The following is a 64,255-nucleotide window of genomic DNA, read 5'->3' as shown; positions in this document are numbered from 1 at the left end:
TATGGGAGGGGTTCGCGGGGGTGTGGACATGGCGCAGAGCCCTCGGTTGGACAGCGGTGGTGAGTGCGTCTCCAGACCAGGACGGGCTTGGGCAGGAGGAGTAGGCGGGCCGCCGGCGCTGCAGAGGCAGCAGACGGAGGGGCGGCAGGTTGGGTTGTGGGCGAGAGGAGGCGGCAGCCCCATGCGACGTACAGCTGATTGATCAAAGCTAGTACAGCTGCTGTTCCCATCACTTCGCCGATTCAAAATATCGCTACTTTATCTAACGGATTTGCTTGAAATCAGCCGTCTGATTTTTATTACGTCTCGGTCAACTCCGTAGCCATTGGATTTGACTCATGATTCGTGCTGATATGACAGCAACAGCCTATAGGTGAGTTGCAAACTAAAGAAATCACCCTCAAAAAATCTCGAAGATATGGTAGACATCTAAATTTCCAGGCATGAGACATTGGGCGATGAGAGAGTTGGAGGAAGTACTCCGAGAAGAGCAACAAGATCTCAAAGCTGACAACATGCTGGCGCTATGGCGCATGCCCTTGCAAGAAGAGGCTCCCGATCGCTATGACTCCCGCTGCTCTTTCCATTGTGAATCAAACTTTTCGTTTCCCACAACGTGAAGGCGCAAAGCCGCTCTTCACAACATCAGCCTTCTTTTTGAAAGGCTGCAGGCTGCACTATGACATGGTTGCTAAATAATCCATAACACGTGTCGCTAAATTGTATGTATTTAGACATATTTTAGTATGTCTATTCACTCGTTTAAACAGTAACTAATCGGAGGGAGTAGTTTATTTGACCAGCCTGCTCTCTGAAAGTCCGCAGACATGTCGTGGGAGTTGCAGTACAAAAATAGCAGTCTGTCAGATTTTGAATACTCCTACAGGGCGACTCGCCGCGAGTCAGGTCATTCTATAATCACACACCACGAGTCTCTACTGTGGAGTCAGGTCATTCTATAATCACACACCACGAGTCTCTACAGAGCTCTACTGTGGAGTTAGTGCTTTTTTGGGGGTATGTGTAGAAGATACTCTGAAATGTGACATTAAGTTTCCTTTTGAAGCTCTGGTAGTCTGGTGTACGATTCTGAGATATTTTCTTGCTTTGCATATCTTTTTTTTCCTTTAGCATATCTTTCTCTGCATATCTGAGCTATACGATTAAACTTTTTTTCATGTGAAACAAGGATGCTGCACTGACAATTTTATGATGCTCCCATAGTTCCATCCTTTTAGGACAGTGCTGCTTCTGCTAGTTGTCACTGCTCCTAGCCGGCAGCGCCATTCTTCATCAGAAATGAAACAAAAAATTAGCCCAGTATTACTAGTATGTATACACTGGAGCGGGCGGCGGCCATGGCGGGCGTCCGGAGCGCGGCGGGCGCGGCCAGGTCCGGCGGCGGTCGGGGCGGGAGCGGGCGCGGCCGGCCGTGGCGGGCTGGGGGCGGCCGGGTATGGGAGGCGGCACCGAATCAAAATACCCCTCTCCTCCACCCGTCCTCTCCAAATCTCCCCAAAAGTGGTGATGGCGATGGATACTTCGATGGCGACCTCAAAAAATAAAATAAATCGGGGGCAGCCAGAAGATATACTGGAGAGATAGCGATTGATAGGGAGGAAATTATTCGAAAGAGTAGCGATTGATAGGTCTTTTTGTTTATTTTAGTGTTTTCGTCTTGGCAAGGACAGGTTTGCCTTGGTCTGGCACTCACTAGCTCACTCGTGACACGTGGTTCGACACAGTCGGTTGCCAGAGCAGCTTGGTCGAGCTCGATCTATACGAGCGAGGAGGAGATCGAAGCGCCGTCTCCACGTGCGAGACAGTCTCGCATCGGAGGGAGTACTAGATGGAGTATGGGGTATGTAATTTGACAGTAGATGCTCACTCGATGGAGAGTTCAGTGATCTCTCTAACTCATGCGCTTCCCGTGTCCTAACTAAAGTGAAGAAAGTGCAAACACATGATCGAAATGTAACTTTGGCACATTAACACCAGTCCTCCCGTTTGGGTGCGAACAGGAGAACGGCGTGATAGCTGCTGCTGCAGAACGCGGTCGCTCATCCTTCTCCGCCCGCGCGCGCGCGTACAAGCAGACGCGGATGGTCCCGTCCGGCAATGGGGCTCTTTCTCGTGAGGACGAGCGGTTGGACGCGCAGGCAGGCAGTCGATCCACTCGCTGCTGGAGCCAGGCTGTTGGCGTACGTGCCGTCGATTGCGATCCGCCGCTGCTCCGCGCCGCGATGTGATGCGAGTAGGGAGCACAACATCTCCAAACGCATTAGTGCTTCCAAACGCTCCCGTACATGGACACACCATGGATTCATCCTTTTCTTTCCGGCCGCGCGCGTACAAGCAGCAGTACTAGTACATGGAGTTTAGGTAGGAGTACCTTTTTCTTTCTTGTTTCCTCGATCACGCGCGCGCACACGACCAGCATCTTAATTTTGTCGACCACATCTGAAACCGCACTAGCCTCCTCCCGCGCTGCTCCACACCACCGTCTTGGCATGGCCGGACTGCAACTCTTTTCCCTTTCTCTCCTTTCCCCCTTTCATTGAATCCATGCCTTCCGCATAACTAGGCAAATCAACGTAATTAGATCAAAACTCCAGAAACCTGCTCTTCCCGGCTCTAAACGAAGAAGCGGATGATCGAGCAAGCCAGCAAGGTCGTGGGAAGGAATTAAGGACAAAATCACCTACCTGCTGATTCGGACGGAGGTCATCTTCCTCGCGTCCGCCGACCGCACGATCCGGCCAGAGTGCCATGCCCTCTCCTCTCCGAGCAAGAGTCAAAGTCTAAGTCATAGTCACACGCGCTAACCGCACGCGGACTATGGCCAAGGCTTCCTACTTATAGAGGCTAGGTTGGCTCTTAATCTCCTATGTGCTACCGACTGTTGCTTGTTTGGAGATTAGATATACGGCTGAGATACACAATGCCATGGATCGGTGACATGGACCCCGTAGTAATAGTTCGCATGAGCTCCACATAATAAATCCCCACGTCTCATGCCCTTTCCTTGGAGAACTGGAACAGTTCAGTGGAGCATGCAAATGACACACCTCGGGCTCAACAATCCAGCTTCTTGGGCTTTGTCTTCTCTCTTAATCACTACATGCACGGTTCCAGAAGGTCACTAAAATAATGTGTGCATAACAAGGAGGCAACTCCTCCTCTCTTTGCTTTAGGAATATTGACACGCCTTCTTTCTACTACTAAATTTAACTTGACGCCAGCGAATATCAGATCGAATATAATAGACCTAACAAGTTGTAATTTTTTTTATATATACAGGTGCTAGCAGCTGCTAGGAAGTTGAATGACATGATTTGCATATATACTCCACCAAACAGTTCGCCTCTTTGTTCCTACTAAAATCAGTGTTTTTGCCAAGTAATATAAATAATTTACACATATGATGTGCCATGAGTTGTCGTGTGTAATATTTTGTCGATTTCCCTAAATTAACCACACGATGTACCATTTTTGGGTCCAATTTTCTAGATCGATTTCTCAAAAAAAAAGTATACATAATTTATATGGTGGCACCACACCACTTTACAAAAATTATTATTATCTTCGCTTCTCTACATTTACAAACAAGGAAAAATCATCCATCAGTTGGCTAGACACAGGCCGAGTATGCATACATACTGCTTTGATTTTTATCTCAAAGATCAAATGAGCTGATTCAAATACAAATTTTCAAATACTGCTTTTATTTACACAAGTTACACAAATAGTATATTCTGATGGTCCTACTCAAACATGTAAATCAAATACATCAGGAAGCAAGAAAAGAATGTCACGAAGACGGATCAGCTCCTAACAACAGTATCAGCGAGCTCCCATCTCATCACTACTTTTACAGAGATAATCAAGTTTGGTTTACATGACACAAGGCTGCACCCAAGCTTCACAGCTTAACTACTTTTCCAGTGACAACAAGAGGATCTGCATGCACAATGGCCAGCAAGAGGCTGAAGTATTCGCTGTTGCGGCATCGAGTGCCACTGTGTCCTCAACCTGCTGCTGCTCCTCCCTTTGTTGGAACCAAGGGTCACTGGGTACTAAAGCTGCTGCTGCTCCTCCCGTGCCAACTTGCCATCTATCATCTCCGCCATCGCAGCATATACACAAGCCCTGCTGAGAGGTCACATAAATCATTAGTAATGATGTTGTAACAAGCAAAAGAAAAGAAGCTAGTCATCAACGAAACAACTTCTTTGGCATATATAGAAAGCTACATTTAGACCTAACACAATCTGTTCAATCATTCCCACAAGTAAATACAAACATATCAACTTTGGATTCTATCGATTCTTTTCCTTTCGGATTCATCAAAAGAAAGGATTGCCAATTTATGGAAAAGCTTCACCGATTTCATTAACCAATAAGGGAAAACATCAATTGCACGGACGATTAAACCCACAATGTTTTCTCGAATCACAACACACCCATTGACATGCAAACTACATATGAGACTTGATAAGACTCTGGACAACTTTCCTCGAAGAAGATGGATTAGGCTGACCATGTCAAAATATGTGAAGAAGTAAGCATGATAACATAATGAAGCTAGTTCATAGATAGAGAGGTCCTGCGTGTAGGCAAAGTTAAACAGAGCAGCGCACCAAATGCTCCACTTGTCAAACCAAATGCGCAAATAGCTGTCTAGGACCTCAATATAAACTGCACAGCAAAACATTGAGAACAAAGACCAGTTCCAAGGACGTCAATGCATGTCTAGCTACGTCAAGACACTAAGTACCTGTGCTGCAACTAGCACAAACCTGCAGCGTAGATTCTCCAGGCCAGGCAAGCTCAAGCAGGCTTGCTATCCTCCCTCCATCAGCTGTAGAAGCATCTACACACACAACAAGGATGGATACTGAAAATACAAGCAACGGAAATCCTAATTCATTAACATGCCAATGAGTGCATGGAGATTATACAAGCAGCAAGAAAATTTCTAATTTACAAGGCAATACTAGGATGATCCTTTTTTTAACCATTATTATGTGGTGATTTGTCTGTACCACACTATCTGCATATATAATCCTTGGTAATAAATTTCAAACAAAAAAGAAAGGACATCACATGCACGTATGTATGTGTTACCCTCCCTCAGATTGTATCATCTCTGGATTGGCACGTATACACAACATGACAAGAACTAACTCACTATCTGGTTAACAACCAAAACATTCATGCATGCCAGCAACACCCAAGGATCGATAGCTCGGCAATGAAAAGAAAACAGAGGAGCAGCAGGTAAGGTACCTTGTTTCGCTGGATTAACCAATCTGCTTCTTGTCAACCTTCATCTTGTCCAACAAGATCTCGTCCACCACCCACGCACAAGGTCACTTGCTACCCCTGGTGCCAGAGCAGGAGCTGCCGTCGCAAAGGCGGAGGCCCCTGGCGTGGTGGCCAGCAGTAGCAGGTCGGGGACGTGGCCAGCGGCAAGTTGGAGTTGCAGGTAGGGAAAGACAACAACTTTTGCTCCGCATGGACGCCCGCAGCAGCCTGGTAGACGACCACCAACTCTTTCTCTGCGGCTCTCCACCGCCATTCCAGCGGCGCCGAGGTCAACCACCACTGCTGACCACACCATCACGCTGGCCACCAGGACAACGCCTGGAACTCCACGAGGAGCACAACATTGTTCCCATCATGGACTAACCTGTTCATTCATTCATTCCCACAAGTAAATACAAACAGATCAGATTCCCACAAGTAAATACAAACAGATCTAACATATGTTCATTCATTCCCACAAGTAAATACAAACAGACCAACTTTGGATTCTATCAATTTTTTTCTTTCGGATTCATAATAGAGATGAATAGTGAAACATCAGATTCACCATGCATCATCTTCATGCCTCGATAAAATTCTACTCATGCAACAACATACAGTTGGTCCAATGATAAAGAGAGCTAGGAACCGAGGGTCATCGGCTTGAGCATAAGTACAGCCAATCACAGAGAACACTGGAGCCAGAAAACAGAAGGGGTAAACTAGTAGCTCACCGGAGAGCATGTAGCAGAGGTTGAGCATCACCGTCGCCACGCCGAGAAGGTAGTCAAAGCAGGGCGTGGGAGGCCTCGGTTAGCCCAAGAGCATCAGCACTGCATAGCTGGTCGGAGGGCCTGAAAGCATACAAGTTTCAGCACTGACTATGTATAGCAAACGAATTTTAAAAGGTCGTGCTCATTCACTCTGACAGCATTACAAAGAAAGGAGTATGTAGAACCCAACAACAACACATGATTCTATAGATTGGTACCGACGATAATATAATACATATTTTGTCAAATTCAAATAAATTCATCTAAGACAAACAAAAAATCCAACAGCTCTATATTTCAATCCACTTCACCAACTATCTTGCTGCTATGTCAAACCAAAAAATCCATCAGCTCTATATTAAACATGGGAAAAGAAATAAATTCATATATTCACATTATTAATACTACATGAGAACCGAAAGAAAGAGTTGGCATACATTACACCACAAATATTGGATTAGACTCCATTTTATCATTGATAAACACAATTATCAATTTCCAAGCATGTTGCACAACCATTTCAGAGATGGTCGTTCACAATAGCTAACAACGAATGAAGTTGACATGCAGGAAGGAAATTTCACATGTACTTATATAGAAATCTAGCTGAGGACAATTTCACATTCGCTCTGATGAAACTAGTAACTTCACATATGAACTGTCACCGTTATGTATCTAGAAAGCACCCCTACAGATGAATTCGAGGATTATTCAGTACATACCAATAAGTTGAGAGACTCTCCACAAAAAAATTAGGAACAATAGAGAGGAGTATCACTAGAAGTTCCAAAGTGACAATGTCGATTGGCTTTATCAGGTTGGCAAGATCCCAAACTGCTAAACTGCCATAAAAGAACAAATCGATCAGCATAGGACTCAAGAGCAAGAAACTTTGTAGTACGCATATTAATTCCTGGTTTTAAGCATGTCCATCTAGAGCTAGTCACAAGGTACGGTGAGATAATAATTTTACCAAAATACTTGTTAACCATTTGTATCTATTACAAGAACGAACATGGGGGATCTATTAAACTGAAGGCTGGTCCTAACAAGGTACTACCGTACTATAGAACCTCTCAGAAGAAGTGAAAAAGAAAACGTAGTACAAACTCTCAGAGTAGTATTTAGCATACATTTGCCTTTTTTTGAAACAAAGCAGCAAAATTTCTGTGATGCTTTGGAATGTTTCATTATTGCCAGTGTTTCAAAACTTGCCAAGTGTTCTTTCGCAATTTCAGAACATTTCTTTTCCATTATTTGTTTGTTTGGCAAGATACGTTCGATAATCTGCATCAACATCGTATAATTGCTACGTACATATATGCCTAGCTCAACATAAGCAATTCACATTAACACTGAATTTTTCTTGCAGTACAATGAAATATAGCATGGAATAACCAATTGATCTAGTAGTGGTAAAAATACAATGAAAACATGCATGCCAATATGTATGTACTACTTGAACCGAAACAGAGATGGACGAGTCCTAAACAGCACACAAGATGGGCTACAACGACAACTGTCAGTGTCATTACCAAATCCTAGCAACAACTCCCCCCCTTATCAGATTGATAGCAAAGTTACAACAAGCAAATGCACACATTTCATGAAACACCATTTAATAATTGGCAGAAAGCACACATAAGGGTTTGGGACGAAGCTCACAACCCAAGGAACCATGCAGAACACTGCTTGATAGCATGACAGCAACCGATTACAGCATGACCAAAGAGAAAAGTTCAACCTTTGGTTGTCGATGTCAACAAGCTACTGGACACGGGCATTGAGGTCGCCGCGCTAGGGCTTGAGGCAGAGCAGTGGCGGTTCATCGATAATGGGCTCCGGGACCTTGAACAGGTCTCCTTCCTGACCAGGGTCGTACTCTGATATCAGGGATGGCTGCCCCATGTCTCCCTGTTATTATTTTACATAGAAAATAATGTCATGTTGAATAGCACCAGATTCAGACTATAAATAGCACTAGATTGAGATGATAAATAGCAACATAAAATTATTAGACTCAACACCTAACTAAAAAAGAAGGCATGCTCACTAAATTGTGCGTGGATTTGCCCCTATTGGGCTAGTAACTCATGTTCCCTAATGCATATGTGCATTATAGAATGAAAAGCATCAGAGTGAATTACAAACAACTATATAAAGGGTTCTTTTCATGATAGTTAAAACTTTCAGGTCCCCAAAAAATAGCAAGAGCTTTGGTAAACAAACTAGCCACATTAAAATATGGAGAGCCTATCTGCATGATAATCCTAGATAATTCAAAACATAAAGTGAAGTAGTATGTACTTCATATACCTACCAACTACCATCAGCGGAAGTTTGCTGAATTATGTGGGCTGCTGAAAGTATTCGTAACCACAATGTGTAGAAACCAAGTGCATAGTGAGCACACATTTAGTACTGGATAGACAGTGCAACGCTGATTTATGTCATACAACAACATGCAAGAAAAAGACCGATCGGTATCCACCAAAAGAACATGTGTGTTTTGCAGCCAAATTCTAATCCTACAATGGCCATAGGATAGAACGGAAAAATCCTGCGATAATTTCCGACAGTTTTGGAAATGCAGCGCAAATATAAATTAGGAGCACAATGGAGAAGTTACTCACGTTGTACCCATCTCAGACCTGAGGCACCAGATTGCTGCGCCTGTGTCCATGGGCATGTCGGCACTCTCATACACCGACTCGGCAGCATAATCGTATCATGGAGCAGCTGCTTACGACAGGCGACAGAAGGCAGCTGCCAGTACAGCAGCAGCACTGCTGGATCCAAAACAGTCGGGTCACGCTGAAATGAGCAGCCGACGAGCATGAGCAGACGGATGCAAGCCGCAACGCATAGACAATCGGCGAGGAAGCAGGTGAGCCTAATAATATACAAGTGAGTAGTGAGATGACTTGGTCCGGTCCATACATGAGGTCTAAAAAATGAAAATAGAGCTTTAAGATCAAAGAACACTTGCATTTTCTGTTAGAAGATTTAAGGCTTATCATAATAATATTATACACACCAATCCATGGAGTTTTTGCGAACTAGAATAGCAAGGAACAAAAGGCAGAATTACGAGGACTTGAAACTACAGTTACTCGCATAAGAGTATTTTGCAAGGAAACAGGAGTTCATCAAGGTAATAAAACATACATGGTACATAAAAATGCTACAGTGCAGCAAAACATTCCACCAAATTATAGATGGAACCAGATCCGTTATATGTAACAGAGTTATCATTTGTCAGCAGCAAATACATACACAAGAGTTATAGAATGTATTAGTATGAATAATATTATCATTGTTAGCTTTGGGAAGTGGGACTATGGATCTAGTTGGAATGATCAAGCATATATTAGTTTCCTCAAAATATGCTTGTGTTGAGTAAAATGTGCATCTTTAATGCAAGTATTATACCATCAACTATATAGCATCTTTGACACAAGTAATATACCATCAACAATATAGCATACGCCATGTACGCCAAATGATGCATACATGCACAAAACAAACACCTCACATTATTGATAACTATTAATAAACATAAGGGCATATCAGCAAATACCACAGAAAAATCACCTGAAGTTGTCCACTGCAGATTTCTCACTTAACAAACAAAGCTAATGCTAATGCTATAATGAACTAGCAAACTGGTTAACAGGCTAGGGCAATTAGGTCATTCATTGAGTAAAGATATAAGAGTAAATAGCACCACTAGATTGCGCATGGATTTGTATTCTCACTAGATTGCGCATGGATTTGCGCAAATTGGGCTAGTAACTCGTGTTCCCTTATGCATATGTGCATTATAGAATGAAAAGCATAAGTTGACAAGTAAATAAACAAAGTGAATTATAAACATCTATATAAAGGATTCTTTTCATGATAGTTAAAACTTTCAAGTACTTAGAAACAACAATAGCTTTCTGTTGATTGCGCCAAGCTGGCTCTCTTCCTGAACTCAAACCTGAGAAGGGGTATTCGGTTTTTTAGCATCCAACCAAAACACTTCTTAACCATTTGTATCTATTACAAGAACGAACATGGGAGATCTATCAAACTCAAGGCTGGTCCTAACAAGGTACTACTGTACTATAGTACTTCTCACAAGAAGTGAAAAAAGAAAACGTAGTAGAAATTCTCAGAGTAGTATTTAGCATAGATTTGCCCTTTTTTGAAACAAGGCAACAAAATTTATGTGATGATTTGGAATGTTTCTGGCAATAATTTGCCTTATTTAGCATACATTTGACTTTTTTTAATAAAGCAGCAAAATTTCTATGATGCTTTAGAATGTTTCTAAAAATACAAGCAATGATAATCCTAATTTATTAACATGGCAATGAGTGCACGGAGATTATACAAGCAACAAGAAAGTTTCTAATTTTACAAGGCAATACTAAGATGATCCTTTTTTAAGAATTATGTGGCAATTTGTCTGTACCACACCATCTGCATATATAATCATTGTTAATAAATTTCAAAAAAAAGAAAGGACATCACATGCACGCATGTATGTGTTACCTCCCTCACAGCTTGAAAATTACATCTTCTTGTTACAAACAGAAATTAAAATTACAGCAAAATTTTGGTGCTTAGTTAAAAAAAAAACTCGAAAGGTTCAATTTGGCCCTCCCTTTGTCACGCTCCGCCCACTGGGAACCAAACATGAAAATTAAGACAAACTAACAAGGTAAGCTACATCGAATACACGGTAAACTAAGAGGAAATTTTTTAACCGTTAACTAACATTGTCCGAAATACACTAGTACCCACCAAGCCTAGCTAATGAGTGGGAATCAGGCACTTAGCTGAAAAGTACTGAAGCAAAGCCAAAAAAAGAACATTGTTTGGTTGTTCCGGAACATGACATGTATGTGCAACCACTACAATCTACATCTGGAATGGAGAATAGGAACGACCTTCGGAATGTGTGAGTAGTTACCTGCGCATCGTCATCACCATCTTGGTCAGAGAGGACGAGGCAGACCTTGCTACCCCTGGTGTCGGGGCAGGAGCTGTCATCGTAAAGGCGGAGGCCCTTGGCATGGTGGCAGCAGTAGCAGGTTGGGGACGTGGCCAGCGGTAGATTGGAGTTGCAGGTCAGGAAAGACAAAAGCTTTTGCTCCGCATGGACGCCCGCAGCAGCAGCCTGGCAGGCGACCACCAGCTCTTTCTCTGCGGCTCTCCACCGCCATAACAGCGGCGTTGGGGTGAACCGCCGTGGCTGAGCCCAACCGTCACGCCAGCCACCAGGACCACGCTTGGAACTCCACGAGGAGCACAACTTGGTTCCCATCATGGACCGATCTCTCCTCCCTGGTGAAAGACGTGACAATAAAATTCAGTCAGTACACAACCGTCTAGATAAAAAGAACAGGGCATGATGATCAACTCTCAACAGCAGCAACAAGAAATAGCATCATCTATTAACAACCCAGTGCCAAAGGAATGTACACAAAGATAGATCAAGATTTTTAGAAAAATCCAAGCTCCTAAAGTTATTTAAATATTAACACAGGCTGGTACAAACTGATGGTGTAATCAAGTAGTCCAAAATCAATTACTAATAATCAGTGTGTAATATACTAGCATGTAGCTACAAATTTGAGAAAGAAACCAGAGAGTTAGTAAGAGAGGCAGGAGAATTAAATGAGCCAGCTACAGAGGGATGCTTTGGAAAAAGAAAGCCAGCCACACCTGGACATCGCTAGATCGACATGCTCCAGGCTAAAACAGCAACGGCAGCAGTCGACCATGGTTCATAGCAACTTAATCAGGAACGTGAAAAATATGTAGCTCCGAGGTCATTTTAACTATCCTAAGCAAAATGTGCCGCTCAAGGATGTCCAACATTTTAGTCATGTGAGCAAATAGGAGCACACTGATTTTTAGCTTTCCGGAATCCTGTTGTCAAGCATTTCATGCCAATAACAAGAAGTCACTCAAGCATGTGTAACAAAAAAGGAAAAAAACATAAACAAAGATTGCATAACAATCAGGTATAAGTTTCAGAAAAATGATGCATGTAGTTAAGTAGCTCATAAAGCTAACAATATCCACATTGCACAACATTCTCCTGGCCTAGTGAAGTTATCATATACCGAGCCAGCTCTGTGACCAAATACTCTTTGAAACATCATACGATCCATGAGCGCCACATGCATGTCAAAAAATGAGAAACAACTATTTTGTTTCCGTTGGGTCACATGACATATATAGTTCTACTTCTGAATGTTGCATTTGACTTTGCACTTGAGTTTGTATATAATTTATTTTTGTTATTACAGAAATAACCAATATTTTAGCATCGCTAGGCTCTAGCAACTCCATAGTCCATGGATAGTACAACCGTTTCTTCCCAGCCAACATATTCGAGTGAATACTTCAAATATTCACGGTCTATTTTTGCAATAGCAACAGAAAAAAGAAAAAAAAGACTTCATTAATACAAGGAGGTAGTGAATAAGTTATGTTCTTAGAGAATGTATTTCCATCTACTGCATACATGCATTTTTGTGCTGATTTAGAGGTCCTTGGGGTTGCTCTTTAGCTCCTGGTTTCCGGTCTCTAGATTAAAGAATCCTGACAAGATATCAAGCATCACAAGCATGTAAAACTTTGATTTCTTTTCAATGAAATGAAGCGCAAAGGTCCTTTGCGTTTTCTCGAAAAACAAATGCAAAAACATAGCAGTTCTAGAAAGAGAAGAGAAACACAGAAAGCACAAGAAGCCGGAGGCAAGAGGATTCAGGGGTTTTCTCTTCATGATGGATGACATGACCACCTATATCAAATAAATCAACAAAGAAACTCAAGCTGGTGACACATACTTCTTGCAAGTACTTCCATTCACAATTACAAGCTATGCTAGGCTGATTATGTACTAGTTCATTATTACTCGACTTACAAAAGATTTGTGCAAGGCTATACAACTACGCAGTACATCAACATGTAACACAGGGCAATACAGCTGCCAAGCCAGCTATCGGAAATCACATTGGCAAATCCATGATAAAAGTAGCACTCCCTCCGTCCCAAACTAAGTGACTAGGATTTGTCTAGATTCACATGTATCTATACACACTAAAACACGTCTAGATATTTGCGAATCTAGACAAATCCGAGTCACTTAATTAGGGACGGGGGAGTACCTGTGAAACTGAAGCAAATCTATAGAGTCCTACAAACATCCTTCCTAACATTCATGATTCCACATCAACACTACATCATCCTCTTAGAACTTATAACCGAAACACGTTGAGTAATCATTTAATACTGGAATTCAGACAGTGCACTACCGATTTATGTGATACAGCAACATGCAAGTAGTCTAGAAAGATCGATCCAAAATCCACCAAAACAACATGTATGTTTTGAAGCCAAATTCTAATCCTACAATGACCACAGGACAACGGAAAAATCCATTGACGATTTAGTAGAGCTTGTACTTTCAGAGCTTCAGAAGGATATATGCTACAACAATTCTGTTGCGACATGAGTACATACACATTGTGATTTGGAAATGCAATGCAAATTGGGCATGGAGCAGATGCTTACGATGGTGACAGGAGGCCATGGCCAGCTTAGCTGCAGCAGCACTCCCAGCCGGAACGGCCGGGTCACGTCGAAATGAACTGCCGACGAGCGGTAGTAGATGGATGCGAATCTTAGCACATAGATGGTCGGCGAGGAAGTCGGTGGGCCTGACAATATACAAGTGAGTAGTGAGATGACTTGGTACAATCCAAAGAATAGAGTAAAAGATACATGAGGTATAAAAAAGGATCATACAGCTTTAAGATCAAAGAACACTAGTATTTTCTGTTAGAAGATATAAGGCTTATCATGTTATGATAATCAGTCCATGGAGTTTTTGCGAACTAGAATAGAAAGGAATATAAGATAGAATTATGAGGATCCGAAACTCGAGTCACTCGCATAAGAGTGTTCTGATACAGACATACCTCGGCAAGTAGTTAAGAAAACAATGAATAGTTCATTAAGTTAATAAAACATACATGGTACATAAGAAATGCTACAGTACAACAAAACACTTCGCCAAATTAAATATGGAACCAGATCCGTTATATGCCACAGAATTGTCATTTGTCAACAACAAATACATACACAAGAGTTAAATCATGTATTAGTATGACTAATATTATTGTTAGCTTTGGGCAATAGGATTAGAGATCTGGTCGAAACGATCAACCATATTAGTTACTTCAAGATATGCTTGTGTTGAGAAAAATGAGCATCTTCAATGCAAGTATTATACAATCAACAATATAGCATCTTTGGTGCAAGTAATATACCAACAACAATAGATCATATGCCTTGTACGTCAAATGATGCATGCATGCACAATAAACACACCTCACGCTATCGATAATATTTTATAAAGAGAAGAGCATATCAGGAAATACCACAGACAAAATCACCTGAAGTTGTTAAACATCGTCTATTCTCGGGTAGCAAGCCTAAAATGTCCTCTACTTACAAATTGGGGGAGTAATTACCTGCATTGGTATTTCTTCCAATTTGTATGCAATCTGTTTATCGTCAAGAAGTAATGAAACTATATCCTCTTGTCTCATAGATGATCATCCTGGACTTGTTTCCCTTTCATGACCAACTCTTGTACTAAAATTTTCTGCTTTGCCCTCTGCAATTTTTTTCTCCACAATTGTGTCTTTGCATATAAATTTATACACGGTTACCTACAATTCCAAGTTTGAAACAATATATAAGAAACTGAGTTTCTGCAAATTTACTTCAAGTCTGGGTGCAATTTGGAAAATCAGATAAAAGACTAGTGTCCTAAGAGATGGTGAAAATCAGATAGTTAACAGATATGAGATGAACGACTTTGCTTTAAAACAAAAAAAAAGTAAACTAGTTATTATACGAGCTCTAGCAGTGAAAGTAAACACAAGAAAAATATAATGGACAATGCAAGATAATAGTTGGCAAGAAACCATGAAAAAAATGGCTAGTCTCCAGTTTTACCCAGTAATCCAGCATGACCATGGAATTATATTAGTATAAAAATAGGATTGTGAACCGGTTTTGAGTTTTTAACTTCTACTGAGTTGTCAGTCAACCAAAAAAATCCTAGACATCAATGACCGTAAGAATAGCAGCATGACCAATATTATATAATTAGAAACAGAGTCGCCCCTACACAAATTGTCAATTACCCCGTAACACTTCTTACTATAGGAACCCAATGAGAACGCTTTTTCTGAAAGAATCCCTGTAAGAAATGGAAACGCTTCTTATTACAAGAGTCCATGCAAGGAATGAAAACGCTCCTGCCTGGCTGTAGAACCTAGTGATGTTCCCTACTGATGAATCAACAGCAACACAGTGATAGCAAATCATATTATCTCGCAAACGTTCAAATTCTCTTACAAACAAGTATTCACTTGTCATAGTGCTGAACAGTCAGGGACTAAATAAAGATAATTTATGTGAACCTAATTCCTATTTGCATGACACAAGTAGAAACAAGAAAGTAAACAATTGAACATCACTGACCATGATAAGAAAATGCTGCGTGGGTGTGCTACTAGGCTTCGATTCACAAGCATGAAACTGAAATCAAAATGAAGTTGTCTGGAAAGACAAATCAAACTCCCTATTTCTCCACTTGAAATTATAATTAAAGCACACAACTCTCAACTTGAAAGTAACAGCTCTATGTTTCAGAAAAAAGGATAATTGGCAGTAGCACTAACAATTTCCCATGTAGCAAGCTATTAGAGACACGAGTACTAGACTTTATCCATGAAAGTCCTCCGCGTGAGCCACTGCTAGTCCTAGAAGAGTACTGGAGGCCTGCTGCTAACAAGCATAGCAAAACCAATCAAAGTCCTCCGCGTTGTACACTAGTGTGACAACAAGGGGCAGAACAACACAAATTACAGCTTTGTTTTTGGTTATGTACAAGTAAACACAGTAAAAAAATGGAGCACATCCATATCTGGAAAATACGCAGGTAGGTAGCAGCCTACGCACAATACGAGTTTTTGATTCGGCAAATAGACATTCATATACTCCACGCATGCATGCCCAATGTACTGCCGATGTTAACGTTTAATCCAGCAGCAAAAAGGAGACAGTTTGTTGAGGGAAATAGATGCAGGAGGGAAGATGGAGCTCACCAGGCAGCGAGACGAGGTGACCGGCAGCAGCATGCCGGAGAGGTCGCCACCGCAGGAGCTTGGGGACGTCGCCACCAGCAGCAACTTGGGGTGGTGGTCGCAGAAACTCCAGGCAGGTGACCAGAAACTCATCAATAACCAACGAATCGCAAAATGATCGAAGCAACATTTATCGCATCACAATGGAGAAGTTACTCACGGTGTGGCCATCTCAGACCTGAGGCACCAGATTGCTGCTCCTCCATGTACATGGGAATGTCGGCATTCTCGGACACCAACTCGGCAGCGTGATCATATCATGGAGCAGCTGCTTACAACTGGCGACAGAAGACCGTGGCCAGCTTAGCAGCATCACTGCCAGGGACGGAATGGCCAAGTCACGCCAAAATGAACCGCCTACGAGCGGGAGCAGATGATGCGAGCCGCGGCACATAGACAGTCGTGTGAGGAATGTTGGTGGGCCTGATAATATACAAGTGAGTAGTGAGATGACTTGGTCAGATCCAAAGCATGAAGTAAAAGATACATGAGGTCTAAAAAATCATACAACTTTCAGATCAAAGAGCACTTGTATTTTCTGTTAGAAGATATAAGACTTATCATAATACTTTTATACGTATCAGCCCATGGAGTTTTTGCAAACTAGAATAGCAAGTAACATAAGGTAAAATTATGAGGACTTGAAACTCCAGCCACTCATATTGGAGTGTTCTGATGCAACATACATTAGCAAGTAGTTAAGAAAACAATGAATAGTTTATGAAGGTAATAAAACATACATGGTACATAAGAAATGCTACATTACTGCAAACATTCCACAAATTTATAGATGGCACCTGATCCGTTATATGTAACATAGTTAACATTTGTCAGCAGCAAATACATACACAAGAGTTAAAGTACATGTCAAATCCACCAAAACAACAAGTGTGTTCTGCAGGCAAATTCTAATCCTACAACAACCACAGGACAAGAGAAAAATCCGGCGACAATTTAGTAGAACTTGTACTTCCAGAGCTTCAGAAAGGTATATGCTACAACAATTACGTTGCGACATGAGTACATACACGTTGTGATTTGGAAACACAATACAAATTGGAATTTTGGGCCCCACGCCTAGGCATCCATCAGTGTATGCATGGCACACGTAAATGCATAGTGATCAATCACCAACAAATAGCAAAATGTTTGAAGCAAAATTTAATGCAGCACAATGGAGAAGTTACTCACGTTGTGCCCATCTCAGACACTGAGGCACTAGATTGATGCTCCTCCGTGTCCATGGGCATGTTTGTATTGTCGGACACCGACTCAGCGACGTAATCCTATCATGGATCAGATGCTTACGACGGGCGACAAGAGGCCATGGCCAGCTTAGCAGCAGCAGCACTCCCAGAGCCGGAATGGCCGGGTCACATCGAAATGAACTCACATTGAAATGAACTGTCGAGATGGAAGCGAACCTTAGCACAGAAAGTAAAAGATACATGAGGTATAAAAAAGGATCATACAGCTTTAGGATCAAAGAACACTAGTATTTTCTGTTAGAAGATACAAGGCTTATCATAACAGTGTGATGAGAATCAGTCCACGGAGTTTTTGCGAACTATAATAGCAAGGGAACATAAGGTAGATTTATGAGGACCTGAAACTTGAGTCACTCGCATAAGAGTGGTCTTATACAACATACCTCGGCAAGTATTTAAGAAAACAATGAATAGTTCATTAAGGTAATAAAACATACATGGTACATAAGAAATGCTACAGTACAGCAAAACACTCCGCCAAATTAAATATGAACCAGATCCGTTATATGCCATAGGATTATCATTTGCCAACAACAAATACATACACAAGAGTTAAAGCATGTATTAGTATGACTAATATTATTGTTAGCTTTGGACACTAGGATTAGGGATCTGGTCGAAACGACCAACTATATTAGTTACTTCAAGATATGCTTGTGTTGAGTAAAATGGGCATCTTCAATGCAAGTATTATACAATCAATAATATAGCATCTTTGATGCAAGTAATATACCATCAATGATATATCATATGCCCTTGTACGTCAAATGATGCATGCACAACAAGCACACCTCACACTATCGATAAATTTTGATAAAGAGAAGAGCATATCAGGAAATACCACGGACAAAATCACCTGAAGTTGTTAAACATCATCTATTCTCGAATAAGAACTAAGGTAGCAAGCCTAAATGTCCTCTACTTACAAATTGGGGGAGTAATTACCTGCATTAGTATTTCTTCCAATTTGTGTGAATCTGTTTATCATCAAGAAGCAATGAAACTATATCCTCTTGTCTCATCAGATGATCATCCTGGACTTGTTTCCCGTTCATTACCAACTCTTGTACTATTTTTTTCTACTTTTCCCTTTGCAATATTTTCTCCTTGATAGTGTCTTCGCATAAAAATTTATACACAGCTACCTACAGTTCCATGTTTGAAATAATATATAAGAAACTAAGTTGCTGCAAAAAAATATCAAGTGTGGGTGCAATTTGGAAATCAGATAAAAGACTAGTGTGCTAAGAGATGGTGAAAATCAGACAGTTAACAGATATGAGATGAACGACTTTGCTATAAAACAAAAAATTAAACTAGTTATTATACGAGCTCTAGAAGTGAAAGTAAACACAAGAAAATATTACAGACAATACAAGTTAATATTTGGCAAGAAACCATGAAAAAATGGCTAGTCTCCAGTTTTACCCAGTAAGCCAACATGCCGTGGAATTATATCTAGTATAAAAACAGGATTGTGACCCGATTTCGAGTTTTTAACTTCTACTGAGTTGCCAGTCAACCAAAAGAATCCTAGACATCAATGACAGTAAGAAAAGAAGCATGACCAATATAATTAGAAACAGAGTCGCCCCTACACCAATTGTCAATTATCCCGTAACGCTTCTTACTATACGAGCCCAATGAGAACGCTTCTTACTGAAAGAACCCCTGCAAGAAATTGAAACGCTTCTTACTACAAGAGTCCATGCAAAAAATGAAGACACTCCTGCCTGGCTGTAGAACCTACTGATGTGTCCTAATGATGAACCAGCATCAACATAGTGATAGCAAATCATCTTCTCTCGCAAAGGTTCAAATTCGTTTAGAAACAAGTATTCACTTGTCATAGTGCTGATCAGCCAGGGACTAAATAAAGACAATTTATCTGAACCTGGTTCCTATTTGCATGACACAAGCATACACAAAAAAGTAAACAATTGAACACCTATGACCATGATAAGAAAATGCCGCGTGGGTGTGATTCTAGGCTTACATGCACAAGCATGAAACTGAAATCAAAATGAAGTTCTCTGGAAACACAATTCATACTCCCTATTTTTTCCAACTTGAAATTATAATTAAAGCACACAACTCTCAACTTGAAATTAACAACTGTATGTTTCAGAAAAAAGTATAATTGGCAGTAGCACTAACATTTTCCCATGTAGCTAGCTATTAGACACACATGAGTACTAGACTTTAGCCATGAACAACAAGGCTAAACATAGATGCGCATCCAAATAGACAGAAGAATATATTGCAGGCCTGCTTCTGACAAGCATAGCAAAACCAATCAAAGTCCTCCGCCTTTTACACTAGTGAGACAACAAGAAATACAATGATTTTTTAGTTGACTGACAACTCCGTAGAAGTTTAAAACTCAAAACTGGTTCATAAACCAGTTTTTATACTATATATACAATTCCAAGATCCCAACGCACGCATCAATGACAGTGGCAATAGTAGCATGACCTATATAACTAGTAACAGAGTCACCCCTATGCCAATTGTCAGTTATTCTGTAATGCTTCTTAGTATAAGATCCCATGCAAGAAATGAGTACGGTTCTTACTGAAAGAATCCATGCAAGAAACGGAAACGCTTCTAGAGTCCATGCAAGAAATAAAGACGATCCTGCCTGGCTGTAGAACCTAGTAATGTGCCCTAATGATGAATCCGGAGCAACTGATTGATACAAAATCATCTTCTCTGGCAAATGTTCAGATTCATTTTCAGACAAATATTCACTTGTCATAGTGCTGAATAATCACAGACAAAATAAAGGAAATTTATCTAAGGCTGAATCGTATTTGCATGATAAGAAAATAAACAATTGAACACCTATGACCATGATAAGAAAATGCAGCGTGTGTGTGCTACTAGGCTTACATGCACAAGCCTGAAACTGAAATCAAAATGAAGATCTCTGAAAAACTCAAATCAAACTCCCTATTTTTCCCAACTTGAAATTATAATTAAAGCACACACAACTCGCAACTTGAAATTAACAACTGTATGTTTCAGAAAAAAGGATAATTGGCAGTAGCACTAACAAATTCCCATGTAGCTAGCTATTAGGGACGCATACGTACTAGACTGTATCCATGAACAACAAAGCGAAAACAGAGGAGTGCATCCAAATAGAATGCGAGGAATGTACTGGAGGCCTGCTGCTGACAAGCATAGGAAAACCAATCAAAATCCTCCGCCTTGTACAGTAGTGAGACAACAAGGGGCAGAACAACACAAATTACAGCTATTGTTTTTGGTTATGTCCAAGTAAACAGAGTAAAAAAAAAAATGGAGCACGCCCATGTCTGGAACAAATGCAAGTCCGGAACAGCCTACCACAACACGAGTTTTTGATTCAGCAAATGGATTTTCATCTACTCCATGCGTGCATGCCCAATGTCCTGCCGATGCAAACGCAGCAAAAAGGAGACATGTTGTTGGGGGGAAATAGATGCAGGAGGGGCTATGGGAGGGGTTCGCGGGGTGTGGACATGGCGCAGAGCCCTCGGTTGGACAGCGGTGGTGAGTGCGTCTCCAGACCAGGACGGGCTTGGGCAGGAGGAGTAGGCGGGCCGCCGGCGCTGCAGAGGCAGCAGACGGAGGGGCGGCAGGTTGGGTTGTGGGCGAGAGGAGGCGGCAACCCCATGCGACGTACAGCTGATTGATCAAAGCTAGTACAGCTGCTGTTCCCATCACTTCGCCGATTCAAAATATCGCTACTTTATCTAACGGATTTGCTTGAAATCAGCCGTCTGATTTTTATTACGTCTCGGTCAACTCCGTAGCCATTGGATTTGACTCATGATTCGTGCTGATATGACAGCAACAGCCTATAGGTGAGTTGCAAACTAAAGAAATCACCCTCAAAAAATCTCGAAGATATGGTAGACATCTAAATTTCCAGGCATGAGACATTGGGCGATGAGAGAGTTGGAGGAAGTACTCCGAGAAGAGCAACAAGATCTCAAAGCTGACAACATGCTGGCGCTGTGGCGCATGCCCTTGCAAGAAGAGGCTCCCGATCGCTATGACTCCCGCTGCTCTTTCCATTGTGAATCAAACTTTTCGTTTCCCACAACGTGAAGGCGCAAAGCCGCTCTTCACAACATCAGCCTTCTTTTTGAAAGGCTGCAGGCTGCACTATGACATGGTTGCTAAATAATCCATAACACGTGTCGCTAAATTGTATGTATTTAGACATATTTTAGTATGTCTATTCACTCGTTTAAACAGTAACTAATCGGAGGGAGTAGTTTATTTGACCAGCCTGCTCTCCGAAAGTCCGCAGACATGTCGTGGGAGTTGCAGTACAAAAATAGCAGATCTGTCAGATTTTGAATACTCCTACAGGCGACTCGCCGCGAGTCAGGTCATTCTATAATCACACACCACGAGTCTCTACTGTGGAGTCAGGTCATTCTATAATCACACACCACGAGTCTCTACAGAGCTCTACTGTGGAGTTAGTGCTTTTTTTGGGGGTATGTGTAGAAGATACTCTGAAATGTGACATTAAGTTTCCTTTTGAAGCTCTGGTAGTCTGGTGTACGATTCTGAGATATTTTCTTGCTTTGCATATCTTTTTTTTCCTTTAGCATATCTTTCTCTGCATATCTGAGCTATACGATTAAACTTTTTTTCATGTGAAACAAGGATGCTGCACTGACAATTTTATGATGCTCCCATAGTTCCATCCTTTTAGGACAGTGCTGCTTCTGCTAGTTGTCACTGCTCCTAGCCGGCAGCGCCATTCTTCATCAGAAATGAAACAAAAAATTAGCCCAGTATTACTAGTATGTATACACTGGAGCGGGCGGCGGCCATGGCGGGCGTCCGGAGCGCGAGCGGGCGCGGCCAGGTCCGGCGGCGGTCGGGGCGGGAGCGGGCGCGGCCGGCCGTGGCGGGCTGGGGGCGGCCGGGTATGGGAGGCGGCACCGAATCAAAATACCCCTCTCCTCCACCCGTCCTCTCCAAATCTCCCCCAAAAGTGGTGATGGCGATGGATACTTCGATGGCGACCTCAAAAAATAAAATAAATCGGGGGCAGCCAGAAGATATACTGGAGAGATAGCGATTGATAGGGAGGAAATTATTCGAAAGAGTAGCGATTGATAGGTCTTTTTGTTTATTTTAGTGTTTTCGTCTTGGCAAGGACAGGTTTGCCTTGGTCTGGCACTCACTAGCTCACTCGTGACACGTGGTTCGACACAGTCGGTTGCCAGAGCAGCTTGGTCGAGCTCGATCTATACGAGCGAGGAGGAGATCGAAGCGCCGTCTCCACGTGCGAGACAGTCTCGCATCGGAGGGAGTACTAGATGGAGTATGGGGTATGTAATTTGACAGTAGATGCTCACTCGATGGAGAGTTCAGTGATCTCTCTAACTCATGCGCTTCCCGTGTCCTAACTAAAGTGAAGAAAGTGCAAACACATGATCGAAATGTAACTTTGGCACATTAACACCAGTCCTCCCGTTTGGGTGCGAACAGGAGAACGGCGTGATAGCTGCTGCTGCAGAACGCGGTCGCTCATCCTTCTCCGCCCGCGCGCACTAGTCCCAGACGCGGATGGTCCCGTCCGGCGGGGCTCTTTCTCGTGAGGACGAGCGGTTGGACGCGCAGGCAGGCAGTCGATCCACTCGCTGCTGGAGCCAGGCTGTTGGCGTACGTGCCGTCGATTGCGATCCGCCGCTGCTCCGCGCCGCGATGTGATCGAGTAGGGAGCACAACATCTCCAAACGCATTAGTGCTTCCAAACGCTCCCGTACATGGACACACCATGGATTCATCCTTTTCTTTCCGGCCGCGCGCGTACAAGCAGCAGTACTAGTACATGGAGTTTAGGTAGGAGTACCTTTTTCTTTCTTGTTTCCTCGATCACGCGCGCGCACACGACCAGCATCTTAATTTTGTCGACCACATCTGAAACCGCACTAGCCTCCTCCCGCGCTGCTCCACACCACCGTCTTGGCATGGCCGGACTGCAACTCTTTTCCCTTTCTCTCCTTTCCCCCTTTCATTGAATCCATGCCTTACGCATACCCAGGCAAAGCAACACAATTAGATCAAAACTCCAGAAACGTGCTCTCCCCTGCCCTAAACGAAGAAGCGGATGATCGAGCAAGCCAGCAAGGTCGTGGGAAGGAATTAAGGACAAAATCACCTACCTGCTGATTCCGACGGAGGTCATCTTCCTCGCATCCGCCGACCGCAGCACGATCCGGCCGGAGTGGCCTCTCCTCTCCTCTCCTCTCCGAGCAAGAGTCAAAGTCTAAGTCATAGTCACACGCGCTAACCGCACGCGGACTATGACCAAGGCTTTCTACTTATAGAGGCTAGGTTGCCTCTCAATCTCCTATGTGCTACCGGCTGTTGCTTGTTTGGAGATTAGATATACGGCTGAGATACACAAGGCCATGGATCAGTGACATGTAACCCCGTAGCAATAATTCGCACGAGCTCCACATAATAAATCCCCACGTATCATGCCCTTTCCTTGGAGAACTGGAACAGTTCAGTGGAGCATGCAAATGACACACCTCGGGCTCAACAATCCAGCTTCTTGGGCTTTGTCTTCTCTCTTAATCACTACATGCACGGTTCCAGAAGGTCACTAAAATAATGTGTGCATAACAAGGAGGCAACTCCTCCTCTCTTTGCTTTAGGAATATTGACACGCCTTCTTTCTACTACTAAATTTAACTTGACGCCAGCGAATATCAGATCGAATATAATAGACCTAACAAGTTGTAATTTTTTTTATATATACAGGTGCTAGCAGCTGCTAGGAAGTTGAATGACATGATTTGCATATATACTCCACCAAACAGTTCGCATCTTTGTTCCTACTAAAATCAGTGTTTCTGCCAAGTAATATAAATAATTTACACATATGATGTGCCATGAGTTGTCGTGTGTAATATTTTGTCGATTTCCCTAAATTAACCACAGGATGTACCCTTTTTGGGTCCAATTTTCTAGATCGATTTCTCAAAAAAAAAGTATACATAATTTATATGGTGACACCACACCACTTTACAAAAAATTATTATCATCTTCGCTTCTCTAGACACAGGCCGAGTATGCATACATACTGCTTGATTTTTATCTCAAAGATCAAATGAGCTGATTCAAATACGAATTTTCAAATACTGCTTTTATTTACACAAGTTACACAAATAGTATATTCCGATTGTCCTACTCAAACATGTAAATCAAATACATCAGCAAGAAAGAAAAGAATGTCACGAAGACCGATCAGCTCGCTCCCATCTCATCACTACTTTTACAGAGATAATCAAGTTTGGTTACATGACACAAGGCTGCACCCAAGCTTCACAGCTTAACTACTTTTCCAGTGACAACAAGAGGATCTGCATGCACAATGGCCAGCAAGAGGCTGAAGTATTCGCTGTTGCAGCGTCGAGTGCCACTGTGTCCTCGACCTGCTGCTGCTCCTCCCTTTGTTGGAACCAAAGGTCACTGGGTACTAAAGCTGCTGCTGCTCCTCCCGTGCCAACTTGCAATCTATCATCTCCGCCGTCGCAGCATATACACAAGCCCTGCTGAGAGGTCACATAAATCATTAGTAATCATGTTGTAACGAGCAAAAGAAAAGAAGCTAGTCGTCAATGAAACAACTTCTTTGGCAGATATAGAAAGCTACATTTAGACCTAACACAATCTGTTCAATCATTCCCACAAGTAAATACAAACATATCAACTTTGGATTCTATCGATTCTTTTTCTTTCGGATTCATCAAAAGAAAGGATTGCCAATTTATGGAAAAGCTTCACCGATTTCATTAACCAATAAGGGAAAACATCAATTGCACGGACGATTAAACCCACTATGTTTTCTCGAATCACAACACACTCATTCACATGCAAACTAGATATGAGACTTGATAAAGACTCTGGACAACTTTCCTCGAAGAAGATGGATTAGGCTGACCATATCAAAATATGTGAAGAAGTAAGCATGATAACATAATGAAGCTAGTTCATAGATAGAGAGGTCCTGCGTGTAGTCAAAGTTAAACAGAGCAGCGCACCAAATGCTCCACTTGTCAAACCAAATGCGCAAATAGCTGTCTAGGACCTCAATATAAATTGCACAGCAAAACAATGAGAACAAACACCAGTTCCAAGGACGTCAATGCATGTCTAGCTACGTCAAGAAACTAAGTACCTGTGCTGCAACTAGCACAAACCTGGAGCAAGATTTGCGTAGATGCTCCAGGCCAGGCAAGCTCAAGCAAGCTTGCTGTCCTGCCTCCATCAGCTGTAGAAGCATCTACACACACAACAAGGATGGATACTGAAAATACAAGCAACGCAAATCCTAATTCATTAACATGGCAATGAGTGCATGGAGATTATACAAGCAGCAAGAAAATTTCTAATTTACAAGGCAATACTAGGATGATCCTTTTTTTTAACCATTATTATGTGGTGATTTCTCTGTACCACACTATCTGCATATATAATCATTGGTAATAAATTTCAAACAAAAAAGAAAGGACATCACATGCAGTATGTATGTGTTACCCTCCCTCAGATTGTATCATCTCTGGATTGGCACGTATACACAACATGGCAAGAACTAACTCACTATCTGGTTAACAACCAAAACATTCATGCATGCCAGCAACACCCAAGGATCGATAGCTCGGCAATGAAAAGAAAACAGAGGAGCAGCAGGTAAGGTACCTTGTTTCGCTGGATTAACCAATCTGCTTCTTGTCAACCTTCATCTTGTCCAACAAGATCTCGTCCACCACCCACGCACAAGGTCACTTGCTACCCCTGGTGCCAGAGCAGGAGCTGCCGTCGCAAAGGCGGAGGCCCCTGGCGTGGTGGCCAGCAGTAGCAGGTCGGGGACGTGGCCAGCGGCAAGTTGGAGTTGCAGGTAGGGAAAGACAACAACTTTTGCTCCGCATGGACGCCCGCAGCAGCCTGGTAGACGACCACCAACTCTTTCTCTGCGGCTCTCCACCGCCATTCCAGCGGCGCCAAGGTCAACCAACACTGCTGACCCCACCATCACGCTGGCCACCAGGACAACGCCTGGAACTCCACGAGGAGCACAACATGGTTCCCATCATGGACTAACCTGTTCATTCATTCATTCCCACAAGTAAATACAAACAGATCAGATTCCCACAAGTGATCTAACATGATCAGTTCATTCATTCCCACAAGTAAATACAAACAGATCAACTTTGGATTCTATCAATTCTTTTTTCTTTCGGATTCATAATAGAGATGAATAGTGAAACATCAGATTCACCATGCATCATCTTCATGCCTCGATAAAATTCTACTCATGCAACAACATACAGTTGGTCCAATGATAAAGAGAGCTAGGAACCGAGGATCATCGGCTTGAGCATAAGTACATCCAATCACAGAGAACACTGGAGCCAGAAAACAGAAGGGGTAAACTAGTAGCTCACCAGAGAGCATGTAGCAGAGGTTGAGCATCACCGTCGCCACGCCGAGAAGGTAGTCGAAGCAGGGCGTGGGAGGCCTCGGTTAGCCCAAGAGCATCAGCACTGCATAGCTGGTCAGAGGGCCTGAAAGCATACAAGTTTCAGCACTGACTATGTATAGCAAACGAATTTTAAAAGGTCGTGCACATTCACTCTGACAGCATTACAAAGAAAGGAGTATGTAGAACCCAACAACAACACATGATTCTATAGATTGGTACCGACGATAATATAGTACATATTTTGTCAAATTCAAATAAATTCATCTAAGACAAACAAAAAAATCCAACAGCTCTATATTTCAATCCACTTCACCAACTATCTTGCTGCTATGTCAAACCAAAAAATCCATCAGCTCTATATTAAACATGGCAAAAGAAATAAATTCATATATTCACATTATTACTACATGAGAACCGAAAGAAAGAGTTGGCATACAGTACACCACAAATATTGCATTAGACTCCATTTTATCATTGATAAACACAATTATCAATTTCCAAGCATGTTGCACAACCATTTCAGAGATGGTCGTTCACAATAGCTAACAACGAATGAAGTTGACATGCAGGAAGGAAAATTTCACATGTACTTATATAGAAATCTAGCTGAGGACAATTTCACATTCACTCTGATGAAACTAGTAATTTCACATATGAACTGTCACCGTTATGTATCTAGAAAGCACCCCTACAGATGAATTCGAGGATTATTCAGTACATACCAATCAGTTGAGAGACTCTCCACAAAAAAATTAGGAACAATAGAGAGGAGTATCACTAGAAGTTCCAAAGTGACAATGTCGATTGGCTTTATCAGGTTGGCAAGATCCCAAACTGCTAAACTGCCATAAAAGAACAAATCGATCAGCGTAGGACTCAAGAGCAAGAAACTTTGTAGTAAGCATATTAATACCTGGTTTCAAGCATGTCCATCTAGAGCTAGTCACAAGGTACGGTGAGATAATAATTTTACCATCCAGTCTGCTTTCTGTTGATTGCGCCATGCTGACTCTCCTACTAAACTCAAACATGAGAAGGGTATTCAGTTTTGTAAATTCAGCATCCAACCAAAATACTTGTTAACCATTTGTATCTATTTCAAGAACGAACATGGGGGATCTATTAAACTGAAGGCTGGTCCTAACAAGGTACTACCGTACTATAGAACTTCTCAGAAGAAGTGAAAAAGAAAACGTAGTACAAACTCTCAGAGTAGTATTTAGCATACATTTGCCGTTTTTTTGAAACAAAGCAGCAAAATTTATGTGATGCTTTGGAATGTTTCTGGCAATAATTTGCCAGTGTTCTTTCGCAATTTCAGAACATTCCTTTTCCGCTATTTGTTTATTTGGCAAGATACGTTCGATAATCTGCATCAACATCGTATAATTGCTACGTACATATATGCCTAGCTCAACATAAGCAATTCACATTAACACTGAATTTTTCTTGCAGTACAATCAAATATAGCATGGAATAACCAATTGATCTAGTAGTGGTAAAAATACAATGAAAACATGCATGACAATATGTATGTACTACTTGAACCGAAACAGAGATCGACGAGTCCTAAACAGCACAGAAAATGGGCTACAACGACAACTGTCAGTGTCATTACCAAATCCTAGCAACAACTCCCCCCCTTATCAGATTGATAGCAAAGTTACAACAAGCAAATGCACACATTTCATGAAACACCATTTAATAATTGGCAGAAAGCACACATAAGGGTGTGGGACGATGCTCACAACCCAAGGAACCATGCAGAACACTGCTTGATAGCATGACAGCAACCGATTACAGCATGACCAACGAGAAAAGTTCAACCTTTGGTTGTCGATGTCAACAAGCTACTGGACACGGGCATCGAGGTTGTCGCGCTAGGGCTTGAGGCAGAGCAGTGGCGGTTCATCGATGATGGGCTCCGGGACCTTGAACGGGTCTCCTTCCTGACAGTGGCGGACGCAGGAAAGAATTGGAAGGGGGGCACACCTCCAAAAAAAATTTTTTTGCGTCCCCCAAAATGTAAAAAACTTTGCCTAATAAAGTAATGAACAGTATATAAGACAAATTTATTGTCAACATTGAAGTTCAATACATATATTAAATGTGCACGATTACAATCATATGTTTGTTTCTCAAAAAGTAGCGCAATTTCGCTATTCCTCTTCGTTTCTAGTTTTCTACACAATTGATACATTGAAACATTAGAAATTTAGCAATTTTATGTGTTCTTCATCACTCAAACACTCTGACATGCTTGTATTTAACGGACAGAGTCACATAGAACAGAACAGACAAACAGAGAAAATCAGAAAATAGTTGAATAGGGGCTCACTTCTGGTTCTGGTCGCGGCCAGGTCGCTTGCTCGTCGGCCAGTGGCTCGGCGGTAAGATCAGGTCCGACGGTCAGTGCGTCGCTGCGCCGCTGCAACGGCCGAGCGGCGGGGCTGGGACGCGGTGAGGCCGTGAGGGCAGAGCTGCAGAGAGGGCGGGCCGCGGGTGGCGCCGGGCGGACAGCCGGACTGGGCAGAGACGCAGAGTCGAGGGCGGGCGGCGGCGGTCAGGGCGCGGCCGCGCGGGGAATCGCGTGACTGGAGAGGAGACCGCAGCCTTGTGACCTCGACTGGACGACCTCTGCTCCAATCTGGGCTAATCGCTTAATCAGGCCTTTTTCCATGGGGTATCATTTTGGGCCGGCAGAATTTCTGGGTGGGCCACGGCCCCCCCGGCCCCCCCGATGCGTCCGCCCATGCTTCCTGACCAGGGTCGTACTCTGATATCAGGGATGGCTGCCCCATGTCTCCCTGTTATTATTTTGCATAGAAAATAATGTCATGTTGAATAGCACCAGATTCAGACTATAAATAGCACTAGATTGAGACGATAAATAGCAACATAAAATTATTAGACTCAACACCTAACTAAAAAAGAAGGCATGCTCACTAAATTGTGCGTGGATTTGCTCCCTGTTATTATTTTGCATAGAAAATAATGTCATGTTGAATAGCACCAGATTCAGACTATAAATAGCACTAGATTGAGACGATAAATAGCAACATAAAATTATTAGACTCAACACCTAACTAAAAAAGAAGGCATGCTCACTAAATTGTGCGTGGATTTGCCCCTATTGGGCTAGTAACTCATGTTCCCTAATGCATATGTGCATTATAGAATGAAAAGCATCAGAGTGAATTATAAACAACTACATAAAGGATTCTTTTCATGATAGTTAAAACTTTCAGGTCCCTAAAAAATAGCAAGAGCTTTGGTAAACAGACTAGCCACATTAAAATATGGAGAGCCTATCTGCATGATAATCCTAGATAATTCAAAACATAAAGTGAAGTAGTATGTACTTCATATACCTACCAACTACCATCAGCGGAAGTTTGTTGAATTATGTGGGCTGCTGAAAGTATTCGTAACCACAATGTGTAGAAACCAAGTGCATAGTGAGCACACATTTAGTACTGGATAGACAGTGCAGCGCTGATTTATGTCATACAACATGCAAGAAAAAGACCGATCGGTATCCACCAAAAGAACATGTGTGTTTTGCAGCCAAATTCTAATCCTACAATGGCCATAGGATAGAACGGAAAAATCCTGCGATAATTTCCGACAGTTTTGGAAATGCAGCGCAAATATAAATTAGGAGCACAATGGAGAAGTTACTCACGTTGTACCCATCTCAGACCTGAGGCACCAGATTTCTGCGCCTGTGTCCATGGGCATGTTGGCACTCTCTCATACACCGACTCAGCACCATAATCGTATCATGGAGCAGCTGCTTACGACAGGCGACAGAAGGCAGCTGCCAGTACAGCAGCAGCACTGCTGGATCCAAAACAGTCAGGTCACGCTGAAATGAGCAGCCGACGAGCATGAGCAGACGGATGCAAGCCGCAACGCATAGACAATCGGCGAGGAAGCAGGTGAGCCTAATAATATACAAGTGAGTAGTGAGATGACTTGGTCCGGTCCATACATGAGGTCTAAAAAATGAAAATAGAGCTTTAAGATCAAAGAACACTTGCATTTTCTGTTAGAAGATTTAAGGCTTATCATAATAATATTATACACACCAATCCATGGAGTTTTTGCGAACTAGAATAGCAAGGAACAAAAGGCAGAATTACGAGGACTTCTCGCATAAGGGTATTTTGCAAGGAAACAGGAGTTCATCAAGGTAATAAAACATACGTGGTACATAAAAATGCTACAGTACAGCAAAACATTCCACCAAATTATAGATGGAACCAGATCCGTTATATGTAACAGAGTTATCATTTGTCAGCAGCAAATACATACACAAGAGTTATAGAATGTATTAGTATGAATAATATTATCATTGTTAGCTTTGGGCAGTAGGACTATGGATCTAGTTGGAATGATCAAGCATATATTAGTTTCCTCAAAATATGCTTGTGTTGAGTAAAATGTGCATCTTTAATGCAAGTATTATACCATCAACTATATAGCATCTTTGACACAAGTAATATACCATCAACAATATAGCATACGCCATGTACGCCAAGTGATGCATACATGCACAAAACAAACACCTCACATTATTGATAACTATTAATAAACATAAGGGCATATCAGCAAATACCACAGAAAAATCACCTGAAGTTGTCCACTGCAGATTTCTCACTTAACAAACAAAGCTAATGCTAATGCTATAATGAACTAGCAAACTGGTTAACAGGCTAGGGCAATTAGGTCATTCATTGAGTAAAGATATAAGAGTAAATAGCACCACTAGATTGTGCATGGATTTGTATTCTCACTAGATTGCGCATGGATTTGCGCAAATTGGGCTAGTAACTCGTGTTCCCTTATGCATATGTGCATTATAGAATGAAAAGCATCAGTTGACAAGTAAATAAACAAAGTGAATTATAAACAGCTATATAAAGGATTCTTTTCATGATAGTTAAAACTTTCAAGTACTTAGAAACAACAATAGCTTTCTGTTGATTGCGCCAAGCTGGCTCTCTTCCTGAACTCAAACCTGAGAAGGGGTATTCGGTTTTTTAGCATCCAACCAAAACACTTCTTAACCATTTGTATCTACTACAAGAACGAACATGGGAGATCTATCAAACTCAAGGCTGGTCCTAACAAGGTACTACTGTACTATAGTACTTCTCACAAGAAGTGAAAAAAGAAAACGTAGTAGAAATTCTCAGAGTATTATTTAGCATAGATTTGCCCTTTTCTGAAACAAGGCAACAAAATTTATGTGATGCTTTGGAATGTTTCTGGCAATAATTTGCCTTATTTAGCATACATTTGACTTTTTTTAATAAAGCAGCAAAATTTCTATGATGCTTTAGAATGTTTCTGAAAATACAAGCAACGATAATCCTAATTTATTAACATGGCAATGAGTGCACGGAGATTATACAAGCAACAAGAAAGTTTCTAATTTTACAAGGCAATACTAAGATGATCCTTTTTTAAGAATTATGTGGCAATTTGTCTGTACCACACCATCTGCATATATAATCATTGTTAATAAATTTCAAAAAAAAGAAAGGACATCACATGCACGCATGTATGTGTTACCTCCCTCACAGCTTGAAAATTACCTCTTCTTGTTACAAACAGAAATTAAAATTACAGCAAAATTTTGGTGCTTAGTTAAAAAAAAACATGAAAGGTTCAATTTGGCCCTCCCTTTGATTTTGGTCACACTCCGCCCACTGGGAACCAAACAGGAAAATTAAGACAAACTAACAAGGTAAGCTACATCGAATACACGGTAAACTAAGAGGAAAAATTTCAACCGTTAACTAACATTGTCCGAAATACACTAGTACCCACCAAGCCTAGCTAATGAGTGGGAATCAGGCACTTAGCTGAAAAAATTCTGAAGCAAAGCCAAAAAAAGAACATTGTTTGGTTGTTCCGGAACATGACATGTATGTGCAACCACTACAATCTACATCTGGAATGGAGAATAGGAACGGCCTTCGGAATGTGTGAGTAGTTACCTGCGCATCGTCATCACCATCTTGGTCAGAGAGGACGAGGCAGTCCTTGCTACCCCTGGTGTCGGGGCAGGAGCTGTCATCGTAAAGGCGGAGGCCCTTGGCATGGTGGCAGCAGTAGCAGGTTGGGGACGTGGCCAGCGGTAGATTGGAGTTGCAGGTCAGGAAAGACAAAAGCTTTTGCTCCGCATGGACGCCCGCAGCAGCAGCCTGGCAGGCGACCACCAGTTCTTTCTCTGCGGCTCTCCACCGCCATAACATCGGCGTTGGGGTGAACCGCCGTGGCTGAGCCCAACCGTCACGCCAGCCACCAGGACCACGCTTGGACCTCCACGAGGAGCACAACTTGGTTCCCATCATGGACTGATCTCTCCTCCCTGGTGAAAGACGTGACAATAAAATTCAGTCAGTACACAACCGTCTAGATAAAAAGAACAGGGCATGATGATTAACTCTCAACAGCAGCAACAAGAAATAGCATCATCTATTAACAACCCAGTGCCAAAGGAATGTACACAAAGATAGATCAAGATTTTTAGAAAAATCCAAGCTCCTAAAGTTATTTAAATATTAACACAGGCTGGTACAAACTGATGGTGCAATCAAGTAGTCCAAAATCAATTACTAATAATCAGTGTGTAATATACTAGCATGTAGCTACAAATTTGAGAAAGAAACCAGAGAGTTAGTAAGAGAGGCAGGAGAATTAAATGAGCCAGCTACAGAGGGATGCTTTGGAAAAATAAAGCCAGCCACACCTGGACATCGCTAGATCGACATGCTCCAGGCTAAAACAGCAACGGCAGCAGTCGACCATACAGTTCATGGTTCATAGCAACTTAATTAATCAGGAACGTGAAAAATATGTAACTCCGAGGTCATTTTAACTATCCTAAGCAAAATGTGCCGCTCAAGGATGTCCAACATTTTAGTCATGTGAGCAAATAGGAGCACACTGATTTTTAGCTTTCCGGAATCCTGTTGTCAAGCATTTCATGCCAATAACAAGAAGTCACTCAAGCATGTGTAACAAAAAAGGAAAAAAAACATAAAAAAAGATTGCATAACAATCAGGTATAAGTTTCAGAAAAATGATGCATGTAGTTAAGTAGCTCATAAAGCTAACAATATCCACATTGCACAACATTCTCTGGCCTAGTGAAGTTATCATATACCGAGCCAGCTCTGTGACCAAATACTCTCTGAAACATCATACGATCCATGAGCGCCACATGCATGTCAAAAAATGAGAAACAACTATTTTGTTTCCGTTGGGTCACATGACATATAGTTCTACTTCTGAATGTTGCATTTGACTTTGCACTTGAGTTTGTATATAATTTATTTTTGTTATTACAGAAATAACCAATATTTTAGCATCGCTAGGCTCTAGCAACTCCATAGTCCATGGATAGTACAACCGTTTCTTCCCAGCCAACATATTCGAGTGAATACTTCAAATATTCACGGTCTATTTTTGCAATAGCAACAGAAAAAGAAAAAAAAAAGACTTCATTAATACAAGGAGGTAGTGAATAAGTTATGTTCTTAGAGAATGTATTTCCATCTACTGCATACATGCATTTTTGTGCTGATTTAGAGGTCCTTGGGGTTGCTCTTTAGCTCCTGGTTTCCGGTCTCTAGATTAAAGAATCCTGACAAGATATCAAGCATCACAAGCATGTAAAACTTTGATTTCTTTTCAATGAAATGAAGCGCAAAGGTCCTTTGCGTTTTCTCGAAAAACAAATGCAAAAACATAGCAGTTATAGAAAGAGAAGAGAAACACAGAAAGCACAGTAAGCCGGAGGCAAGAGGATTCAGGGGTTTTCTCTTTATGATGGATGACATGACCACCTATATCAAATAAAATCAACAAAGAAACTCAAGCTGGTGACACATACTTCTTGCAAGTACTTCCATTCACAATTACAAGCTATGCTAGGCTGATTATGTATTAGTTCATTGTTACTCAACTTACAAAAGATTTGTGCAAGGCTATACAACTACGCAGTACATCAACATGTAACACAGGGCAATACAGCTGCCAAGCCAGCTATCGGAAATCACATTGGCAAATCCATGATAAAAGTAGCACTCCCTCCGTCCCAAACTAAGTGACTAGGATTTGTCTAGATTCACATGTATCTATACACACAAAAACACGTCTAGATATTTGCGAATCTAGACAAATCCAAGTCACTTAATTTGGGACGGGGGGAGTACCTGTGAAACTGAAGCAAATCTATAGAGTCCTACAAACATCCTTCCTAACATTCATGATTCCACATCGACACTACATCATCCTCTTAGAACTCATAACCGAAACAGGTTGAGTAATCATTTAATACTGGAATTCAGACAGTGCACTACCGATTTATGTGATACAGCAACATGCAAGTAGTCTAGAAAGATCGATCCAAAATCCACCAAAACAACATGTGTGTTTTGAAGCCAAATTCTAATCCTACAATGACCACAGGACAACGGAAAAATCCATCGACGATTTAGTAGAGCTTGTACTTTAAGAGCTTCAGAAGGATATATGCTACAACAATTCTGTTGCGACATGAGTACATACACATTGTGATTTGGAAATGCAATGCAAATTGGGCATGGAGCAGATGCTTACGACGGTGACAGGAGGCCATGGCCAGCTTAGCTGCAGCAGCACTCCCAGCCGGAACGGCCGGATCACGTCGAAATGAACTGCCGACGAGCGGGAGTAGATGGATGCAAACCTTAGCACATAGATGGTCGGCGAGGAAGTCGGTGGGCCTGTCAATATACAAGTGAGTAGTGAGATGACTTGGTACAATCCAAAGAATAGAGTAAAAGATACATGAGGTATAAAAAAGGATCATACAGCTTTAAGATCAAAGAACACTAGTATTTTCTGTTAGAAGATATAAGGCTTATCATGTTATGATAATCAGTCCATGGAGTTTTTGCGAACTAGAATAGCAAGGAATATAAGATAGAATTATGAGGATCAGAAACTCGAGTCACTCGCATAAGAGTGTTCTGATACAGCATACCTCGGCAAGTAGTTAAGAAAACAATGAATAGTTCATTAAGTTAATAAAACATACATGGTACATAAGAAATGCTACAGTACAGCAAAACACTTCGGCAAATTAAATATGGAACCAGATCCGTTATATGCCACAGAATTGTCATTTGTCAACAACAAATACATACACAAGAGTTAAATCATGTATTAGTATGACTAATATTATTGTTAGCTTTGGGCACTAGGATTAGAGATCTGGTCGAAACGATCAACCATATTAGTTACTTCAAGATATGCTTGTGTTGAGAAAAATTAGCATCTTCAATGCAAGTATTATACAATCAACAATATAGCATCTTTGGTGCAAGTAATATACCAACAACAATAGATCATATGCCTTGTACGTCAAATGATGCATGCATGCACAATAAACACACCTCACGCTATCGATAATATTTTATAAAGAGAAGAGCATATCAGGAAATACCACAGACAAAATCACTTGAAGTTGTTAAACATCGTCTATTCTCGGGTAGCAAGCCTAAAATGTCCTCTACTTACAAATTGGGGGAGTAATTACCTGCATTGGTATTTCTTCCAATTTGTATGCAATCTGTTTATCGTCAAGAAGTAATGAAACTATATCCTCTTGTCTCATCAGATGATCATCCTGGACTTGTTTCCCTTTCATGACCAACTCTTGTACTAAAATTTTCTGCTTTGCCCTTTGCAATTTTTTTCTCCACAATTGTGTCTTTGCATATAAATTTATACACGGTTACCTACAATTCCAAGTTTGAAATAATATATAAGAAACTGAGTTTCTGCAAATTTATTTCAAGTCTGGGTGCAATTTGGAAAATCAGATAAAAGACTAGTGTGCTAAGAGATGGTGAAAATCAGATAGTTAACAGATATGAGATGAACGACTTTGCTTTAAAACAAAAAAAAAAGTAAACTAGTTATTATACGAGCTCTAGAAGTGAAAGTAAACACAAGAAAAGTATAATGGACAATGCAAGATAATAGTTGGCAAGAAACCATGAAAAAAATGGCTAGTCTCCAGTTTTACCCAGTAATCCAGCATGACCATGGAATTATATTAGTATAAAAACAGGATTGTGAACCGGTTTTTAGTTTTTAACTTCTACTGAGTTGTCAGTCAACCAAAAAAATCCTAGACATCAATGACCGTAAGAATAGCAGCATGACCAATATTATATAATTAGAAACAGAGCCGCCCCTACACAAATTGTCAATTACCCCGTAACACTTCTTACTATAGGAACCCAATGAGAACGCTTTTTCTGAAATAATCCCTGTAAGAAATGGAAACGCTTCTTATTACAAGAGTCCATGCAAGAAATGAAAACGCTCCTGCCTGGCTGTAGAACCTAGTGATGTTCCCTACTGATGAATCAACAGCAACACAGTGATAGCAAATCATATTATCTCGCAAACGTTCAAATTCTCTTACAAACAAGTATTCACTTGTCATAGTGCTGAACAGTCAGGGACTAAATAAAGATAATTTATCTGAACCTAATTCCTATTTGCATGACACAAGTAGAAACAAGAAAGTAAACAATTGAACATCACTGACCATGATAAGAAAATGCAGCGTGGGTGTGCTACTAGGCTTCGATTCACAAGCATGAAACTGAAATCAAAATGAAGTTGTCTGGAAAGACAAATCAAACTCCCTATTTCTCCACTTGAAATTATAATTAAAGCACACAACTCTCAACTTGAAAGTAACAGCTCTATGTTTCAGAAAAAGGATAATTGGCAGTAGCACTAACAATTTCCCATGTAGCAAGCTATTAAGACACGAGTACTAGACTTTATCCATGAAAGTCCTCCGCGTGAGCCATTGCTAGTCCTAGAAGAGTACTGGAGGCCTGCTGCTAACAAGCATAGCAAAACCAATCAAAGTCCTCCGCCTTGTACACTAGTGTGACAACAAGGGGCAGAACAACACAAATTACAGCTTTTTTTTGGTTATGTACAAGTAAACACAGTAAAAAAATGGAGCACATCCATATCTGGAAAATACGCAAGTAGGTAGCAGCCTACGCACAATACAAGTTTTTGATTCGGCAAATGGACATTCATATACTCCACGCATGCATGCCCAATGTACTGCCGATGTTAACGTTTAATCCAGCAGCAAAAAGGAGACAGTTTGTTGAGGGAAATAGATGCAGGAGGGAAGATGGAGCTCACCAGGCAGCAGATGAGGTGATCGGCAGCAGCATGCCGGAGAGGTCGCCACCGCAGGAGCTTGGGGACGTCGCCGCCAGCAGCAACTTGGGGTGGTGGTCGCACAAACTCCAGGCAGGCAACCAGAATCTCTTCATCCGAGCCTCCCCGCCGCCAATCCACCGCCACAGCGACCTCCTCCCACCGGCCGTGGAGTCAGATAGAAGCAATAACTCATCAATAACCAACGAATCGCAAAATGATCGAAGCAACATTTATCGCATCACAATGGAGAAGTTACTCACGGTGTGGCCATCTCAGACCTGAGGCACCAGATTGCTGCTCCTCTGTGTATGTGGGAATGTCGGCATTCTAGGACACCAACTCGGCAACATGATCGTATCATGGAGCAGCTGGTTACAACTGGCGATAGGAGACCGTGGCCAGCTTAGCAGCATCACTGCCAGGGCCGGAATGGCCAGGTCACGACAAAATGAACCACCAACGAGCGGGAGTAGATGATGCGAGCCGCGACGCTTAGACGGTCGGCGAGGAATGTTGGTGGGCCTGATAATATACAAGTGAGTAGTAAGATGACTTGGTCAAATCCAAAGCATAAAGTAAAAGATACATGAGGTATAAAAAAAAATCGTACAACTTTAAGGTCAAAGAACACTTGTATTTTCTGTTAGAAGATATAAGGCTTATCATAATACTATTATACGTATCAGTCCATGGAGTTTTTGCGAACTAGAATAGCAAGTAACATCAGATAAAATTATGAGGACTTGAAACTCCAGTCACTCATATTGGAGTGTTCTGATATAACATACATAAGCAAGTGGTTCAAAAAACAATGAAAAGTTTATTAAGGTAATAAAACATACGTGGCACATAAGAAATGCTACAGTACTGCAAACATTCCACAAATTTATAGATGGCACCAGATCAGTTATATGTAACATAGTTATTATTTGTCAGCAGCAAATACATACACAAGAGTTAAAGTACATGTCTAGATCCGTTGTTGGTTGGTCATATTCATCATGGCTCTCCGATCACATTCGTAGATCTGTCGGTGGCGGATTGGTCTTCAACTAAGGTGTTCAAATTCATCGACCTGGCGCATTCCAATATCCAAGCTGTGGTCGTAACGTCATGAGTCTCAGCAGCCTGGCCTGCTTTCTCAAAACCCCTTAGTGTTCTTCATTTTTAATTGAATCCGAATTCCAATCCTCGTGTTGCTCCTCATTTTGTTAAGCATGTACAGATCTGATTGACCATCTGATGTGCTCCCATCTAATTACGGCAGTGGTCAAATCAAAATTGTTGTGGTTCTGATTTTATTCCAATTGTTGAGTACCCAAATGTGATGTTTTTACTGGGCATGCTGTTTTTTTACCCCTGAATACTGATAATCTTATCTAAGAAGAGTGTAAAGCTGAGTGGAAGGATTATTTTCTTCCAAGTCCAAAATCGATGTAAGGTCTATTTTAAAATTTTGCAAAATTCATAATGTCAGAGAGAATCGAAACTCACTTATTTCTGGTTGAGCACAGTTGGTTCAAACGGCTCTACTTTCCTATTCAGAAATTGGTACGAAATTAAGGGTGTAAAACTGAAACCAAAAACTTTAAAATCTGCATATTCAGAATTCGAAACCCATTTGTAAGTAGTTGACTTTGGAATTCTAATAACTTGAAGGAAAATAAATTAGTGATTTTAGTAATTAAGTTTGGGTAATAAGAAATGATGTGATATACATTTTCCTAATTTGACTTATATTTCAACATTTTCAAACTAAGCGCACTTTTGAATACTCAAATCTGTGAAGAGAAGCGTTGCTTGATTTGAAATGAGCAGTGTATTTCACAACTGATGACAGAAGTCATAAAAGAAGGCTGCCGAGAATTAATGACACCGTGGGTTCCACAAACTTTTACTCATAGAAATATATTTAATATCATCTAACTCTCTCAGGTACCGCATCCTCTTCTCTCACAGTGATAGCAAACCATCTTCTCTCACAAATGTTCAGATCCGATTACAAACAAGTATTCGCTTGTCATAGTGCGGAACAGTCACAAGACTAAATAAAGACAATGAATCTGAACCTTATTTCTACTTTCGTGACACAAGTATATGTACATAAAAAAGTAAACGGGTGAACACCTCTTATAACAATAAAAATATGCAGCATTTGTGTGAAACTAGGCTTACATGCACAAGCATGAAACCGAAATCAAAATGAAGTTACTGCTCTGGAAACACAAATCTAAACTCCCTAATTCCCCCCACTTGAAATTACAAATAAAGCACGCAGCACTCAACTCGAAATTAACAACTCTATGTTACAGAAAAAGATAATTGGCAGCAGCATTAACAGTTGTCAATGCAGCTCTTTCTTAGGGATACATACGTGCTAGACAAGACAGTATCCACCAACGACAGAGTTAAATAGATATATGTGCATCCAAGTTGACAGAGGAATGTACTGGTGCTGACAAACATAGCAAAACCAACCAAAGTTGTCTACCTTGTACACTAATGAGACAAAGACGGGCAGAAAAGCCACAAGTGTACAGCTAAATTTTTAGTTATGTCCAAGTAAACATAATCAGAATAAAGTAATGGAGCTAGCGTGTCCATATATATCTGTACGTGCCCACAACGTTTTCAGATTCAGCAGCGTACATCTCTGTATGCATAATAACCAGAAACTACGCGAGTATGGATGGACACAAGACGATTTTTTGACTCAGCAAATAATGGATTTCCGTCTACTCCATGCGTGCATTACCAATGTGCTGCCTACGCACACGTTCAGTTCAGCAGCAAAAAGGAGACATTTTGTTGGGCGAATAGATGCAGGAGGGACGATGGAGGCTCACCGGGCAGCAGATGGCTGACGAGGTGACCGGCAGCAGCATGCCGAAGAGGTGGGCAGCGGAAGGAGCTTGGGGACTTCGCCGCCGGCAGCAACTTGGGGTGGTGGTCGCAGAAACCCCAGGCAGGCGACCAAAATATCTTCATCCGAGCCTCCCCGCCGCCAATCCAGCGCCACGACGAGCTCCGCCCGCCGGCCGTGGAATCGGTTAGAAGAAGGGGCTGGTGTAGGGGCGGAGGTCGCCGAACGCGCCGCCTAGGTCTTCACCGCCCGCACCAGGACCATGCGTGGAGGAGCTCCCCTGACCTTGGTCGCTCGCCCGTTGTCCTGGGATCGCTCGCCGTGGGTCGGCCGGCCACATGCACGAGCTGGACATGGCGGCCAGCCGGCGGCGGATCTTCTCGCGCACTCATCTCCCATGTGCGGGGTGCTCCCCGGTTACCAGGAGGAAGGGGGTGCAGACAAGGGCTCCAGGGCGGCGTCCCTGCCGGCGGCAGGATACATGGAGGCGGCGGCTTGGTCCGGGGGCGCTGGATCGCGAGGAATCGCTTAGAGGGGAACACCATGGGGTGTGTGTGTGGTGTGTTTGGGGAAACGAGGAGTGGCGGCGTCGGCGTTGGGGATGGAGGAGAGAGGTGGGTGCGTTGGGAAGTGTAAAATGCGTGCGTTGGGAAACTGCAAGGCGTGAATGCGTGTTGTGTGTTTCGGTGCTATTTTTGGTCTTCCAAATTTCTTCTCCTCAGTTGTGAGTTGTGACCCGCATGGCTCAAACTTTATAAAACCAGCGCAGGCAATGATAGAGCAAGTCGTTGACAATGCATGCATACGTAGTTTAGTTGCAACGTGAATATATAGTCAATTGCTATTCTTGCATGTAGCCGGAAAAACTCGCTCGACCCCCACGTCCCACCGCTCTGCGGCGACTCGGGCGGCGGCGAAAACCCTAGCCTAGGCCATCCCCTCCTCTCCCCATCCTCCTCTCCCTTTCGCCGCCGCGCGTGGGAGCCCGCCCGTGCGTCGCTATCAAGGACCATGGCGAAGAGAATCTCGATGCTCCCGCTTGTCAGGTAGAGCTCTAGTACCGTAGGATCAAGCCTCTGAAGGTGAGGGCGGCGTCGCCGGCGGCATGGGTGCTCGCCAGTTATGTGGGTCGTCCTCCTCGAGCGCGCGGGTGGTTTGGGGCGGAGGCTACTGGTCACGGCATGGACGATCTCATCGACCTTCTACCTAGATCTAAAGACAGTGGTTCTCCACTGTCTTGTTCCTGCCCCAATGCAACTCCATCTTGACGTTCTCACCGGTGCTAAAGCCTTGGGGTGGCGGGGATGGGGGTTTGATAAGGGGAAACCCTTGGCTGGTGGTGGCGGTCATGGAAACAATGACACGGTGCCCCGCTCCCCTTATTGGAGGCGACATTGAGGTTTATCTCCCTTTCCTTTCCCTCCTCCACGGTGAAAACCCAAAATCCTTCCGATTGGGCGGCGGCGTGCTGGCGTCGTTTCCTCCTTGGAGGCGTCGCTTTGGGACGAGGTGGTGGTGGTGGAGCAGTGCGGTGGTCAAGAGGCTACTGGTGGCAGTAATTCTGTTGAGGCGACGTGGCACCATGTTTGGTCGGTGTCCTTGGCCTATCGTGCCCTAGTGTGGTTTGTGTCCGCCGGTGGTGAAACACCTGCGATCCTCGACGGGATGGAATGGGGATCTCTTCTTCAACGGCATGGTCATGCTAACTAGCATGAGGCAGAGGCATGGCCTTGCCTTTCATGGTGTTTGGTTTGCCATTCTTCTCGGTGTGTCTTCTTTCGGCGATCTCAGTCTAATGCTTGCGTCTTGACGAGTGGTCGGTCTGGCGATCGACGATGATGTCTGCGGGTTTCGCTTGATGGGGTGTCCGTGTTGGTTCTTTCCCTAGGCAATATGTCTTGCGAGTCTTTCGCAGGCACGGACCTTGGGCCAAAATCCCGGGGGGGGGGGGGGGCTAAAAAATGAGATTTAGGCTGACTTCTAATGGATAAATGGCCCAAATACCTGTAAATAATAGGAAGTTTCTTCATGGGCTGGGGCGGCGGCCCACTTTGGCCTCCACTAAGGTCCGCCTCTGGTCTTTCGTGCTCTTTGAGGAGCTACTCTCGCAAAGGCGTGGTGCCCTACGGTCACGACAAGAAAGTAGGGGCCTTCATCGGAGGTGGAGGCGGATGATTCTACATCCATGGTGAACCATGTGCTAACGAAGGCTAGATCACTCCTCGATGGTGTACCTTCTCGACATGTCTTCTCCAATTCTCTGATCGTTCGGATGGACGAGAGCCTCGGCCTTCAAGCTATGTTTCTTGGAACCTTCTTTCTTGATGTGTGTGTTGCATGTAAGTTGATCTTTCAGCACTCTGTTTCTCTAGTTGCAATCTCTTGCCCATCGATTTGGCTCCCTTGTGCCTGTTATATACACACTCGCATAGCCAACCACAATGGCTCACGTTTGGTGATAAGTCAAACTTACCCAACACACGACATGTAAGTTAACAAAACGTACGACTCCAACTAGCTAGGAAACTAACTGAACTAGCTAGTCCAGTCCAGTGGGACACCATCTCAATGTTTCATGTCTACTTTTGTACTCTATATCTATTATAGTTTCCTCTTCTTTGGGTCGTTTCTAAATAACTATTTTGGAAGAAATAATTAAAACCACAAAACCATGTGTTAAACATTTTCTTTTGGTCCAGCTGTGCATTTTGCTTATAATTAAATGAAACCCGCACAAATGAACTGATCGATGCAAAGGGGCAGTATGGTACTATTAGTAATATATATCTACGTTACTTGCTAGTCAAAGTGTAGAATACGATCCATGCATATATGACTATATGAGCAGCTGGTATGGACGTGGGTGATGCATGCCCACATCGAATACTAGCTATAGGCGTGTGCGTCTTCACCTCTTCCTGCTTAGCTAGTGAGTAGTACTAGCCAGGGTACACGGTTTGAACCACATTTTGACCGATGATCTAGGAAAATATAACTATCTCAAAAATTTAGAACTACCTTTGATGTAAAATCTGAACATAGTTAACATTCATTTAAGTTTGATAAAAGTTTGGACTGAATAGTCTTAAAATAGTTTTCGAGAAATAATGTTGATTTGGAAGGGACACAATACTTTTGTAGCGAGCTGTGGCGCCGCTGCCGGCCCTTGTCGTGCTATATATAAGACTTGTTCTCATCGTATTCTTCACTGACGGAGACAACATCGAACATTAGCGGCTTGCTGCGATCCGACAGAATACATCTAACCAACTCCAGAGTGCCACTATCTCGACGATGCCTATGACCAAGCTCGATTAAAAAATTCTTTGCTTAAGCCCATCGCACTCGGTAAGAACGAGTGCAATTCTTGGCACCAACCTCCTCCTATGTATCTCATCTAACTTATATAAATTTTTTATTCCACCGATTCATCGTGTTTACCATGCGCTAAGTGGCCTACGCCTTATGGCACTGTCATGGTACTACCTCAGCTGAGCCCCTTCTACCCGATCCACTGTTTGACCATTATTCACGACGGCGAGACAGAAGGGCACCCTCGACCATCCCGATTCATTGACTTTTTCAGGAGAAATAAACTGAGGTATGTGTAGTTCCCGATGCTACAAGGGAGAGAGAAATATTTGCTATGTGTCTTTCTGTTTTGAGGGACATATACTACATCATTAATTTCTCTCTACCAAATGAAATTATTACTCATCCGTTCCAATAAATAAGGATTATAAATTTAGTCAAATTCAACACTCTATAATTTTAACGAAATTTATAGATAAAAATATGAAAATTGACGATACCAAATCAATATTGGTAGATTCAGTGTAAAAATATCATTGCCTATTTATTTCATGTTATATATGTTTATTCTTTTTCTTCTTCACATTTGGTCAACTTTTGACTACATTTATAAAACTTGTTCATCTAAAGTTCTTAACGGAGGTAGCATGTATACTGAACTAGAATGGTAGACAGCTAGTCCAAGCCAACCAAGTGGATTTCCCGCGCTGTGCAGCGTGAAATATTTCCCCGCGCTGGATTTTGTCTAACGATTTTAGAATTGGGCCGAGCAGAGCGAGAGTCCCAGCAGGCCGTTTTTGCCTCCCCGCCACGGACCGAAACTCCTCCCAGATCGAACGCCGTCGGCCCCTCTTCCCTCCGCCCCCCTATCGCATCAGATCGACCGCCGGCGCGGCGCCCCATCGTTGACCATGAGAGCGTCGGCGCCTCACAGATCATGGCGGCGCGGCCGGCTTGCTCGCCGGCGCCCGCGTGCATCCATGCGCGCGGCTCCGTCGAGCTGGCCGGACCGGTTCGCGCAGCTTGGCCGAGGGAGGTGCTGTGCGGTGCTGCACTCCGACGATGGCACGCCGATTCCGGCAGCCGTCGCTCACCGGCCTCCTCTGCCGCGCGCTGATGTCCCCGAAGGCGGCCATCTTCGCAGGAGCCAGTTGTGGCTCCGCATCGGAAGCCCGACGTGCAGCAGGAGGTTGCCCCCAAGGATAATTTTTTCTAGCAAAGGTCGAAACTTTTACTTCGTTCCTCTGTTAATTTGGACGCGCGCCCAACACTTGCTGAGCAGCGGCGGCTTGCGCATGGCCTATTTCAGCAAATGCGGTGCTGTTCCGATTTGTAGAAACGATTATTTGCAATCAGCTGCACACCCGTGTGCTGCAATACTAGTACATGCACTAGTTGTAGTAGTATCATTCAAGAATCCATCGCTTTAATTGGACAAGTCACCTACAGTAGATGATGGTTTTTCATATTCTTAGTTGATTCCAGCGGATTCAGCTCATGTAGCAGCACTATACATGCTTTAATTCCTCCTACGTGAGTTCTTCTTACTTGTAGTTGGCCACAGATTGAGATGTATATTCATTTTTCTTCAGTTCAATTAAACAAGCTTATTTATTCTAAACTGATGAACTTAACTGTAATTCTACATGCAGACTGTGATCCAATTTGTCACGAAGGTGTCAAGCTAAGGTTGACGTTTGACGGATTCAAGGCTGCTCGGCCACCTCAACTTGCTGGTGATGGTCAATCGCTACGCCCTCCAGCTGTTCTGGATTGACAGCTCTGTGTAGATTTGCTCTGCCCTCTTCTTCATGCTCTGCTGTATTATTGCAGCCGTGGTATTCAGTTCTAGCAATAATACTCACATGAAGATGGTCAGGTCTTGTTCTGTTCTGGGAATTAGTTTTCTGCTTAAGAAAGGAATGGTCGAGTTCGCAGTGGCCTTTTTAGCAAGTGATTCCCACTTGTTTGTGTTGCTGTGTATTTATCTGACTAATAATTTGACTAATGTGGACATGATTGAATTTGAAATTACCCTTCAGTTTTCTCATAGTTGAGATGGATAGATGTACTAGTTTATATGTTTCAGCATTCTCTGTTAAACACTAGCTTGTTGTTGTTATGCAAGGAATGTTTTCTGCTTTACTACGATGGGTTAAGTCCTGGCCTGAGTTTCAATTTTCTGTCACGGGGATAGATATATTGCAAATCCCTTGATAGGTCTGTTTACTTTGAAAAAAAATGTTTCCTGTATATCTGATTGTCTCTATTTTGACTATATATTGTTAATAGGGATTTTGCGCACTGTGTGTTTGTCTAATTTTGCATGTTCTGTAGCTGTGTATATATATTGACTCCCATGGTTTACTCTGCCATGTGATATCTTGTTTGACAAACTGGTATCATTTTTGTTCAGTTTGATGATTCTAACCATGTAATTTCCGTGCGAGGGCTTTGTCCGGCGGCTGGAGCTGGGTGAAGAGAGCACCGCTGCTGGTTAAAGGCCTGAGTTGGTTGAGTGTAAGAGGGAGGAAACATGGTGCTGTGTTAAACCCGTTCTTAATTGCTTAGAAGAGCAATCAATATATGGTCGTGTTGGGTGAGTAGTAATGCATGCTGTTTGGTTTGCTAAAAAAAATGACTATTATTCCGGCTGGAGATTTTCTCCAAGTCATGTCCTTAGTTTGCTACATCGATTTGGTAAGAAGAGTTACTGCTAGGATTGAAGATGTCATGGCAGTTGGCAGTGATAGGTGCTAATCTTGCGTGATGTTGAGAAGTAGGCATTGTGCTGACCCATCTCTGTTTGGTTCGAGTGCATGTATTGCCATGCATACATGTGTTGGTTCAAAGAGTTTTTGCTTGGTAGAACGGTAGATCGGGTCCTCCTCTAGTGATTCCCCGGAGGGATTTGAGTTTGGGTGGAGGAGGAGGGAGATCTGAGGCTTTTGGTGTTTCTAGCAATGGAGTAGGAGAGAGAGAGCTCAAGAACAGTTTATAGTATGTTGCCTAACCCTTCCAAGGTAGAAGAAGGGGTATATATAGTGTTCTTCAAAATCTGGCCGTTGTCACTTGCCACATCAGCAGTTTCTTCGAGAAACCCGGTCAACCGGATTTGGCGCCGGACAGGCCGGTCCACAGCCCGGTCAGACCGGGCCACAGACCGGGCCGGCCGGTTTGCAACCGGAGCTGGGACCGGGACTTGACCGGGCAAGCTTCGGGCTTACTCGGATGTCGCCAGGATGTCACAGGCGCAGAACCCGGTCGCTGACCGGGCTGCTCGGTCTGGCGCCCGGTCAGACCGGGCCGTGGACCGGAGCGGCCGGTTCGAAACCGGGCTGGTGACCGGAACTTGACCGCGCAGGCTTCTGGGCTTACTGGAACCTGCCCGGATGGCACCGGTTCTGGGTCCGGTTGGTGACCGGGCTGCCCGGTGCCAGGGCCGGTCAGACCGGATCTGTGACCGGCCTGGCTCAGAAAAACTAGCTGATTTTTCGTCGAATTGGGGGGTCTCCCGTTGCCTTTTGTTCCATTGCTACACCATCATACCTCTTTGGCTAATACCTGAAAGTCATCTTGTAGGCATGTATTAGTCCAAATACTCTAGCACGGTGTCATAGATACCAAAATAATGGATAAGGGTAAAATACCCTTACAATCTCCCCCTTTTGGTATACGATGACAAACCGAGCTAGAGTAACACATAGATATTATGATAAGCTCTAAACCTTGATTCCATATAAGATATTACGACAGCTCCCCCATAATGTGTGCACTTGGAGAATTTGCGTTTGAATGCAAAGTGCACCATTTGTGGAATATGAGAAGCTCCCCCAATATCTTTAGGAAACAAGCATGGTATGGACAAGTATATCAACATATATAAGCATAAAGCATGATTATCCATAAAGCATGATTATCCTAACATAGAAAAGCACACATAATAGTCGTCCATACATATCCATACATGAATGATTCAAAGTAGCAAATGGTTCTTGAGAAATCAAAGCAAATACGCACAAGCCATATAAGATCCAAATAAAGCAACTCCCATGGCTTGTGACAATCAAGGAACCCCGTAATTTCTAGGCTCTACTCTCTTCTCCCCTTTGGCATCGGAACACCAAAAAGGCGAAGAAAAGGATAAGAGATGCTAGCGTCCCATCAATAGAACTCGTGCCCCGCGGATGGAGAGCTGCCACCACCATCCTCATCGTCATCCTCTTCATCATCATCCTCGCCATTGTCATCCTCATCATCCCCCTTTGGTATTCTAGAAGTAATTGAGCTCTAACATAATTCTCATTAGAGTGAGAATTATAGCAAACCCAATGATAAAAATCCCACAGAAGTATTTAATACTCGGAGTTTTTTTATCAGCTATGTAATGACATGGCAAAATATAACTTAATTTGATATTCAGGTACGAGATACATCAACACTTTCATGATTATGAACTACCGAATGAACATTTTTGTTTTTAAATTGCAACCCATGCATGTGCAAATGGAAAACAAATCTTGTTTGCAATTCATGTGCAGCTCTCTTGCTGCACTCCGTGTTGCACAAATTCACAATGTAAATCCAACTATTTTAGAAGTAATTGAGCTCTAACTTAATTCTCATTCGAGTGAGAATCATAGCAAAACCAAAAATAAGTATTCCGACAAAAGTATTTAATACTCGGAGTATTTTATCAGCTATGCAATGACATATCAAAATATACTTAATTTGATATCTCAGGTAAATACAAGGTACATCAACACTTTCATGATTATGAACTACATGATCGCAGATAACAATATTTTGAGTGTAGAGTACATGGTTTGCAGAGGAGAAAAGACTTGCTTGTCCCCGAAGACCGAGTTGACTCGACGCGTTCACATCACATGTGAGAATTGCAGTACCAAACAGAGTACATAAGCAGTCTATCAGACTTTAAGAACACGCACGGCAGCTTCCTCCCGACGACTCGCTGCGAGTCAAGGTGTTTCTATAATCACACAACTCACCTATACTATCGTTGTCATTGGCCATTCTGGAATCTGGATCACAACAATCTAGAAGAGGGAGCAAGCACCTCTGCAGCCGGCAATGGAGCCCGACCACGGCCAGCCAGCACCTCTGCAGCCGGCAAAGGAGCCCTGCCACGACCAGCCATCACCTCTGCGGCCGGCAATGGTGTCCGGGCATGACGCGCCAGCACCTCACCAGCCGGTAATGGAGAAGCCGGCAGTGCCGTCCAGGCAGCAGCCGTGGGAGTACAGCCTGCGGAAGTACCTGCTGCTGCTGGCCACCCTGGTGGCCACCGTGACATACGACGCGGGCTTCAACCCGCCGGGGGCGTCTGGCAGGAGGGCGCCCGCGACGACGCCAGCCAAGGTCAACGACTCGCCGGCGACCCCGTCATCCGCGACACCCACTACGGCCGCTACCTCGCCTTCTTCTACTGCAATGCCACCGCGTTCGCCGCGTCGCTTGTGGTCATCGTCCTCATCCTCATCCTCGCCGTCCGACACGACAAGGTGAAGGAGAAGAAGGGCGTCACCTGGGTCGTCTCCGACGTCGTGCTGCTGAGGCTTTTCATGTTGCTCGACCTGCTCAGCCTCATGGGCGCCTACGCCGCCGGCACCTGCCGGGACAAGGTCTCCACTGTTTACTCCGTGCTCATGGGCGGGCACAGACATTTTTCAATGGGTATTCAAACTCAGAAAAAAAAATCTAATGCAAAATCCGAAGGAGAAAAAACTATGCAATACAGCAGTACAAACATAAAAATTTGACAAACATAAAGGTTCACGGATTTTTCATAACAACATCATCTCAAAATAGGAGAGAAATGACATGATTTGCAATACAGCAGTACAAACGTAAAAATTTGACAAACATAAAGGTTCACTGATTTGCTAGTTCAATAAATAGATACTCCAATTAGAACTTGGATGAGAAATTATCACTGATTTGCTAGTTCAAAAATTAAAAAGGAAATTAAAAATAGAAGCTGCCTTCAATTTGATCGAACTCGCCTGTGGACTAATTACTAATATCAGGTGACGCCATCCTCAAGGAGCACCACAGCCTGCGCCTGACGGTGTTCCTGCTCTGCAACACCACGGCGTTTGTGGCGTCCCTGTTCATCATCATGCTGCTCATCATCAACGTCAAAAAGCTGCACAAGAAGACAGCCCGGTCTCTTCAGCTTGCCCTCTACCTGTGCATTGTCGTCGCGTTGGTCGGCCTCGTCGTCGCATACGCCGCCGGCAGCTGCAGGCACACCGACACCACTGTCTACGTACTCAGCCTGGTTGGCGCCGTTGTGGCATTCATCATACTCCTCTTTCTCCATGCTTACTTCACTTCAACGTCAAAACCCTTGCCTTCCCCTTCCAGGCCAGCGCAACAAACTGATGAAAATCAAAATCAGGAGACTGATGATAATGTCAGGTATTGAGCACATACATATCCTCTTCTTTGTTTATTTCTCTATATGTAACTGAACAGAACTCTGTTTACTTTCTCTCTGCAACTGAACTCTGCCGTCGCCGAGGCACAGCAGATCGGGAGCAACAGCAGCTACGGGCGTGCGAGAGGGGGCGGCTATGGGAGGGGTTCGCGGGGTGTGGACATGGCGCAGAGCCCTCGGTTGGACAGCGGTGGTGAGTGCGTCTCCAGACCAGGACGGGCTTGGGCAGGAGGAGTAGGCGGGCCGCCGGCGCTGCAGAGGCAGCGGACGGAGGGGCGGCAGGTTGGGTTGTGGGCGAGAGGAGGCGGCAACCCCATGCGACGTACAGCTGATTGATCAAAGCTAGTACAGCTGCTGTTCCCATCACTTCGCCGATTCAAAATATCGCTACTTTATCTAACGGATTTGCTTGAAATCAGCCGTCTGATTTTTATTACGTCTCGGTCAACTCCGTAGCCATTGGATTTGACTCATGATTCGTGCTGATATGACAGCAACAGCCTATAGGTGAGTTGCAAACTAAAGAAATCACCCTCAAAAAATCTCGAAGATATGGTAGACATCTAAATTTCCAGGCATGAGACATTGGGCGATGAGAGAGTTGGAGGAAGTACTCCGAGAAGAGCAACAAGATCTCAAAGCTGACAACATGCTGGCGCTATGGCGCATGCCCTTGCAAGAAGAGGCTCCCGATCGCTATGACTCCCGCTGCTCTTTCCATTGTGAATCAAACTTTTCGTTTCCCACAACGTGAAGGCGCAAAGCCGCTCTTCACAACATCAGCCTTCTTTTTGAAAGGCTGCAGGCTGCACTATGACATGGTTGCTAAATAATCCATAACACGTGTCGCTAAATTGTATGTATTTAGACATATTTTAGTATGTCTATTCACTCGTTTAAACAGTAACTAATCGGAGGGAGTAGTTTATTTGACCAGCCTGCTCTCTGAAAGTCCGCAGACATGTCGTGGGAGTTGCAGTACAAAAATAGCAGTCTGTCAGATTTTGAATACTCCTACAGGCGACTCGCCGCGAGTCAGGTCATTCTATAATCACACACCACGAGTCTCTACTGTGGAGTCAGGTCATTCTATAATCACACACCACGAGTCTCTACAGAGCTCTACTGTGGAGTTAGTGCTTTTTTTGGGGTATGTGTAGAAGATACTCTGAAATGTGACATTAAGTTTCCTTTTGAAGCTCTGGTAGTCTGGTGTACGATTCTGAGATATTTTCTTGCTTTGCATATCTTTTTTTTCCTTTAGCATATCTTTCTCTGCATATCTGAGCTATACGATTAAACTTTTTTTTCATGTGAAACAAGGATGCTGCACTGACAATTTTATGATGCTCCCATAGTTCCATCCTTTTAGGACAGTGCTGCTTCTGCTAGTTGTCACTGCTCCTAGCCGGCAGCGCCATTCTTCATCAGAAATGAAACAAAAAATTAGCCCAGTATTACTAGTATGTATACACTGGAGCGGGCGGCGGCCATGGCGGGCGTCCGGAGCGCGAGCGGGCGCGGCCAGGTCCGGCGGCGGTCGGGGCGGGAGCGGGCGCGGCCGGCCGTGGCGGGCTGGGGGCGGCCGGGTATGGGAGGCGGCACCGAATCAAAATACCCCTCTCCTCCACCCGTCCTCTCCAAATCTCCCCCAAAAGTGGTGATGGCGATGGATACTTCGATGGCGACCTCAAAAAATAAAATAAATCGGGGGCAGCCAGAAGATATACTGGAGAGATAGCGATTGATAGGGAGGAAATTATTCGAAAGAGTAGCGATTGATAGGTCTTTTTGTTTATTTTAGTGTTTTCGTCTTGGCAAGGACAGGTTTGCCTTGGTCTGGCACTCACTAGCTCACTCGTGACACGTGGTTCGACACAGTCGGTTGCCAGAGCAGCTTGGTCGAGCTCGATCTATACGAGCGAGGAGGAGATCGAAGCGCCGTCTCCACGTGCGAGACAGTCTCGCATCGGAGGGAGTACTAGATGGAGTATGGGGTATGTAATTTGACAGTAGATGCTCACTCGATGGAGAGTTCAGTGATCTCTCTAACTCATGCGCTTCCCGTGTCCTAACTAAAGTGAAGAAAGTGCAAACACATGATCGAAATGTAACTTTGGCACATTAACACCAGTCCTCCCGTTTGGGTGCGAACAGGAGAACGGCGTGATAGCTGCTGCTGCAGAACGCGGTCGCTCATCCTTCTCCGCCCGCGCGCGCGCGTACAAGCAGACGCGGATGGTCCCGTCCGGCAATGGGGCTCTTTCTCGTGAGGACGAGCGGTTGGACGCGCAGGCAGGCAGTCGATCCACTCGCTGCTGGAGCCAGGCTGTTGGCGTACGTGCCGTCGATTGCGATCCGCCGCTGCTCCGCGCCGCGATGTGATCGAGTAGGGAGCACAACATCTCCAAACGCATTAGTGCTTCCAAACGCTCCCGTACATGGACACACCATGGATTCATCCTTTTCTTTCCGGCCGCGCGCGTACAAGCAGCAGTACTAGTACATGGAGTTTAGGTAGGAGTACCTTTTTCTTTCTTGTTTCCTCGATCACGCGCGCGCACACGACCAGCATCTTAATTTTGTCGACCACATCTGAAACCGCACTAGCCTCCTCCCGCGCTGCTCCACACCACCGTCTTGGCATGGCCGGACTGCAACTCTTTTCCCTTTCTCTCCTTTCCCCCTTTCATTGAATCCATGCCTTACGCATACCCAGGCAAAGCAACACAATTAGATCAAAACTCCAGAAACGTGCTCTCCCCTGCCCTAAACGAAGAAGCGGATGATCGAGCAAGCCAGCAAGGTCGTGGGAAGGAATTAAGGACAAAATCACCTACCTGCTGATTCGGACGGAGGTCATCTTCCTCGCGTCCGCCGACCGCACGATCCGGCCAGAGTGCCATGCCCTCTCCTCTCCGAGCAAGAGTCAAAGTCTAAGTCATAGTCACACGCGCTAACCGCACGCGGACTATGACCAAGGCTTTCTACTTATAGAGGCTAGGTTGCCTCTCAATCTCCTATGTGCTACCGGCTGTTGCTTGTTTGGAGATTAGATGTACGGCTGAGATACACAATGCCATGGATCAGTGACATGTAACCCCGTAGCAATAATTCGCACGAGCTCCACATAATAAATCCCCACGTCTCATGCCCTTTCCTTGGAGAACTGGGACAGTTAAGTGGAGCATGCAAATGACACACCTCGGGCTCAACAATCCTGCTTCTTGGGCTTTGTCTTCTCTCTTAATCACTACATGCACGGTTCCAGAAGGTCACTAAAATAATGTGTGCATAACAAGGAGGCAACTCCTCCTCTCTTTGCTTTAGGAATATTGACACGCCTTCTTTCTACTACTAAATTTAACTTGACGCCAGCGAAAAACAGATCGAATATAATAGACCTACCAAGTTGTAATTTTTTTATATATACAGGTGCTAGCAGCTGCTAGGAAGTTGAATGACATGATTTGCATATATACTCCACCAAACAGTTCGCCTCTTTGTTCCTACTAAAATCAGTGTTTTTGCCAAGTAATATAAATAATTTACACATATGATGTGCCGTCGTGTGTAATATTTTGCCGATTCCCTAAATTAACCACACGATGTACCATTTTTGGGTCCAATTTTCTAGATCGATTTCTCAAAAAAAAAGTATACATAATTTATATGGTGGCACCACACCACTTTACAAAAATTATTATTATCTTCGCTTCTCTACATTTACAAACAAGGAAAAATCATCCATCAGTTGGCTAGACACAGGCCGAGTATGCATACATACTGCTTTATTTTTATCTCAAAGATCAAATGAGCTGATTCAAATGCAAATTTTCAAATACTGCTTTTATTTACACAAGTTACACAAATAGTATATTCTGATGGTCCTACTCAAACATATAAATCAAATACATCAGGAAGCAAGAAAAGAATGTCACGAAGACGGATCAGCTCCTAACAACAGTATCAGCAGAGCTCCCATCTCATCACTACTTTTACAGAGATAATCAAGTTTGGTTTACATGACACAAGGCTGCACCCAAGCTTCACGGCTTAACTACTTTTCCAGTGACAACAAGAGGATCTGCATGCACAATGGCCAGCAAGAGGCTGAAGTATTCGCTGTTGCGGCATCGAGTGCCACTGTGTCCTCAACCTGCTGCTGCTCCTCCCTTTGTTGGAACCAAGGGTCACTGGGTACTAAAGCTGCTGCTGCTCCTCCCGTGCCAACTTGCCATCTATCATCTCCGCCATCGCAGCATATACACAAGCCCTGCCGAGAGGTCACATAAATCATTAGTAATGATGTTGTAACAAGCAAAAGAAAAGAAGCTAGTCATCAACGAAACAACTTCTTTGGCATATATAGAAAGCTACATTTAGACCTAACACAATCTGTTCAATCATTCCCACAAGTAAATACAAACATATCAACTTTGGATTCTATCGATTCTTTTCCTTTCGGATTCATCAAAAGAAAGGATTGCCAATTTATGGAAAAGCTTCACCGATTTCATTAACCAATAAGGGAAAACATCAATTGCACGGACGATTAAACCCACAATGTTTTCTCGAATCACAACACACCCATTGACATGCAAACTACATATGAGACTTGATAAGACTCTGGACAACTTTCCTCGAAGAAGATGGATTAGGCTGACCATGTCAAAATATGTGAAGAAGTAAGCATGATAACATAATGAAGCTAGTTCATAGATAGAGAGGTCCTGCGTGTAGGCAAAGTTAAACAGAGCAGCGCACCAAATGCTCCACTTGTCAAACCAAATGCGCAAATAGCTGTCTAGGACCTCAATATAAACTGCACAGCAAAACATTGAGAACAAAGACCAGTTCCAAGGACGTCAATGCATGTCTAGGTCAAGACACTAAGTACCTGTGCTGCAACTAGCACAAACCTGCGTAGATTCTCCAGGCCAGGCAAGCTCAAGCAGGCTTGCTATCCTCCCTCCATCAGCTGTAGAAGCATCTACACACACAACAAGGATGGATACTGAAAATACAAGCAACGGAAATCCTAATTCATTAACATGCCAATGAGTGCATGGAGATTATACAAGCAGCAAGAAAATTTCTAATTTACAAGGCAATACTAGGATGATCCTTTTTTTAACCATTATTATGTGGTGATTTGTCTGTACCACACTATCTGCATATATAATCCTTGGTAATAAATTTCAAACAAAAAAGAAAGGACATCACATGCACGTATGTATGTGTTACCCTCCCTCAGATTGTATCATCTCTGGATTGGCACGTATACACAACATGACAAGAACTAACTCACTATCTGGTTAACAACCAAAACATTCATGCATGCCAGCAACACCCAAGGATCGATAGCTCGGCAATGAAAAGAAAACAGAGGAGCAGCAGGTAAGGTACCTTGTTTCGCTGGATTAACCAATCTGCTTCTTGTCAACCTTCATCTTGTCCAACAAGATCTCGTCCACCACCCACGCACAAGGTCACTTGCTACCCCTGGTGCCGGAGCAGGAGCTGCCGTCGCAAAGGCGGAGGCCCCTGGCGTGGTGGCCAGCAGTAGCAGGTCGGGGACGTGGCCAGCGGCAAGTTGGAGTTGCAGGTAGGGAAAGACAACAACTTTTGCTCCGCATGGACGCCCGCAGCAGCCTGGTAGACGACCACCAACTCTTTCTCTGCGGCTCTCCACCGCCATTCCAGCGGCGCCGAGGTCAACCACCACTGCTGACCACACCATCACGCTGGCCACCAGGACAACGCCTGGAACTCCACGAGGAGCACAACATTGTTCCCATCATGGACTAACCTGTTCATTCATTCATTCCCACAAGTAAATACAAACAGATCAGATTCCCACAAGTAAATACAAACAGATCTAACATATGTTCATTCATTCCCACAAGTAAATACAAACAGACCAACTTTGGATTCTATCAATTTTTTTCTTTCGGATTCATAATAGAGATGAATAGTGAAACATCAGATTCACCATGCATCATCTTCATGCCTCGATAAAATTCTACTCATGCAACAACATACAGTTGGTCCAATGATAAAGAGAGCTAGGAACCGAGGGTCATCGGCTTGAGCATAAGTACAGCCAATCACAGAGAACACCGGAGCCAGAAAACAGAAGGGGTAAACTAGTAGCTCACCGGAGAGCATGTAGCAGAGGTTGAGCATCACCGTCGCCACGCCGAGAAGGTAGTCAAAGCAGGGCGTGGGAGGCCTCGGTTAGCCCAAGAGCATCAGCACTGCATAGCTGGTCGGAGGGCCTGAAAGCATACAAGTTTCAGCACCGACTATGTATAGCAAACGAATTTTAAAAGGTCGTGCTCATTCACTCGACAGCATTACAAAGAAAGGAGTATGTAGAACCCAACAACAACACATGATTCTATAGATTGGTACCGACGATAATATAATACATATTTTGTCAAATTCAAATAAATTCATCTAAGACAAACAAAAAATCCAACAGCTCTATATTTCAATCCACTTCACCAACTATCTTGCTGCTATGTCAAACCAAAAAATCCATCAGCTCTATATTAAACATGGGAAAAGAAATAAATTCATATATTCACATTATTAATACTACATGAGAACCGAAAGAAAGAGTTGGCATACATTACACCACAAATATTGGATTAGACTCCATTTTATCATTGATAAACACAATTATCAATTTCCAAGCATGTTGCACAACCATTTCAGAGATGGTCGTTCACAATAGCTAACAACGAATGAAGTTGACATGCAGGAAGGAAATTTCACATGTACTTATATAGAAATCTAGCTGAGGACAATTTCACATTCGCTCCGATGAAACTAGTAACTTCACATATGAACTGTCACCGTTATGTATCTAGAAAGCACCCCTACAGATGAATTCGAGGATTATTCAGTACATACCAATAAGTTGAGAGACTCTCCACAAAAAAATTAGGAACAATAGAGAGGAGTATCACTAGAAGTTCCAAAGTGACAATGTCGATTGGCTTTATCAGGTTGGCAAGATCCCAAACTGCTAAACTGCCATAAAAGAACAAATCGATCAGCATAGGACTCAAGAGCAAGAAACTTTGTAGTACGCATATTAATTCCTGGTTTTAAGCATGTCCATCTAGAGCTAGTCACAAGGTACGGTGAGATAATAATTTTACCAAAATACTTGTTAACCATTTGTATCTATTACAAGAACGAACATGGGGGATCTATTAAACTGAAGGCTGGTCCTAACAAGGTACTACCGTACTATAGAACCTCTCAGAAGAAGTGAAAAAGAAAACGTAGTACAAACTCTCAGAGTAGTATTTAGCATACATTTGCCTTTTTTTGAAACAAAGCAGCAAAATTTCTGTGATGCTTTGGAATGTTTCATTATTGCCGGTGTTTCAAAACTTGCCAAGTGTTCTTTCGCAATTTCAGAACATTTCTTTTCCATTATTTGTTTGTTTGGCAAGATACGTTCGATAATCTGCATCAACATCGTATAATTGCTACGTACATATATGCCTAGCTCAACATAAGCAATTCACATTAACACTGAATTTTTCTTGCAGTACAATGAAATATAGCATGGAATAACCAATTGATCTAGTAGTGGTAAAAATACAATGAAAACATGCATGCCAATATGTATGTACTACTTGAACCGAAACAGAGATGGACGAGTCCTAAACAGCACACAAGATGGGCTACAACGACAACTGTCGTTGTCATTACCAAATCCTAGCAACAACTCCCCCCCTTATCAGATTGATAGCAAAGTTACAACAAGCAAATGCACACATTTCATGAAACACCATTTAATAATTGGCAGAAAGCACACATAAGGGTTTGGGACGAAGCTCACAACCCAAGGAACCATGCAGAACACTGCTTGATAGCATGACAGCAACCGATTACAGCATGACCAAAGAGAAAAGTTCAACCTTTGGTTGTCGATGTCAACAAGCTACTGGACACGGGCATTGAGGTCGCCGCGCTAGGGCTTGAGGCAGAGCAGTGGCGGTTCATCGATAATGGGCTCCGGGACCTTGAACAGGTCTCCTTCCTGACCAGGGTCGTACTCGATATCAGGGATGGCTGCCCCATGTCTCCCTGTTATTATTTTACATAGAAAATAATGTCATGTTGAATAGCACCAGATTCAGACTATAAATAGCACTAGATTGAGATGATAAATAGCAACATAAAATTATTAGACTCAACACCTAACTAAAAAAGAAGGCATGCTCACTAAATTGTGCGTGGATTTGCCCCTATTGGGCTAGTAACTCATGTTCCCTAATGCATATGTGCATTATAGAATGAAAAGCATCAGAGTGAATTACAAACAACTATATAAAGGGTTCTTTTCATGATAGTTAAAACTTTCAGGTCCCCAAAAAATAGCAAGAGCTTTGGTAAACAAACTAGCCACATTAAAATATGGAGAGCCTATCTGCATGATAATCCTAGATAATTCAAAACATAAAGTGAAGTAGTATGTACTTCATATACCTACCAACTACCATCAGCGGAAGTTTGCTGAATTATGTGGGCTGCTGAAAGTATTCGTAACCACAATGTGTAGAAACCAAGTGCATAGTGAGCACACATTTAGTACTGGATAGACAAGTGCAACGCTGATTTATGTCATACAACAACATGCAAGAAAAAGACCGATCGGTATCCACCAAAAGAACATGTGTGTTTTGCAGCCAAATTCTAATCCTACAATGGCCATAGGATAGAACGGAAAAATCCTGCGATAATTTCCGACAGTTTTGGAAATGCAGCGCAAATATAAATTAGGAGCACAATGGAGAAGTTACTCACGTTGTACCCATCTCAGACACTGAGGCACCAGATTGCTGCGCCTGTGTCCATGGGCATGTCGGCACTCTCATACACCGACTCGGCAGCATAATCGTATCATGGAGCAGCTGCTTACGACAGGCGACAGAAGGCAGCTGCCAGTACAGCAGCAGCACTGCTGGATCCAAAACAGTCGGGTCACGCTGAAATGAGCAGCCGACGAGCATGAGCAGACGGATGCAAGCCGCAACGCATAGACAATCGGCGAGGAAGCAGGTGAGCCTAATAATATACAAGTGAGTAGTGAGATGACTTGGTCCGGTCCATACATGAGGTCTAAAAAATGAAAATAGAGCTTTAAGATCAAAGAACACTTGCATTTTCTGTTAGAAGATTTAAGGCTTATCATAATAATATTATACACACCAATCCATGGAGTTTTTGCGAACTAGAATAGCAAGGAACAAAAGGCAGAATTACGAGGACTTGAAACTACAGTTACTCGCATAAGAGTATTTTGCAAGGAAACAGGAGTTCATCAAGGTAATAAAACATACATGGTACATAAAAATGCTACAGTGCAGCAAAACATTCCACCAAATTATAGATGGAACCAGATCCGTTATATGTAACAGAGTTATCATTTGTCAGCAGCAAATACATACACAAGAGTTATAGAATGTATTAGTATGAATAATATTATCATTGTTAGCTTTGGGAAGTGGGACTATGGATCTAGTTGGAATGATCAAGCATATATTAGTTTCCTCAAAATATGCTTGTGTTGAGTAAAATGTGCATCTTTAATGCAAGTATTATACCATCAACTATATAGCATCTTTGACACAAGTAATATACCATCAACAATATAGCATACGCCATGTACGCCAAATGATGCATACATGCACAAAACAAACACCTCACATTATTGATAACTATTAATAAACATAAGGGCATATCAGCAAATACCACAGAAAAATCACCTGAAGTTGTCCACTGCAGATTTCTCACTTAACAAACAAAGCTAATGCTAATGCTATAATGAACTAGCAAACTGGTTAACAGGCTAGGGCAATTAGGTCATTCATTGAGTAAAGATATAAGAGTAAATAGCACCACTAGATTGCGCATGGATTTGTATTCTCACTAGATTGCGCATGGATTTGCGCAAATTGGGCTAGTAACTCGTGTTCCCTTATGCATATGTGCATTATAGAATGAAAAGCATAAGTTGACAAGTAAATAAACAAAGTGAATTATAAACATCTATATAAAGGATTCTTTTCATGATAGTTAAAACTTTCAAGTACTTAGAAACAACAATAGCTTTCTGTTGATTGCGCCAAGCTGGCTCTCTTCCTGAACTCAAACCTGAGAAGGGGTATTCGGTTTTTTAGCATCCAACCAAAACACTTCTTAACCATTTGTATCTATTACAAGAACGAACATGGGAGATCTATCAAACTCAAGGCTGGTCCTAACAAGGTACTACTGTACTATAGTACTTCTCACAAGAAGTGAAAAAAGAAAACGTAGTAGAAATTCTCAGAGTAGTATTTAGCATAGATTTGCCCTTTTTTGAAACAAGGCAACAAAATTTATGTGATGATTTGGAATGTTTCGGCAATAATTTGCCTTATTTAGCATACATTTGACTTTTTTTAATAAAGCAGCAAAATTTCTATGATGCTTTAGAATGTTTCTAAAAATACAAGCAATGATAATCCTAATTTATTAACATGGCAATGAGTGCACGGAGATTATACAAGCAACAAGAAAGTTTCTAATTTTACAAGGCAATACTAAGATGATCCTTTTTTAAGAATTATGTGGCAATTTGTCCGTACCACACCATCTGCATATATAATCATTGTTAATAAATTTCAAAAAAAAGAAAGGACATCACATGCACGCATGTATGTGTTACCTCCCTCACAGCTTGAAAATTACATCTTCTTGTTACAAACAGAAATTAAAATTACAGCAAAATTTTGGTGCTTAGTTAAAAAAAAAAACTCGAAAGGTTCAATTTGGCCCTCCCTTTGTCACGCTCCGCCCACTGGGAACCAAACATGAAAATTAAGACAAACTAACAAGGTAAGCTACATCGAATACACGGTAAACTAAGAGGAAATTTTTTAACCGTTAACTAACATTGTCCGAAATACACTAGTACCCACCAAGCCTAGCTAATGAGTGGGAATCAGGCACTTAGCTGAAAAGTACTGAAGCAAAGCCAAAAAAGAACATTGTTTGGTTGTTCCGGAACATGACATGTATGTGCAACCACTACAATCTACATCTGGAATGGAGAATAGGAACGACCTTCGGAATGTGTGAGTAGTTACCTGCGCATCGTCATCACCATCTTGGTCGAGAGGACGAGGCAGACCTTGCTACCCCTGGTGTCGGGGCAGGAGCTGTCATCGTAAAGGCGGAGGCCCTTGGCATGGTGGCAGCAGTAGCAGGTTGGGGACGTGGCCAGCGGTAGATTGGAGTTGCAGGTCAGGAAAGACAAAAGCTTTTGCTCCGCATGGACGCCCGCAGCAGCAGCCTGGCAGGCGACCACCAGCTCTTTCTCTCGCGGCTCTCCACCGCCATAACAGCGGCGTTGGGGTGAACCGCCGTGGCTGAGCCCAACCGTCACGCCAGCCACCAGGACCACGCTTGGAACTCCACGAGGAGCACAACTTGGTTCCCATCATGGACCGATCTCTCCTCCCTGGTGAAAGACGTGACAATAAAATTCAGTCAGTACACAACCGTCTAGATAAAAAGAACAGGGCATGATGATCAACTCTCAACAGCAGCAACAAGAAATAGCATCATCTATTAACAACCCAGTGCCAAAGGAATGTACACAAAGATAGATCAAGATTTTTAGAAAAATCCAAGCTCCTAAAGTTATTTAAATATTAACACAGGCTGGTACAAACTGATGGTGTAATCAAGTAGTCCAAAATCAATTACTAATAATCGAGTGTGTAATATACTAGCATGTAGCTACAAATTTGAGAAAGAAACCAGAGAGTTAGTAAGAGAGGCAGGAGAATTAAATGAGCCAGCTACAGAGGGATGCTTTGGAAAAGAAAGCCAGCCACACCTGGACATCGCTAGATCGACATGCTCCGGGCTAAAACAGCAACGGCAGCGAGTCGACCATGGTTCATAGCAACTTAATCAGGAACGTGAAAAATATGTAGCTCCGAGGTCATTTTAACTATCCTAAGCAAAATGTGCCGCTCAAGGATGTCCAACATTTTAGTCATGTGAGCAAATAGGAGCACACTGATTTTTAGCTTTCCGGAATCCTGTTGTCAAGCATTTCATGCCAATAACAAGAAGTCACTCAAGCATGTGTAACAAAAAAGGAAAAAAAACATAAACAAAGATTGCATAACAATCAGGTATAAGTTTCAGAAAAATGATGCATGTAGTTAAGTAGCTCATAAAGCTAACAATATCCACATTGCACAACATTCTCTGGCCTAGTGAAGTTATCATATACCGAGCCAGCTCTGTGACCAAATACTCTTTGAAACATCATACGATCCATGAGCGCCACATGCATGTCAAAAAATGAGAAACAACTATTTTGTTTCCGTTGGGTCACATGACATATATAGTTCTACTTCTGAATGTTGCATTTGACTTTGCACTTGAGTTTGTATATAATTTATTTTTGTTATTACAGAAATAACCAATATTTTAGCATCGCTAGGCTCTAGCAACTCCATAGTCCATGGATAGTACAACCGTTTCTTCCCAGCCAACATATTCGAGTGAATACTTCAAATATTCACGGTCTATTTTTGCAATAGCAACAGAAAAAAAGAAAAAAAGACTTCATTAATACAAGGAGGTAGTGAATAAGTTATGTTCTTAGAGAATGTATTTCCATCTACTGCATACATGCATTTTTGTGCTGATTTAGAGGTCCTTGGGGTTGCTCTTTAGCTCCTGGTTTCCGGTCTCTAGATTAAAGAATCCTGACAAGATATCAAGCATCACAAGCATGTAAAACTTTGATTTCTTTTCAATGAAATGAAGCGCAAAGGTCCTTTGCGTTTTCTCGAAAAACAAATGCAAAAACATAGCAGTTCTAGAAAGAGAAGAGAAACACAGAAAGCACAAGAAGCCGGAGGCAAGAGGATTCAGGGGTTTTCTCTTCATGATGGATGACATGACCACCTATATCAAATAAATCAACAAAGAAACTCAAGCTGGTGACACATACTTCTTGCAAGTACTTCCATTCACAATTACAAGCTATGCTAGGCTGATTATGTACTAGTTCATTATTACTCGACTTACAAAAGATTTGTGCAAGGCTATACAACTACGCAGTACATCAACATGTAACACAGGGCAATACAGCTGCCAAGCCAGCTATCGGAAATCACATTGGCAAATCCATGATAAAAGTAGCACTCCCTCCGTCCCAAACTAAGTGACTAGGATT

At 42.8% G+C, this 64,255-nt stretch overlaps 4 protein-coding genes across 7 annotated transcripts in view; all 4 read right to left on the bottom strand.

Moving 5' to 3' along the window:
• Window positions 1-5,856: 5,856 nt before the first annotated feature.
• On the bottom strand, window positions 5,857-18,540 carry LOC124693393. 3 transcript variants are annotated; one of them, XM_047226871.1, is made up of 6 exons: window positions 18,517-18,540; window positions 13,656-13,801; window positions 11,041-11,414; window positions 8,714-8,894; window positions 7,825-7,994; window positions 5,857-6,161 (listed from the first exon to the last, which is right to left on the bottom strand). In XM_047226871.1, exons 2-5 carry the CDS (start codon window positions 13,672-13,674, stop codon window positions 7,906-7,908), a joined length of 663 nt encoding a protein of 220 aa, XP_047082827.1. In that variant the 5' UTR covers window positions 13,675-13,801; window positions 18,517-18,540; the 3' UTR covers window positions 5,857-6,161; window positions 7,825-7,905. The 3 variants fall into 3 exon arrangements, 1 of the variants encoding a protein (XP_047082827.1); XR_007000006.1 differs by lacking the exon at window positions 18,517-18,540 and having other exon boundaries at window positions 8,714-8,973; window positions 13,656-13,796; XR_007000007.1 differs by lacking the exons at window positions 11,041-11,414; window positions 13,656-13,801; window positions 18,517-18,540 and adding an exon at window positions 9,675-9,738 and having other exon boundaries at window positions 8,714-8,973.
• An 8,088-nt stretch (window positions 18,541-26,628) lies between these two features.
• LOC124690888 lies at window positions 26,629-29,015 on the bottom strand. The gene is made up of 5 exons (XM_047224214.1): window positions 28,907-29,015; window positions 27,993-28,096; window positions 27,802-27,921; window positions 27,042-27,161; window positions 26,629-26,698 (listed from the first exon to the last, which is right to left on the bottom strand). Exons 2-5 carry the CDS (start codon window positions 28,010-28,012, stop codon window positions 26,629-26,631), a joined length of 330 nt encoding a protein of 109 aa, XP_047080170.1. The 5' UTR covers window positions 28,013-28,096; window positions 28,907-29,015.
• A 4,336-nt stretch (window positions 29,016-33,351) lies between these two features.
• Window positions 33,352-41,503, bottom strand: LOC124693394. 2 transcript variants are annotated; one of them, XR_007000008.1, is made up of 3 exons: window positions 36,678-36,825; window positions 35,717-35,862; window positions 33,352-33,461 (listed from the first exon to the last, which is right to left on the bottom strand). XR_007000008.1 is itself a non-coding variant. In XM_047226872.1 (3 exons), the coding sequence occupies exons 1-3, from the start codon at window positions 41,330-41,332 to the stop codon at window positions 33,441-33,443; spliced, it is 309 nt and encodes a 102-aa protein (XP_047082828.1). In that variant the 5' UTR covers window positions 41,333-41,503; the 3' UTR covers window positions 33,352-33,440. The 2 variants fall into 2 exon arrangements, 1 of the variants encoding a protein (XP_047082828.1); XM_047226872.1 differs by lacking the exon at window positions 36,678-36,825 and adding an exon at window positions 41,191-41,503.
• Window positions 41,504-62,216: 20,713 nt separating this feature from the next.
• LOC124690887 overlaps window positions 62,217-64,255 on the bottom strand; it is a 5,366-nt gene continuing 3,327 nt past the window's right edge. Inside the window, exon 4 of the mRNA XM_047224213.1 lies at window positions 62,217-62,515. Coding sequence (XP_047080169.1) covers window positions 62,217-62,515 — 299 coding nt within the window. The remainder of the gene's footprint in view (window positions 62,516-64,255) is intronic.

The sequence above is a fragment of the Lolium rigidum genome, chromosome 2 (genome assembly GCF_022539505.1).
Source record: "Lolium rigidum isolate FL_2022 chromosome 2, APGP_CSIRO_Lrig_0.1, whole genome shotgun sequence".
Classification (NCBI taxonomy): domain Eukaryota; kingdom Viridiplantae; phylum Streptophyta; class Magnoliopsida; order Poales; family Poaceae; genus Lolium; species Lolium rigidum.
The sequence above is the reverse complement of the archived record's forward strand: the minus strand, read 5'-3'. Positions and strand labels throughout refer to the sequence as shown.

Coding starts and splice junctions, on each gene's coding strand:
- LOC124690888 (XM_047224214.1), bottom strand. CDS start 28,012: ATGGACATGCTTGAAACCAG. Junction 27,922..27,992: donor ATGGACATGCTTGAAACCAG/GTATTAATATGC, acceptor CTTTTATGGCAG/TTTAGCAGTTTGGGATCTTG. Junction 26,699..27,041: donor CCTCTGCTACATGCTCTCTG/GTGAGCTACTAG, acceptor ATGAATGAACAG/GTTAGTCCATGATGGGAACC.
- LOC124693394 (XM_047226872.1), bottom strand. CDS start 41,332: ATGAAGATATTTTGGTCGCCTGCCTGGGGTTTCTGCGACCACCACCCC. Junction 35,863..41,190: donor CGTCAGCCATCTGCTGCCCG/GTGAGCCTCCAT, acceptor GTATATTGACAG/GCCCACCGACTTCCTCGCCG. Junction 33,462..35,716: donor CATGGCCTCCTGTCACCGTC/GTAAGCATCTGC, acceptor GTCTTTCACCAG/GGAGGAGAGATCAGTCCATG.
- LOC124693393 (XM_047226871.1), bottom strand. Junction 8,895..11,040: donor ATGGTGATGACGATGCGCAG/GTAACTACTCAC, acceptor TGCTCATTTCAG/CGTGACCCGACTGTTTTGGA. Junction 7,995..8,713: donor AGGTCTGAGATGGGTACAAC/GTGAGTAACTTC, acceptor AAATAATAACAG/GGAGACATGGGGCAGCCATC.